Consider the following 72,089-nt stretch of genomic DNA (forward strand, 5'->3'; position numbering starts at 1 on the left):
AGTCAAGCTACTCATTTTACACTGAGAGTTGATTTTTATCTCACCTCATCCCTTTATGTTGTTGTGAGGACTAAATTATACAATGTGTAGAAAGCATTTTGTACCACATCAGGGCACATAGTGAATGATAGATTTCAAAAAGTGTTGATTACTGAGCAAGTGGGTGAGGGAATAAAATGGATGGGGTTATGCCAAAGCTCAGACTTATTGGGAAGTTCTCTTTAGGCCTTGAAAACACTGTGGTCTAGTTTGTTACCATCTCTTCCTAACTAGACAAGTTTAAATAAATCGCTGAAAACTTTAGGAGTTTTCTTTTCTACATTTTGACAAGGACCATGCCATTTCTGTGGCTCTCCGGGAATCTTCACAAGTGGGGTAACTTACTAGCACCATATACAGGCTTCACGTGAAGGTACCTTACAGCAATGGAAATGTCTACAAGATTTCCTTGTAGGGTCAGGAAAGAAAAACTGAGAATTCTTCATACTGCGCTCCCCATAGCTTCCCAGAGTAGACTGTTTTAGAATAGAGAAAACCGCAGGGTGTAAATGTTCTCTGAGAACTACTTGCATGCACGTCTACAAAAGAATAAACTTCTCATATGCGGTCTTCAGTCCTTTCATCAATAATTTTAGCTTCAGCCCCGTCAGACTCAATCGGTCTGGCTGTAAGTATAGCTTTGCAGGCAAGCTAGTTCTGGTTCAGGCAGCAATAAATCACTGATAAGCACAAGAGAACTCGGTTTTCTTCCCAGAACCTAGTCTCAAATCATCTCTTAGCACATGCCCCGAAACTGGCATATTTTAGCTAACTGTGAAAAAAAGAAGAATATGTCAGCAAGCCAACTGGCCTCTGACCTGCACCGAGTGATGAAATCTCTGCCTCTAATGACTTTCATTTGAAGCTTGGAGAAAAACATAAATGTGAACAGAAAATGCAGTAACGTAAAGATTGGCCATGCGAGAGAAGTCCTTCTCAACTATCTTCAACAGTTCAGTTATCCTTGGACGCAAGCCTGCTGTTTAGAGCAGGAAGACCAGAGATTGCAGCTTCTTCAGGTTCACTGCTTCGGGCTTCTTACCTCCTGTTTACTGGGGCAGAAGAGAACTTAGGAGACCGAGCAGCTCTAACATGTGCCTGTTAGACAAATGTTTATACAGACTCGACCAGGGTCCTGCATGTCTATACAGACTAAATCAGGATCCTGCATGTTGTGGGTTATCACTGGCAGATCCAAACGCCAGAAAGTCCTCCTCCTGCTCTTCACCTATCTCCTTTCCTCCCATTAGCAGTAACGACCTTAAAGAAAAAAAGAAACTGCTTCTAATACAACTAAATTACATTAGAAAAATACGCCTTCGAGACAAATGTGCAAAAATCATAAGAGAGTTCAAATTGTAGACAAGATCCAGGTGGCAATTATCTCTCCTAATAACCTCCTTTCCATGATCAATTGTCACTGTGATTGACAGCTGTCTGCAAAACGCCTGTGTAAGCCAGAAAGCTGGGGAAATGCTGAGGCCAGACGTCTGTGAGCTTGCTCGGGACAGTAGGAGCTAAAGAACATCCCTTGAGTGACAGTCTCTCATATCCCAAGAACTATCACTTTCAGGACATGATAACTCTGTGTGTAGCACAGAGGCTGCTTGTTTGACAAGCCTGCTGCCCATTCCTGCTTATCCTAGCCCCCTGCCAGTCAGATCATGACCCTGTCTTAAATACAAGCCCCACATCTGTCCACTGAATCCTCTGACCTAGAGGTTGGCTAAAGCATAAATAACTCTTAATGTGGTGTAAAACTGGGATTTGGGTCTGGCTTCTGTTACTCACTATCTGGGTGACCTAAAGTAATCTAGCCTTTGAAATGGGGACAAAATGGGGGTAGTCTTTGCTCTGCCCAGTTTATGAGGTTTTGAGAAGCAAGTGAAGTAATGGCTTTTATGTGTTTTGTGGATGAGAAGAGATGTAGGATGGAAGAGGTGATGGGGATGCTGAGTTACAGAGAGTGTTTGTGTCAACAGTATTCTTTCTTTTTTTAAAATTTATTTATTTTAATTGGAGGCTAATTACTTTACCATATTGTAGTGGTTTTGCCATACACTGACATGAATCAGCCACGGGTGTACATGTGTTCCCCACACATCAGACCGTGGGTGTGGGACACTTTTGTGCCCCTGTCTATTCATTTTGACAATACAGAATGACTATAGTCTTTCATCTGTATTGGCTTCCCAGGTGACTCAGATGGTAAAGAATCTGCCTGTATTGCAGGAGACCCAGGTTCGATCCCTAGGTCAGGAAGATCCCCTGGAGAAGGAAATGGTAACCCACTCCACTATTCTTGCCTGGAGAATTCCATGGACAGAGGAGCCTGGCGGGCTACAGTCCATGGGATTGCAAAGAGTTGGACACGACTAAGCGACTAACACTTTCAGTCTCATCAGATTGTTTTCCTTTTCTCCTAGGTGCACAGCTAGACTGAATTTCCCATTCTCCTTTACTCTTCGATATAGCTACCTAGTAAATTCCTGCCAGTGGAATGTGGATGGAAGGGATGTTATCTACTTCTGGGAACAACTCAAATATTTCTCAGGACAATTCTCTATTCTCAGTTCATGGTGCTCTTGGAATCTTAGTAAAATTTTTGTGCTATGTTTTGGCCAAAAAAATATCTAACAGTTCCAGTTATAAAGTGGTTAGGTTCAAATGACTAAGTATTTATATCCTAAAAAATTCATTATGTTGGAAAAACTAGCACACACGAAGGAAAAGCCAAATAATTTTACTTTCTTGTTCAATAACCACAATTACTACTGGGATGTGTATGTTGTTTGGGCACTGTGTAACTTCTTAAACCTGGGAAATCTGATTGAACACAGCCACTCTCATTTCCTGTTGTGCATTGATTTCCACATGGAAACTGCTTTTTCTAACAACAGTGGTTGGAAACCTAGTTTCAAAAAGACACAGCATTATCAGTGATACCAGCATCACACTAGTGTAAGGTGTTCCTCTTTTTATCCTCTCTTTCTGAGAGCAAAATAGACATCCATTCATGAAAAAAAGCACCTTTGTGGGTATTGTGGGATCTAACGCCATGAGCCCAGGACCTGAGAGGAATCCTGCCCACCCATGCACCCTGTAATAGGCAGACAGACCTTGGTATGAGCTGTGGAATGAGGGGAGCCAGAAAACCTGCCCTAATCCCTCTTGCTGCAGTCAGGGGGGAGGAAAAAAAAAAAAAAAAATATCAGAAGAGTGCTGACTCAGCAGATACACAAGCAGGAAACCGGTTTGCTCAACCACCTGGGAGGGAGACTTCAGCAAAACATTGGAGAATACATATATATATTTGTATATATACAGTCATGTATGGATGTGAGAGTTGGACCATAAAGAAGGCTGAGTGCCAAAGAATTGATGCTTTTGAACTGTGGTGTTGAAGAAGACTCTTGAGAGTCCCTTGGACTGCAAGGAGATCAAACCAGTCAATTCTAAAGGAAATCAATTCTGGTAAAGTAATTAGCCCCCAACTAAAATAAATAAGTTTATTAAAAAAAAATAAAATCAATTCTGAATATTCACTTGGAGGACTGATGCTAAAGCTGAAGCTCCAATACTTTGGCCACCTGATGCGAAGAGCTGACTCACTGATGCTGGGAAAGATAGAAGGCAGGAGGAGAAGGGGGCAACAGAGGATGAGATGGTTGGATGGCATCACCAACTCAATGGACATGAGTTTCAGCAAGCTCTGGGAGATGGTTAAGGACAGGGAAGCCTGGGAGCTGCAGTTCACGGGGTCACAAATAGTTGGACACAACTGAACGACTGAACAACAACAACAACTATATATATATGCATATAGCATCCATGCTAAGTCACTTCATTCGGGACCCTGTGGGACCCCATGGACTGTAGCCCGCCAGACTCCTCTGTCTATGGAATTCTCTAGGCAAGAATCCTGGAGTGGGTTGCCATGCCCTCCTCCATGGGATCTTCCTGACCCAGGGATCAGAGCCATGTCTATTACATCTCTGCATTGGTAAGTGGGTTCTTTACCACTAGTGCCACCTGGGAAGCCATATATATATATATATATATATATATATATATATATATATGACTTTATCATAGTGGAGGTGGTGGTAAAATAAAATTTCCCAGCCACTTCTACCAAGGAATACTGCACAGAGTTTGACGTATATGGTGGTGGCAACCTCTCCCTCGGGAGAAAAGCAGAGCAGTGAGTGAGTGCCTGGCAACCCCAGCTGTGTTGGTCATGGCTGGAGAAACCCATTTCTCTCCAGCAGCACCCAGAGTGCTGAGTCAGAAACTCTCCATGACTAGAGGGCGGGGGGAATTGGGAAAGAGGCAGGAAAGGGACCAGGTTCCTGCTGACTGTGGTCGTCAGGAAGTCCACCCAGGACCTCTGGGATACCATGCTCAGGAATCTCCCCAGGCCTGTGGGCACCCCCAGTAACCAAGTGCTAAACCTGTACCTCCTCCAGTTCTGTGGCTGACTCCTTGCACATGCAGCCATGTGTGGTGATGAGAGCTCTGGTAGGCAGGGAGCATGCTCAGAAAAGAGGGCACAGGCTGTGGGCAAGAGAGAACCCACACACTTGAGCCATAGCACCACCTTCTGGAAAACAAAAAGAAGACTCCAGTAGCCAGCTTGGGTGATGAAAGAACCAGAGAAAATGTGAAAGCTTAAGAATCCAGCCACAAGAGGGAACAAGAAGAATGGAGCAGCTGTACCCAAAGACAGATAAACCTGCAGATAATACCACCAAACATAATACCCGCTCTGAAAGTGTTAGTCACTCAGTTGCATCTGACTCTTTGTGACCCCATGGACTGTAGCCCACCAAGCTCCTCTGTCCATGGAATTCTCCAGGCAAAAATACAGGAATGGGTTGCCATTTCCTTCTCCAGAGGATCTTCCCGACCCAGGGACTGAACCTGGGTCTCCTGCATTGCAGGCAGATTCTTTGCCATCTGAGCCACCAGGGAAGCCCACCCATTCTGAAGGCAACAGGCAAAGGAGTTGGGCTTCCCAGGTGGCACTAGTGGTAAAGAAACTGCCTGCCAATGCAGACAATGCAAGAGACGCAGTTTCAATTGCTGGGTTGGGAAGATCCCCTGGAGGAGAGCATGGCAACCCACTCCAGTATTCTTGCTAGAGAATTCTGTGGACAGAGTCTGGTGGGCTACAGTCCGCAGGGTCGCAGAGTCGGAATGCACATGCTGTTTCTTCAAATGCAAAAGCAGCAATGCAAAACTACAAGGAATGAGAAAGATCAAGAAAACATGCCATTGCAAAAAAAAAATGATTTTTCAATTATCATATCATTATTATCATAACTGAGCTCAAAGGCAAGGAATTATGTGATGTGGTGATAAAGAATTCAAAATATATGTTTTGAAGAAACTCAATAAGCTACAAAAAACTCAGAAAGATAATTCAATGAAATCTCAAGAAAAAAATACATGATCAAAATGAGATTTTTTTTCCCAAATGTATACATATTATTTTTTTAAAAAAACCAAACAGAGGTCTGGAGCTGAAGAACTTGAAGAATGAAAATTTTTGAAAGGTGCAACAAAGAACATCTGCAGTACAGTACAGCAAATAGAAGACAGAATTAGAGGATTAGAGGATAGAAAATTTGAAATAGCCCAGTTAGAGGAGAACAAAGAATAAAGAATGAAGAACGCCTACATGATCTATGGGATTCCATCAAAAAACAAGTAGCTGCATATTTGGTATTACAGAAGGAGAAGAGAGCAAATCATTTCTTTAAAGAAATAGTAGCTGAGAACTGTCCAAATCTGAAAAGAGAATTGGACATCAAATTTCACAAAGCTAATAGATCACCCTATCGTATCAAATCTTCTCCAAGACACATTATAATTGTTGTTCAGTTGCTCAGTCATATCTGGCTCTTTGTGACTCCATGGACTGCAGCACGCCAGGCTTCCCTGTCCTTCACCATCTACCGGAGCTTGCTCAAACTCATGTCCATTGAACTGGTGATGCCATCCAACCATCTCATCCTCTTTCATCCCCTTCTCCTGCCTTCAATCTTTCCCAGCATCAGGGTCTCTTCCAATGAGTCAGTTCTTCGCATCAGGTAGCCAAAGTATTGGAACTTCAGCATCAGCTTCAGTCCTTCCAGTGAATATTCAGTGTTGATTTCCTTTAGGATGGACTGGTTTGATCAATTACAAGGTAATTGTCAAAAATTTAGGATAAAGAAAGAATTCTAAAGGCAGTTGGGGGGAAGAAAGACATTACAACCTACAAAGGAACTTCCATTAGCCCATCTATAGATTTTTAGCAGAAACCCTACAGATCAAGAGAAAGTAAAATGACATATCCAAAGTGTTGAAAGAAAAAAACTGCCAGTCAAGAATACTATATCCAGGAAAGTTATCCTTCAGATATGAAAAGAAAAAAAAAGATTTTCCTAAAAAAACAAAAGCCGAGGCATTTTACTATTCCAACTTTGCAATAAATGCTGAAAGGAGTTCTTCAAGCTGAAATGAAAAGACATGAAAACATACAAAAGTATACCACACACTGGCAAAGATAAATATAAGTCAGACGTAGAAAACTTAAAATCTCTAAGAGGATAATGTGTTAACTACTGAAATATAGTATAAATATCAAAGAAAAGACTATTAAAAATTATACCTAGTGTACTGGGTCAAAGAATACGTGATATAAAAAAGTAAACAATAAATAAAACTATTAAATGAGCAGAGTTAAGGGAAAAGATTTTGTGAATGATTGAACTAAATGTGCTATCAGCTTTTAATAGACTGTTTTATCTACAAGATGTCTTATGTAAGCCTCATGGTAGCCACAAAGTAAAAAATATAAAATACTTAGGAATAAATTTAACCAGGGAAGTGACAGCCTTTTCCCATCAAAGGAGCCAGGATACTCTTCAGAAAAAAAATCCTAAAATTTGTGTGAAATCATAGAAGACCCCTAACAGCTAAAGTAATCATGAGAAAAAATAAAGGTGGAGGCATTGCCCTTTCAGATTTCAAGCAAAACTATACTAATTTTAATAAAATAGTATGGTACAAGTAAAAATAGACATATACACTAGTGATACAGAATTGAGAGCAAAGAAATAAACTCCTGCATATATGGTCAACTAATATTTGACAAGGAAACCAAGTCTTCTGCACTGTCAGACAGGTTCTTTACCACTAGTGCCACCTGGGAACCCCTTGGCAAGGAAACCAAGAACATTCAACAAGGAAAGGATAGTCTCTTCAGTAAGTTGTATTGGGAAATTAAGATAGCCACATGCGGAAAAATAAAATTTAATCTTTATATTACACCACTCATAAAAATTAACTGGAAGTGGATTAAAGACTTAAACATAAGACTTGATACCCTAAAACTCCTAGAAGAAAATAGAAGAAACTCCTTGACATTAGACTAGGCAATAATTTCTTAAGTATGATGACAAAAGCAAAGGTAACCAGTGCAAATGTCAGTATGTAGGACTATATAACACTAAAAAATTCTGCAGAGCCAAAGAAATGAAAATGAAAAGGCAACCTACAGGATGAGAAAAAAAATGTTTGCAATCTATATATCAGATAAAGGGTTAATATAAATATATAATAACTCATATAATTCAATGAGGAAATACAATTTAAAAATGGGCAGAGTAATTAAATGGAGCTTTTTCCAAAGAAGACATTTAAATGACCAACAAGTATGTGAGAAGATGGTAAACATCACTGATTATCAGGAAATGTAAATCAAAACCACGAGATGTCACCTCACACGTGTTAGAATGGTTATCATCAAGAAGACAAGAGGTAACAAGTGTTGGTAAGGATGTGGAGGTAAAGGAATCCTTGTACACTGTTGGCAGGAACATAAATTGGTGCAGGAACTATGGAAAACAGCATGAAGTTTTCCTAAAAGATTAAAAATAGAACCATCATATGGTTCAGCAATTCCAATCCTGGGTATATATCCAAAGGAAATGAAAACAGGAGTTCAAAGAGATAGAAGTACTCCCATGTTTACTGCTGCATTACTCACAATAGGCAAGCTATGGAAAGAACCTAAGAACCATCAGTGAATAAGTGGATAAAGAAGATCTGATGTATATTGATACACACACACACACACAGGAACACTATTCAGCCACAAGAAAGAAGGAAATCCTGACATTTGTGCCAACATGGATAAACCTTGAGGGCATTATGCTAAGTGAGATCAGTCAGATAAGGAAAGAGAAATACTGTATGATATCACTTATATGTAGGATCTAAAAAAGCTGAACTGTGGAAACAGGGAGTAGAATGATGGTTACCGAGGCCTGGGTCGAGGGTGTAGGGGAAGGGTGGAGACGTTGTTTAAGGATATAAACTGGGAACTAGTAGATAAATAGTTCCTGGAGAGCTAATGCACAGCATAGTGATGATAGCCAATGATACCGGATTATAAACTTCAAAGTTCCTGAGAGACGAGATCTTAAAAAACACACAAAAAATGATGTGATAGAGGTGTTAGCTAATGTTACAGTGGTAATTTATACTGCAATATAAATATATAGCATGTCAGTACATCATATAAATTAACCTTACACAATGTTACATGTCAATTGTATTTCAATAAAAATAATAGAGCACTTTAGGAAAGAGTAATGGTTTAATGACGAAACTGTAATTACCTTAAGTTAGCAGTTTTTGCAGTGTTCAACAAAGGCATTGTATAGCTGTGTTTCCTTAAAATGTTTTAAATAGCTTGTGGCACCCTTGTTGAATTCACTGCAGCACCCCATGGCATGGCGTGCACACTCTAGGAACCATAACTCTCTTGTTTTTTTTCCAACTACCAGTTGGATGGAAAGAATGGGAGGGCTTAGAGGCTGGAACAACAAGATGGAGACTGGACCCCTGTGTCTTCATGGAAGGAGAGGCATTCCAGAAAAACATTTATAACATTTTTATATATATAAAAACTCCTGGAGCAAGAATGAGATATATTTGCTGCTGCTGTTTGAGTGTTGTTTCTAACAGCAGTTGGCAAATGCTGACTCTTAAAATTTCCAAGTTGATGAAACATCTGTAGGCCTAGTTTTGTAAATCCAAGCTTTGCTTCACATTGGATGGTTCATTCATACAGGAGATGAATGTTAGATTACTTGGTCTCCAGCCTTGGTGACTTGGTTTATCTATAATGTCTTGGGGAAACATATACAATACTCTAGTGAAGAGGGTCTTTCTCTAGAGACAGGTGTTCTCTGAGTCAACGTAATATTTGCAAAGTAAGCAAGAGTGTTCCTCAGTGACCACATTATCAACCAAAATGCAAATGTTCCTGGGGGCTTTGGGGATGCTTGTTTTCCAAGAGAAGAACGTATTGTTAAAAAAAACAGACGAGCAGGAGAGTTGGTCTGGCCTTCACAGTTAGCAAGGACATGCGCTCTGTGTAATGAGATGTAAGACACACCATCACAGGAAGTGACTCTGGAGTGAGCTGACAGTCTAGCTCTCTCGTATAGCATCAGCAGTGGCAGCTGGTGTTCACGGCTCAGCGCTGGGGCTTTAGGGGCTCTTTCCTCTGAAGTAGTCACATTTTCAATTTAGATCTTGTTTCCTGACCTACCTAGAGAAGACTGTAGTTCAAAAACAGGTAAATGTTTCTGGGAAAGTTTCCATTTGATTTTAACCTTATTAGTTACAGCTCTGAGAATCCCTCCCAATTATCCTGGAAAAGCATAGAGCTAAAAGGACAACATTCTTCACATTCTTGTGAATAATTAAATGTCACTATGCTTCTAGAAACCTCATGGCATACATACATCTACAACATCTTTAAGCAAAATACTGAGGCTCTTTGATTTCACAAGTTTAGCCCAGATCTTCCCCCTTTTCACCTGTTTATCGACTTACTTCATGCCCAGACTTCTGACCAGAGGTCATTCACTGCTGGCTGTGGATGGAAGAATCTGGAATGGAGCCTCCTTGGCCCCATGACTTTTAGAAAATATTACAGAGAACATGTGGTTCTTTGCAAGTGTTTTCATGAAGATGGTTTGAGAGTCTGTCTGCCTTAGACCGACTCACACCACTGAAATCTGCTTCCATTGTGTCTCCCAGAAGAGTAAATATGTATTGTACCTTTTGATTGCTTTCATCTTTATTAAGGTATAATTGACAAATAAATTTGTAATATATTTAAAGTCTACATTATGGTAGTTTTGATGTCTGCTTTTTTAATGTTGTAAAATAAAATTTTAAAATAGCTGAATTTTTAAAGCTTTTTTTATGGATCACTATTTTATTGTTTATCTGTGGCTAACTCCATTCTATTAGTTATCTATTTTGGCATGATAAGCTACCAGAAAATTTAGCTTAAAAATCACACTTCTGTGAAACAGATACAGACTCACAGACTTAGAGAAGGAACATATGGTTGCTCGGGGGAAGGGTAGGGGGAAGGATAGTTAGGGAGTTTGGGATGGACATGTACACACTACTGTATTTTAGGTGGATAACCAACAAGGACCTACTGTATAGCACATAGAACTCTGCTCAATGTTATGTGCCAGCCTGGATGGGAGGAGAGTCTGGGGCAGAATGGATACATGACATGTATATGTATAGTTGAATCCCTTTCCTGTCCACCTGAAACTACCACAACTAGTTAATGGGCTATATTCCAGTCAACAAAGCTCCGTCTAGTCAAGGCTATGGTTTTTCCAGTGGGCATGTATGGATGCGAGGGTTGGACTATAAAGAAAGCTGAGGGCTGAAGAATTGATGCTTTTGAACTGTGGTGTTGGAGAAGACTCTTGAGAGTCCTTTGGACTGCAAGGAGATCCAACCAGTCCATCCTAAAGGAGATCAGTCCTGGGTGTTCATTGGAAGGACTGATGTTGAAGCTCAGACTCCAATACTTTGGCCACCTGATGCCAAAAAGGTGGCATCATTTGAAAAGACCCTGATGCTGGGAAAGATTGAGGGCAGGAGGAGAAGGGGACGACAGAGGATGAGATGGTTGGATGGCATCATCGACTCAATGGACATGGGTTTGGGTAGACTCTGGCTGTTAGTAATGGACAGGGAGGCCTGGTGTGCTGTGGTTCATGGGGTCACAAAGAGTCGGACACGACTGAGCGACTGAACTGAACTGAACTGAACTCCAGTATAAAATAAAAAGCTTTTTTTCAGACTCACATTTCTGTTCTGGGCTGTGCTCAGGTTTTCAGGAATCTGGTACAGCTGGAGGGAGGGATACGGGGAGGTGGTGGGGAACAGGGAAGAGACTGCTGGGCACTGTTGAGAGCCTGGTAACTGGGGGTGAAGCTGGAGGTAGGGGAACATGTTACTTTGATTTTGGTTGGCATCGCCTGGGGTTGAGCCTCCCCAGACCAGCACCACATGCCTTGTGTTCTGGCTCACATCTGTCCACAATTACAGTGATTCCAGGAAGGCTGGGGGAGCCGCCTTCCCCAACAGAAGGCACAGGGCAGGAAGCTTCTGGGGAGACACAGTGGAGAAGTAGGTGCTTCTCTCGCCAGTCTTCTGCACCAGCCTCTCCATCATGTACCCAAAGTGCCATGGTGGTCTCCACAGCAAGCACTGAACTTTTGTTTGTTTGTTTATTTATATTTTCTGAGTTTTACTTCTCTTGCCATTGAGTCAAATTAAAAGATGGCAGGTCAGAAAGCAGGAGGCTGATGCTGAGGCTGTAAATTTGACAGAGTAGAATCTAGAGGGCTTGGTATGGAGATCACTCATCTATCAGAACTGATTAAGGAAATGGGTTATTGTAGCTCTGTTCCTGGACATTTAGATGACCGTAGTTACTTCCCACCATTTTCCATTTCCCCATTTGTAACAGATTAAGTGGAAGAACTCATATTGTTATTCCACAGGACACATCATGTGCTCAGCAGATTTTTTGCCTCCATGACTTTTACCATTTGGTGTTCTACGCTTGGATGTGCTCTGTTACATGGCAAAAGGGACTATGCAGATGTAACTAAGTTACTAATCAACTGACTTTTAAGGCAGAAAATGACCCTGAGTTGTCTAGTTAAGTCTGATACAATCACATGAGCCCTTGAAAGCAGAGCTTTCTCCCAGCTCTGGGCAAAAGAATTCAGAGAGAGTTGAAGCACAAGGATTTGATGTGCTGTTGCTGGCTTGAAGATGGAGGGGCCCATATGGAAAGTGTGAGAAGGGACTGAATTCTCCCAACAACCAGTGGCCTTGGAAAAGGACCCTGAGCCCCAGATATGGACTGCAGCCCCAGCCAACACCTCAATTTCAGCCTTGTGAGACCACAAGCAGAGAACTTCTGACCTACAGACACAGAGGTAAAACATTCATGTAGTTTTAAAGCACTAAGTTTGGGGTAGTTTGTTACGTCAGCAAGAGAAAGCTAATACACATCATGAAGTTCTTTTGGATCAGAGATTACAACCATGTGTTAAAGGGGAGGGTTGCCTCTCAGCTTGTTGAGGACCTTCATGAATGTAGAGATGGGCAGAGGGAAATGTGAAGTCAAGTGGGCCTTAGAAAGCATCACTATGAACAAAGCTAGTGGAGGTGATGGAATTCCAGTTAAGCTATTTCAAATCCTGAAAGATGATGCTGTGAAAGTGCTGCACTCAATATGTCAGCAAGTTTGGAAAACTCAGCAGTGGCCACAGGACTGGAAAATGTCAGTTTTCATTCCAATCTCAAAGAAAGGCAATGGTAAAGAATGCTCAGACTACTGCACAATTGCACTCATCTCACACGCTAGTAAAGTAATGTACAAAATTCTCCAAGCCAGGCTTCAGCAATACGTGAACCATGAAATTCCATATGTTCAAGCTGGTTTTAGAAAAGGCAGAGGAACCAGAGATCAAATTGCCAACATCTGCTGGATCATCGAAAAAGCAAGAGTTCCAGAAAAACATTTATTTCTGCTTTATTGACTATACCAAAGCCTTTGACTGTGGGGATCACAATAAACTGTGGAAAATTCTGAAAGAGGTTGGAATACCAGACCACCTGACCTGTCTCTTGAGAAACCTGTATGCAGGTCAGGAAGCAACAGTTAGAACTGGTCATGGAAAAACAGACTGGTTCCAAATCGGAAAAGGAGTACGTCAAGGCTGTATGTTGTCACCCTTCTTATTTAACTTATATGCAGAGTACATCATGAGAAACGCTGGGCTGGATGAAGCACAAGCTGGAATCAAGATTGCTGGGAGAAATATCAATTACCTCAGATATGCAGATGACACCACCCTTATGGCAGAAAGTGAAGAGGAACTAAAGAGTCTCTTGATGAAAGTGAAAGAGGAGAGCGAAAAAGTTGGCTTAAAGCTCAACATTGAGAAAACTAAGATCATGGCATCTGGTCCCATCACTTCATGGGAAATAGATGGGGAAGCAGTGGAAACAGTGTCAGACTTTATTTTTCTGGGCTCTAAAATCACTGCAGATGGTGACTGCAGCCATGAAATTAAAAGACGCTTACTCCTTGGAAGGAAAGTTTTGGCCAACATAGACAGCATATTAAAAAGCAGAGACATTACTTTGTCAACAAAGATCAGTCTAGTCAAGGCTATGGTTTTTCCAGTAATCATGTATGGATGTGAGAGTTGGACTATAAAGAAAGCTGAGTGTCAAAGAATTCATGCTTTTGAACTGTGGTATTGGAGAAGACTCTTGAGAGTCCCTTGGACTGCAAGGAGATCCAACCAGTCCATCTTAAAGGAGATCAGTCCTGGGTGTTCATTGGAAGGACTGGTTGAAGCTGAAACTCCAATACTTTGGCCACCTGATACCAAAAAGGTGGCATCATTGGAAAAGACCCTGATGCTGGGAAGAATTGGGGGCAGGAGGAAAAGGGGATGACAGAGGATGAGATGGTTGGATGGCATTACTGACTCGATGGACATGGATTTGAGTAGACTCCGGGAGTTGGTGATGGACAGGGAGGCCTGGCGTGCTGCGATTCATGGGGTTGCAGAGTCGGACATGACTGAGCGACTGAACTGAACTGAACTGAAAAACAAATAGATACTTTCTGCTTTTCTGTCTCTCCACAAAGTTTCATTTGTGATTTATTGATCACTTACTATGTACCCTACACCAAATGCTTCCCATGCTTTCTTTTGTTTAATAGTCACGATTAACCTGTAGGTAATAATTTACCTTTTACTTAAGAAATGGAGATTCTGAGAATCCAGATAATCTGTTCAAGTTTCCACCCGTGGCATCTGTGAAATTTGAGCTCAGATAGCATTACCATACTGAGCCAACTCCCTGGATCTGTGAGGGTGACCTAAATATTAGTTGACAATCAAGAAGATAAATAGAAATTTGCAAAAATGGAACTATGGCATTTTATGTTAATGAACTATGGTAAATGCACTAGATCAAAATTTTTGAGATTCTTCAGCATGTTTGGATATTTGGCTCTTTGTCAGCTGCCAGAAGCTGAGGAAAACCCAGAATTCTTATTTCTCAGTTGCTGGCTTCCAACAGTTATTTCTGTGGGAATGTATCAGAGCCACAAAAGCAAGTTAAGTGCCTTAATATCATCACTACTTAATGGCTAGAACTTCCCATGTTTCAGTCTGCTGCTGCTGCTAAGACACTTCAGTTGTGTCCGACTCTGTGCGACCCCATAGATGGCAGCCCACCAGGCTCCCCCGTCCCTGGGATTCTCCAGACAAGAACACTGGAGTGGGTTGCCATTTCTTTCTCCAGTGCATGAGAGTGAAAAGTGAAAGTGAAGTCGCTCAGTCGCGTCCGACTCTTAGCGACCCCATGGACTGCAGCCCACCAGGCTCCTCCGTCCATGGGATTTTCCAGGCAAGAGTACTGGAGTGGGGTGCCATTGTCTTCTCTGATGCTTCAGTCTAGCTAGTATCTATTTCTAAGGGGAAAAGGGAGGAGAAATAGAATCATGGACTTTAAAGGAAAAGAACTTATTTCATCTCTGTGGTCTCTTACTGGCCAAGAACAGACTCTTTGCTTTCTAATTGGCATTTGTGTGCATGCACAGTCACTCAGTTGTGTCTCTCTCTTTGTGACCCCATGGAATGTAGCCCACCAGGCTCTTCTGTCCATGGGATTCTCCAGGCAAGAATACTGGAGTGGGTTGCCATTTCCTCTTCCAAGGGATCTTCCCCACCCAGGGACTGAACCTGCATCTTCTGTGGCTTCTGCATTGGCAGGTGAATTTCTTACCACTGAGCCACCAGGAAAGCCCTCTAATTGCCATTTTAGGTAAAGAATAAGAAAAGATGTCTGTGAACTCTGCCTCAGGTGATAATTATCAGGAATGTTCTACTTCTTTGTATCATCAGTCATTGTTACTGGCTGACATTATTTGTTTATTGCTATGTTGATGAAAAATTAATCAGCTGATCCAAGAAAGAAATGGAGAATTTTACTAGAACCAAATTTTAAGATTATAAGCTGGGAAGAGCATCTCAGAAAGCTCTGAGGACTGTTCTGCCCTTTCTAAGTCAAGGCAGTTATATAAGGTTTTGGAGACAGAGGGCTGTAGGCAGTTTACACAATCCAGATCTAAGAATCATCACAGCCTCTTACGAGATCAAGAGGGAATGCTATATTTTAAGGATTTGTCTTGTTTATCCTAAGAAAATGTTGCTTGTTGTCTTTGAGGAGGTATTTCTGCCCATGGGTGAGGTTTGGACGTTACATAATGCAGATACACAATGCACAGTAAAGAAGAGAGTAGCCAAAGGGCAGAAAAAAAATTTATGTTTAAATTTTTCTTGTCTTGCCACAAAATATGAATTTTATTTCTCAGCTATAAATATCAAAGATCAATTTATGCACTCCAGGCATTAGACACTGTAAAAGTATTTTAAAAATAGAATGATTACCATTGGTCAGTGAGAGTGAAGAAGGTTTCCAGCAGTAAGGGAATCAGAGGTTTCTCTGTAATAGTCTTATGGATGTCACCAAAGACATATATAAAGGAGGCTCCATATCCTCTGTAGTTGCTCCTTTTCTATAGAGGAGCCACCTTAGGAGGCTCAAGCCACCATAGGAGTGTTAATCAGACAATAAGTCTCGAAGGCTTTAGATGCTCACAAATTGACTTTCTCTTAAGAAGGCTTGTAAACAAATACTGTGTCATTATAAGACCATTACAACATCTTGGGTGGGCTTTGGCTTTCTGCCCAGAGTTTGGAAGAAGAGATAATCAGCAAGTGTGATCAAACCACTCTGTGGCCTGTGGGTTCCTCAGGCTGTTGAAGCTCTCATTACATCCATCAGCTGGTGACAACTCTGGGGTGCCCACTGTGTGCAGAGCACTCAGCGCTATGGGAAGCACTTGAGCAGAGAGAAGATGGTTCTGCTCTAGAAGAGTTTTGACTTTTCCAGGGCAGTCAGGAGCACACACATGAAAATAAGTAAGAAGATAAAAGAGAAACAACCATTTCACTTCACCAAAAAACTCCAAACCACGTTTTCCTGACACAGTTATCTGTCGTCAGCTTGATTCAAGTGATTTCATGGTCAGAGTCAGATGGAGTTAAAAAGGGAGGCAGATGGAAATGAGGAGATTTGGGGAGGGTACGGGGAAGAAGGAAGAGAAGCGGCAGCAGCACTCACAGAAGGAGTAGAGGTTAGTGTAGGCTCTCAGAGGTGAGGATGGAGGAGGTTAACGAAGGTTGGTTGCTTGGGCTTCACTGGTGGCTCAGTGGTAAAGAACCCACTTGCCAATGCACGAGATGCAGGTTTGATTCCTGGGTCGAGAAGATCCCCTGGAGGAGGAAATGGCAACCCACTCCAGTATTCTTGCCTGGGAAATCCCATGGACAGAGGAGCCTGGCAGGCTACATTCCATGGGTCCCAAGAGTCAAACACGACTTAGCAACTAACCGACCAGCACAGGTTGCTTAGATTAGTACCAGGAAACCAACACTGGGAGTGAAGACAGCTCAATGTCATGGGGACGGTCAGTTGCGGAACCCGATATCTCGAAGTTCAAGGTCAAGAATTTTCTTTTGCTTTGAGGAAATTAGGCATTTCTACAGGTTTCTGAGAAAGGGCCAGACTTCACAGAACAGAGCCAAGGATGGAAGCAGAACAAGAAGTGACGCCATCTTCTGGATCACCCAGTGGGTACCATTTGAGTCCCAGCTCTTCTGTAAAGCCTGTCATGCCTCATCTTTTCTCTGAACATCTATCATTTATCATTATACCACATAATCTATCACTTGATCATTCTCTTGTTTAGCTTGTTCATATAACATGAAATCAATGTTAGGGCCGTGGCTGACACAAATGTTATGCAATTAAATAACGCTTACCATCAAGGAAGTGTTTTCTATAGGAAATAAAGGGGTATGCAATGGTTTTTGAGGTTAGGCTTGGTTGTGGGTGAGCATAATTTGCTTCTGATTACAGTGTGAACTTTGGACCTCCCAGGTGGCACTAGTGGTAAAGAACCTGCCTGCAATGCAGGAGACAGAAGAGACACGAGTTTGATCCCTGGGTCAGGAAGATCCCCTGGAGGAGGGCATGATAACCTACTCCAGTATTCTTGCCAGGAGAATCACATGGACAGAGGCGCCTGGCAGGCTACAGTCCGTAGGGGTCACACACAGTGGGACACGACTGAAGTGACTTAGCATGCACACACAGAATATAAACGTCACAGGACTGAGGCCATTCATTAACTTGCATACTGGAGCGAAATGACGCTACTGGTGTTTTGTCATTTATTTTGCTCATCACTGACATTTTAAATGTTAGCTATGACCCCCTTGTCTTCTACACTTGTTCTCAATTGCCATGCTGCCTGAGAAGAGTGAGGGGCCCGGACCCGGCTTCCTTTGTTCTGTCAACTGGGGGCTCTCTTATGATGTCGATTGTTGACTTAACCAGAAGAAGACCTTGGTTAAAATAAATTATCGTAGGGAAGGGAGTGGTACTCTGTAAGCCTGGATCAGACCCTGGGGAGAAAGGGAAGGATGGCGGAGAGCAGGGGGTGGGGGAGGCAGGCAGGGTAGCTGGGCAGATGGTAACACTCAGAAGATCCGTGGGACAGCCTAAGATCTCATCTCCCTCCTTCTGCAGGTAGATTAGGGCCCCAAGCTCTTTGGTTTGAAATACAAATAATCCATGCAGATGTGGAACAGTGCTTAACCACACCAAGGATCCAATAAGTGGAAATTAAAAAACATTGGGTTATTTTTGAAAGGTTTTTGAATGGGAGGGATTTGGTGAGAACACTTTCTAAATGACAGCAACCTTGGTTTGATTTGAAATTTTAACTTAGTGTTGAACTCTCTGGTACAGCTTGCAATCCAGATTTCTAACATGTTACAAACATTATCAATATATATTTCCGTACTGATACCACTCTAATGGCAGAAAGTGAACTAAAGAGCCTCTTGATGAAGGTGAAAGAGGCGACTGAAAAAGCTGGCTTTAAACTCAACATTCAAAAAACAAAGATCATGGCATCTGGTCCCATCACTTCATGGCAGATAGATGGGGAAACAATGGAAACAGTGACAGATTTTCCTTTCTTGGACTCCAAAATCACTGCAGATAGTGACTGCAGCCACAAACTTAAAAGTACTTGCTCCTTGGGAGAAAAGCTATGACAAACCTAGACAGTCTGTTAAAAAGCAGAGACATCACTTTGTGACAAAGGTCCATATAGTCAAACCTATGGTTTTTCCAGTAGTCATGTATGGATGCAAGAGTTGACCACAAAGAAGGCTGAGTGCTGAAGAATTGATGCTTTTGAATTGTGGTGTTGGAGAAGACTCTTGAGAGTCTTTTGCACTGTAAAGAGATCAAATCAGTCGATCCTAAAGGAGATCAACACTGAATATTCATTGGAAGGACTGATGCTGAAGCTGAAGCTCTAATACCTTGGTCATCCAATGTGAAGAGTTCACTCATTGGAAAAGACCCTGATGCTGGGAAAGATTGAGGGCAGGAGGAGAAGGGGGTGGCAGAGGATGAGATGGTTAGACAGCATCGCTGATTCAATGGACATGAGTCTGAGCAAATTCCAGGAGATAGTGAAGGACAAGAAAGCCTGGAGTGCTGCAGTCCATGGGATTGCAAAGAGTTGGACAGGACTTAGCAACTGAACAATAACAACAACTGAAAAATGGCACAAAAGACCAGAATACCAAAATCTGGTTGCAATTACTGCTTCTGCAGATTCAGCTGAAGTCAAGCACACCTAATTCATGTTCCTACTGTCCATGATAAAAACAGCCAACACTCATCCATGCCAAATACTATACCATGTCTTAACAGGTTATTATCTCATTTGATTTTCATCATGATCCTGCAGTGTGGGTTCTTTTACTTTGTCTCTTTTCCCAGAGTAGGAAAGCAAAAATTTAGAGAAATTAAAGTTGAACCATCTGAAATTGCTAATATTCAACTGGTTTGGAACTTCAGATATGGCAGTCTCATATGGTTCAACCTGATTAATGTTTCCAAGGTCACATGATGGGCAAATGGTGACAATTAGCCAAAGCATCTCACTCTCAAGCCCTGGGGCCTTATCCACTAGATAATACTCACTGCATGTAGCTGAAAGATAAATGTGAGTGAGCCAGGGGTCAAGATTATAAGATAAGCCTTTGAAGGCAAATCATTTCAGGGCAGTTCAGAAAAAACCTATTTGTGTAAAGTCTAGGGAAGCAACATGAGTCAGTGTGTGTTAGCAACAGGGTTGAATTAAGCAGAATTCTGACCACTCAGCTTTGTATTTGCCACTAAATTGCTGGAAGTGACTTCCTCTTTAAATCTCATATTGTTCTGTTAATGGATATGATACCAATGGTCCTCTTGAGGGATGCTTTCAAAGGGGTACATAAGCTGAATGGGCCAGGAGACAGGAGCCACTCAACATTCCCAGCTAAGAAAGTTCAAACCCTAAGGATGCTTCCCAAGAGGTCAGCCTCACTGTGTGGGAGGGAGCCCTGGGCCAAGCTTCTCTTAGTATTCAGCAGGATGGATGAGCAGCCATTTTCCCTTTCTAGATTGTTCACTCCTTCAGAGCTGGAAATCTACAATGATGCAAGAGTTCTGACTCATTTTGATGAGCCCGCTTGTCATTAACACAAATGAGACGAAGCTGAAAGCCCATCTCAGCATCACGAGGTCAAACACCGGCTGCTGTCACTGGAAAAACTCCCCAGGCACTTGCTTTCACAAGGGTTGTTATGAGGAAGAGGTTCAAAGAAACATTAAGCAAAAGAATGTTTGTACTTCCCACGGTGTATGCAGCCAGGCTGCAGATGAAAATGATAGCAATTTATTTTGAAATTTGCTCTTTAATTCTGATGGATTTTCTAAGCAAATGATTTTGAATCCAACAGCTGCTGGGTGAGCAGAACGTGCTAGAATAAATCAATCTTCTGCTACCTCCAGAGTGGTGAATAATATGTCTTGGTTAGTGCAGTAAAGATTCCTACATTCAAAATACAGAGCACCAGGCTCAACTTGCATGTGATTGCAAATATTCAAATGACATGTACGGATCCTGCAAAGACTGAGTAATAAATCATACAGCAGCCAAACACCTTCCCATTTGCATGGATTTCTATTGACTTGAAAGAAAATAGAAACAAATGAGGACAAGCATAATCAAAAGCCAATTACTCTGGATGTCTATTACTGTTTCTGACCTGGCCTGGTCTTGCAAACATGGGACCTAGCCTGGTCTTAGAAAAATTTAAATACAGTATAACGTGGTCTCTGCCAGGGGAACAGCTTGTTGAGAAGCAGGTCCTAGAACACTCCCAAGCCCACTCCCACCAGGGTTCATCCTACAGGCTCTGGGCAAGGAGAACATGCCCCTAACGCATCTCCAAATGGAAAGGGATATGATGGCCTGCTCTCTTCCTCCAAAACAGTGCCTTGGAGTGGAGGGAGTGATGGGGAAAAAGAAAATGTGCTCAATGTAAGGAGAAGAAAATAAACAATGGCCAATGGGAAAAGAGGAAAAATCAAGGAATCAGGACAAGGAGGTGGATTTTTAATAGTACGATACCCAAGTTTTCACAATGCAAATGCTCATAAGACTAAAGGCAAAGTTTGCATGACATAATAAATCACTTATTTATTTACCTTTGAAATCCCTCTAGATTTAATATGTATAGGATTTTATTTGTTTATTTATTTGGCTGCGTTGGGTCTCAGTTGCAGGATGCGGGATCTTTGCTCCATCATATGAAGTCTTTCAAGGCCCTGCACAGACTCTCTAGTTGTGGCTCAAGGGCTCAACTGCTCTGCACCGTGTGGGATCTTAGTTCCCCAACCAGGCATCCATCTAACCTGCATCTCTTGCTTCAAAAGGTAGATTCTTTGCCCCCGGGCCACCAGGGAAGTCCCAATATTTACGATTTTAAAATACTATATCTAGCTATTCCTAGAAGGCCCACTGCCTAGGAATAAAGGAATATTCTTTTTTAGAAAGGCAGATGCCTTTACCCTTCCTCTGCCTGATCCCCTGTTATTTATCAGAAATCAGAAGGATGAGTTGAAGAATCCAGGGATCTGTGTTTGAAATCTAAAGATTTTAATGCAAAAGGAAAAAAAAAGTATAGGACTATGGAAAATAAATGACAAAAGGAATCATTGTACGTATTTTGAGCCTTTGGATATCTCTACAAGATTAATCCAGGTGGTCGTAAACTTGCAAAATACAGAATATGTCTGTGTGTAGAAGCTAAACATGATGCCTTTCTTTTGGAAACCTATTATTCCAGGACCTGGGTGTTTAAAGTGCTTCACACAGCTTGGGTAGATTGCTTTCCAGGCTCCTTCTTCTCAGTGACTGGGCAATTGTGAATGCATCCTTGTATGGGAGGTAAGGCAGTTTTGTTGTGGCATCAATGGAAAGACTTGAAAAGGCTTCTACCTATAACAAGAAATCATAATTCCCCATCTTACATTTCATGTCACTTCAATCAGATTGCTTTAGGCATCCAGGTTCAAAAGTTAGATTGAGCAGCTGGTGTTCCTTCTCCATTCATCATAAATATAGAATCAAAACACAGATCCATCACATCTGTTAACAGATAAATAATATAAAACATACCCTGAGTAATCGGAAAGGTAGCACCACCTTTGTCCATTCAACTCTCAGACTGTGCTCAGGACCTGGTTTTGCTAAAGAATATTCAAGCATATCTGTACACATGAAGGGATTGTGGTGGAAAATTGTAGATATCATGTATTGATCTATTGAGTCGGCAAAAAAGTTTCCTTCAGTTCTTAAGGAAAAATAAAAGACAAATTTTTCATTTTCACAAAGAACTTTATTGAACAATGTATTCACCATTTTGGTCCACTATTTTCTGCCATTTTTTCAGGCAGCTTCATAATTCCATCTCCCCAAAACTTTTTTTTTTTTAATTAACGAACTGTTCTAGGTGCCTTGTACAGTTTTCTAGGGAATTCAATTTTTTCCATCAAAAGAATCTTGCAAAGACTAAACCAAATCAAAATTCTGAAGGTGCAATGTCTGGTCAATACGGTGGATGAATCAGAACTTTCCAGCCAAGCTGCAACAGTTTTTGCCTGATCATCAAGGAAACATGCAGTATTGCATTATCCTGATGGAAGATAATGCATTTTCTGTTGACTAATTCTGGATACTTTTCATCAAGTGCTACTTTCAGTTGGTCTAATTGGGAGCAGTACTTGTTGGAATTAATCATTTGGTTTTCTGGAAGGAGCTCATAATAGAGGACTCCCTTCCAATCCCACCATATGCACAACATCACCTTCTTTGGATGAAGACTGGTCTTTGGTGTGGGTAGTGGTAGTTCATTACATTTGCCCCCTAGTCTCCTCCATTCCACATCATTATACAGTATCCATTTTTCATCACCCATCACAATTGGTCTTAGAAAACAGAATATTTTCATTATGTTTCAGCAGAGAATCACATACAGAAATATGGTCAAGTTGTTTTTTGCTTAACTTATGTGTAACCCAAACAACAAAGTGACTAACATAACTAAATTGGTGCAAATGACTTTCAGTGCTTGATTTGGATATTTTGAGTATGTTGGCTATCTCCTGTGTGGTGTAACACTGATTGTTTCCAATTAATGTCTCAATTTGACCTCCATCAACTTCAACTGGTCTACCCAACTGTGGATCATTGTCCAGTGAGAAATCTCCGGCATGAAACTCTGCAAACCACTTTTAACATGTTTGATCAGTCACAGCACCTGCTCCATACATTACACAAATCTTTTTGTGTTTCAGTTGCGTTTTAACTTTTTTTGAAATAATAAAGCATAATATGGCAAAAATGTTGCTTTTTCTCCTTCCATCTTCAGTATTAAAGTGGCTACACAAAAATTCACTAATTTTGATAAGTATTTTTAAAATGCACGCTGATATGACAGCTGTCACAATACAATCTAACAAAATTGTTTTGAATAAAGTTAAAGACAACTAAGTGCTACTACAGCCATCCTATGGAAAACACTGAACTTTTTTGCTAACCCAAAAGATTTGGTCTACATTTGCATGCTGCTAGCTCACCCAGAGATTCCAGCTGTAATTCTGCTGGATGTTTTAGCCTCTAAGTCTTACTACTTATAGCCTTGGGGAAATCACTCACTGAGTCTTAGTTCCCACGTGTGTAAGAGAAAAAGCTTGGATTTCCAGACTTTAGACCTCATGCTGATGAGTCAGATGGTGCAGTGGCAAAGAATCTGCCTGCTAATGCAGGAGAGGCAAGAGATGTGGGTTCAGTCCCTGGGTTGCGAAGATCCCCTGGAGAAGAAAACGGCAACCCACTCCAGTATTCTTACCTGGAAAATTCCATGGACAGAGGAGTCTGGCGGGTTACAGTCTATGGGGCTGCAAAGAGTCAGATGCAACCACGTGACTGTGCACAACAATAAGTTTATAGCAAACCTCTACACAGATTCACATTTCTTTGGCTAATTGGGATTACTGCTGGGAAATAGTAACCTCACAATGACCCTGCCTGGCCCAGGTATAATCTACAGGAAATGCTCACAAATCCTTTGCTCCTAAAACTCCTGGTAGTGTAGACCCACGGCTGTGCAGTCATCACTCTCCACCACTGTCATGAGCAACTGGAACTTTCCCAGAAGGGGGTCAGCACTGGTCCTCAGGGTGTATACTTTCTAAGCAGTTTCCAGAAAGTCTTCTTCATTAGGCTTGGGGTGAGGGAACTAGCAAACTTCCTCTTGGAGGAATTGGAAGGGAGGAGTGTTGGAGAATTAGCATAGCAATAGTCATCAAATGAAATTGCTTCCAAAGCTTCTCTTGCTCTTATATCCTTTCAGAGTTGAAGGGGGTTCCAAGAATATTGAAATACTACATGTGGGAAGGCTCTGCCTCATAGTTTGGTATCTGAACTAGGAAGAAACTGATTTTAACCTTCTGAAAAATATGTAAATCATTTCAGTTTACATTGAAATCACTTCTTCAACTACTCAAAGAGATGCTCATTTACACTCAAAATATCTCCTTAGCAAAATGCCTTCTACTACCAGGATCCAGGAGACTGGGGGTGGCAGAGGGTGAGATGGTTGGATAGCATCACTGACTCAATGGACACGAATTTGAGCAAACTCCAGGAGATAGCAGGCCACAGAGCAGGCTAGCTGCTACAGTCCACGGGGTTGGGACATGACCTAGTGACTGAACAGCAACCACAACAACCAGGCTCAAGATATCTTTTATAATTTTTTTCAAAGACTTCTAAAAAACATAACCGACGCAACTAAGAACCATGCTTTCATTCCCATTTAAAATAACACCCACCAATTCAGACAGCAAGCAGACTATCCACAAACAAGCATTCAGAAAGGTCTCATGCACTTCTGTATTTGTGCAAGCATGTATATTTTGTGCATGTGCTTAGTCTTTCTTAGCTGGTCTTGCTGTCATTCCTCAAGTTCTCTAAAAGTGTGACATTCAGCCATTTAGAGGGGTACAGAAAAAGGCACAAGATGAGTGTGAATGATGCTGGTGATTATTGCAGAGACGTGAACTGAGGACAAAGCCTCCTTATTCTATATTCAAATTAAACAATCTTCACAAAAGGAGGAGAGTGTAACTCCTTCCAGCAGAGGGGTGCAATGAAATAAACTGATGTGACAGATGGCCACACCATAATCCACCCTAATTATCATCCATTAGCATACCAGGTTACATCTTGATCAGGATTGAACACGAAGTGTGTGCAGAAACAGCATTTCCATTAACCCCATCCAGAAAAGGTGCACTTCTTCCCCTTGGTAGGGGAACTTGTTAGAAAAACGAAGCCAGGAAGATCCATGCTGAATCCAGTTCCAAGAGCAGACAGGGTTTCAAGTTCAGGCTGAGCCCACCCACAGGAGGGCAACTGTTTCCAAAGAGAAACTGAGGCTGTGTAGGACATAGAACAGTGAACCTTAGGGGACCTGAAGACCCTCATATGGGACAAGGTTTAGAAGGGAAAAATATTGCTTCCATCTTTGTACTTGAAGAAAGGCCATTCCCTGATAAGAGGACAAATCTCCTTGTTTGTGTATCATTTCAGTGTATCTGTGCTGTCTCTGCTGTTAGTGTGAAAAGCCTTTTAGCTTGAGTTGAAAAGAAACCAGTGGAGAGAGAGAGAAAAAAAAAAGGAGGAAAATGAGCGTACACGACCACCTGCTTTCCTGGGTAGATAGAAAGCATCAAAAGAAAATACATGTGAGGTGCTTGGGGACACAATAAATATATGGCATTTGTTTTTAGTACTGTCCTTCAGGATGCTGTTGAAAAAACACTTTCATCTCCTAGGGCTGTGTGATCATCAATTTAAGGGAAATTGCTTCCACCAGCTGATGACGCCCAAATCCATATCTCTAATTTCAGACCCCTCTTTGGAGCTTGGCACCCATATATCTAGGGTTTTATAGGACACTCATTCATATAGGCATCCAACAAGCATTTCGTAGGATGGGCCATGTGGCAGGAATGGTGTAGTGAGGAATCCACATAGTTCATCATTTGGTGTGGAAGACAAAGTAAAAAAAAACAAACTTAAAACTTATAAAGGCGGGGAGCAGAGAGAACAGAGTGCTAGGGAGCAGTGAGCAGGAGCCTGACCTGCCTGGGGTCGTGGAAACCATGGAGGAAACTACACTGAAGCCAAGACCTGAGATCTGAGGAGGGATTACTCATGGAGAGCTCAGGAAGCAGAGGCCACGAAGACGGAGGAACAGGGAGGGGACACAGTCTTTGCAAATCCGTAGAAGGAATAGAGACTGTGGGATATTGGGGGAAAATAAAACACCAGGGCAGTTTGGTGTAGCAGGAACAACAGTCATGCTTCACGTCTGGCCCTCCTTTTGTATCTCTCTTCTTGTGAATGGCACGACCATCTTCCCAGTCACCCAGGGCACCTTCCTGTTTGCCTCCTGCAAGTCCAATAAATCACCACCTCTCTTCTGAGAGCCTTGCAAATGGGTTTCCTCCTCCCCAAGCCCAGCATCTCTCCCCGAGCTGGCGGTGACCGTCTCTGTGCTCATCCTCCTGCTGTTACCTTGTCTTTCTTCCGGCAGCGACTTACATCATTGACACAGGGCTCGCTCTAGAAGGTGGGCGGGAACATCTCTTCTCCCACCAATGAATATTCATGGCCCTCCAGATTAACACCTGCTCCATCGTGGGCCAGATGGAGGTCTGGTGTGATTTGCCCTCTGCCCAACCTTTCAGAACCACCTGGTCTGCACATCAAATCTAAGATCCCACTATATGGAGCTGCTTCAAAAGTGTGAAAGTGTTAGTTGCTCAGTCGTGTCCGACTCTTTGCGACCCCATGGACAGCAGCCAGCCAGGCTCCTCAGACACGAATACTGGAGTGGACAGCTTTTCCCTTCTCCAGGGGATCTCTCTGACTCAGGGATGGAACCTGAGTCTCTGGCATTACAGACAGATTCCTTACTGTCTGAGTTGCCAGGGAAGCCCCGACCAAGGAGCTGCTTCATGTGAGGGTTGATTTCATGTGTCAACGTGAGCAGGTCACAGGTGTGCCCAGATATTTAGCTACACATTATTTCTGGCATGACTGTGAGGGTACTGGGATGAGATCTGCATGAAAATCAGTGCACTCAGTAAAGGGGTGCCCTCTCCAAGGTGTGAGGAACTTGTCCAATCCATTGAGGCTCTGAACAGAACAAGAAGGCAGAGGGAGGAAGAATTCTAGCCCTTCCTGCCTCATTGGGGGATGAATTGCCCTGCATTCTTGGTTCTCAGGCCTTCAGACTAGGACTGAATGATACCACTGTCTTTCCTGGGTTCCCAGCTTCCAGATGGCAGATCATAGTGCTTCTCAGCCTCTGTAAGTACATGAGCCAATTCCTTATTTTCTATCTACTTACATAAATAGACTAGGTCTGACTCTTTGTGGCCCCATGGAATGTAGCCCACCAGGCTCCTCGGTCCATGGGATTTCCCAGGCCAGAATCCTGGAGCGGGCAGCCATTCCCTTCCCCGGGGAATCTTCCCAACCCAGGGATCAAACCCAGGTCTCCTGCATTGCAGGCAGATTCTTTACCATCTGAGTCACCAAGGAAGCCCTAGATACCCTGAGAAATAATAAGCACAAAATGTGAAACTTGAGAGTCTGGCAAGACCCGGTAACTGAAATATATTAGTCAAGGTTTTCAAGAGAAACAGAATGAATATTTTATATACATAGCTCTCAAGTTTCATGTGTCCTGCCTTTTCTTTCCAAGATGTCCCCACATTTCCTGTCTCGCTAACTCTATTTATTCTGCAATTCTCAGTAAAAACATTGCCATCTCTGAACAGCCCTCTTTGGCACAGCCATTCCCAGTCTGAGTGGGGGGCCCTGTGTCGTCCTGGGCAGTCTGTGCTTGCTTCTCCCACAGAATAAGTCACCGCATATCTCTTTACTGAGTCTGTCTGCCTTCCTCACTGGGTTGAAGTGCTTTGGGGGTAGGTATACATTATTTAATCTCATATTAACTTGAGCACAGCATGGTGTCCCCAAGCATTCTCTAATTCTATCCTGCTTTCTTGATTGTCACAAGACATGTTTCTATGTATTATCTGCTCCACTATGAGGCAGGCTTTATGATGCCAGGGAGTTTGTCTGTTCTGTTCGATCTTCAGCTTTCACAATGATACCTGGCCCTGAATAGGTGTTCAAATCATTGTGGATTTATTGAATAAATGAATGAAGTTAACATTCAAGCCCATATCCTGGCTTTGGTTCGGTATTTTTTCAACATAGCAAAACACTTCTCCCCCAGTTTTCTTTGACATGAGATTTTTCTAGTAACTGACTATGTAACTTAGGACCATCCTTTCTCTGGTTCAGTTTTCCCATCTGTGACATTATGATTTTTTTAAATTAAAGTTTTATTTGTCTGTGTCACAGGGGTGGGGATGTGTTTACCATCTTTGCATCCCTAGCCATGATGCTTGACAAATATTTATTGAGTGAATGAATGATGGAGGTGTGGCATCATGATTATAAAACAACCTCCATTAAATTTTCATGAGGATTAAATGAATTTATAGATGTACAACATTTAAACAGTGTCTGGCACATAGTAAATAGTTAATAAGTGTTAGCTATCCTCTTTCTCTTCATCATCAAAATTATTTCCATTTTCACTTTATATTCCCTAGTCCTTTCAAATCACACCTCTGAAAGGTTTCTCCTATCACAAGGCCTTCAAGTAACAGCTATATCAATAATTTTAGGGGCCATAGGACTGTCTCATGCACAGTTCCCAGCACAATGCTTTGTTGTTATTCAGTCGCCAAGTCATGTCTGACTCTTGGCAACCCCATGGACTGCAGCACGCCAGGCTTCCCTGTGCCTCACCATCTCCCAGAGTTTGCCCAAGTTCATGTCCAATGCTAGGTGGTTGTTAAATGCTTCAGCAGAACGACAGTTTGGAATTCCCCTTTTAAAATACTTGCATCTTTATACACAGGTCATCTCTTTAGATTGCCCACTACTGAACCAATCTGTGCTTTTCAGTGGAAAGCGAGTTTTAGTGAAACAGGTTTTTTGAGTCTGTTACTCCCACTTTCGTTATGAATAACAGTTATGAGCAGGATAACAATAGCATTTCTATTTTTATACATGACATTCATCCACCTGCTTTTCCAAACCTGACACCTGAGCAAGATATATTTCATCCTAGATTTAGAAAGGAACTGAAATTGGAGAAAAAAAAAACCATCCTCAAGTGCTCCAAGAAGCAAATAAACACAAGGCTGGGCTGTAGCAGCCATTTCCATAGAGATGTTAAAAGGCCAATCTGAGTGTACAATTCCGGGTACGTTGGAGAGATGCAAGTCACACTATTTTTAGAGCTGCTGCTGCTGCTTCTGCTAAGTTGCTTCAGTCGTGTCTGACTCTGTGTGACCCCATAGACGACAGCCCACCAGGCTCCCCCATCCCTGGGATTCTCCAGGCAAGAACACTGGAGTGGGTTGCCATTTCCTTCTCCAATGCATGAAAGTGAAAAGTGAAAGGGAAGTCGCTCAGTCATGTCCGACTCGTAGCGACCCCATGGACTGCAGCCTACCAGGCTCCTCCGTCCATGGGAGTTTCCAGGCAAGAGTACTGGAGTGGGTTGCCATTGCCTTCTCCGATTTTTAGAGCCTGTGGCTTGCAATCCTATGGTGCCAATAAAAGCTTTCATGCCCTGGAAATTTACTACTAATAAAAATGAGAACTTTCTGGTGTCTGTGAGGAATGCTGGTGGGTACTGAGTAGGTTGTCTGATGCTGGTTTGTGTGACTGTCTATAAGCATAAAGTTTAAGCATTGTCCAAAAGATGGCACTGTTTATTTGTGTTTTTATCATGCTTAATTACAAATGTTGTATCATGCAGGCACATTAAGGAACTAAATGAAGATGGAACAGAGATATCATCTGCCACACAAATCAAACTGTCATTTTACTAAGGTCTTTTCTAGCTCTTCATCTTGCTCCTTGGCAAATGAATATGCCCAAGCTGGTAAATGTAGTAACTGCAATGTCAGAAAAATTTTTACTTAAGTATTTTTTTTTCTATCTAAAGGGGATTCTGGGATCCACTTTTGAAATCATTACAGATGCATTATAGAAGAGGGGTAATCAAGACATATTTAACATTTGAATCCTGAAAAGCTTGATTTTCAAACATGAGTTCTCTAATGATCACAGGGAACCCGGAACTGGTAGTTGTGGGTCACTGTTCTCTTTTTTTCTAGATTCCACATACATGCTTTAATATACTGTATTTGTTTTTCTCTTTCAGACTTACTTAAATCTGTATGACAGACTCTAGGCTCATCCACATCACTAAAAATGACCCAATTTCCTTCCCTTCACAGGTACTGATGAACCTATTTGCAAGGCAAGAACAGAGACGCAGGTGTAGAGAACAGACTTGTGGGCACAAGGTGAGGAGTGACTGGAATGTACTGGGAGAGTAGCTCTGACATTCATACACCACTGTGCGTAAAACAGATGCTAGTGGGAAGCTGCTGTGGAGCCCAACGAGCTCAGCCCTGCGCTGTGTGATGACCTTGAGGGGTGAGATGGGGGTGGGGTGAAAGTGAGCCCCAGCAGAGAGGAGATGGACGTATACTTATGGCTGATCCACTTTGTTTTACAGCAGAAACTAACACAACATTGTAAAGCAATTATAGTTCACTTTTTAAAAAATAAAAAGAAAGCATTGTTCTTTGAAATCACTTGTGAACAAAAGGTGAAAGCTTCAAAATAACTTTTTAGAACAAATAGGCGATTAGGCATGATGACATTTGTTAAATCCCAAGATACACTCCTTGTAGGAGTGTGGCACATGGTTTTTTTAGGAGCATTTCTGACATTATGACATATATATGTACATATATACATATGTGTATATACATGTATATACATATTACATATATATGTAAATAAATATATATATTTATTTTTCTGGCCCAGCATTTCTTTAGAAAATCACTTTCCCATTCCTGAGTTACTTCTATTTACTTTCAGTTTATTGGTTAAGGCAAGTCAAATGACAGCCTTATATTTAATGGGGTAGACAGATTCAGAGCGGCCGTGTACCCGAGGGGAGGAAAACCAAATATTTTGATAATGAGTACTATCACCTAAACTGGAAGGGGATCTTCACAAGGCTTGGAAGTAGAAGCCAGTGAGTGGTTTCACTAAGCTGGTGGGCGGGGGAGAAATGGATCATCATGTGTGGAAATGAATAAAATTCCTGATAAAAACTTTTTTTTGAATGAACACAGAATCATAGCAGGAAAGTACACTGAGTGTTCATTAATGCACGTAATAGAGTGGGTAGGAATGGTTTTTATTCCAATGCCTTCAAAGCCACTTGTCACCAGGGCTAGATCAGACCTTTACAGAGTAGAAAACATGTCCCCTGTACATAAAAGAAAACATTCAGGGAACTAGTCTTCTTTCTGATACTACCAGAAAGCAAACAGCATTCATATGTATTTATTATGGTAGGTAGTGCTTGAAATACATCAATTATTCCCAGAACTGTAAGAGAACAGGCAGGTGGTAAACTGCGGAGATGGGTGGCAATTAAGAATTTCCAGGAACCAATAAAGATTTCTTTTATGTACATTTAATAACAGCTGAAATTTTATAGGAGAAAGTGCCAGAAATTTTAATTGTGTCTGTTTTTATCTTTTACTTCCTACTGCAACCTTCCATATTTGTAATACTGTATAATATGTGCTCAGTGGTTTCAATATAATAACATGTGTGTGTGCTTAGTTGCTCAGTTGTGTCCGACTCTGCAACCCCATGGACTGTAGCCCGCCAGGCTCCTCTGTCCATGGGGATTCTCCAGGCAGGAATACTGGAGTGGGTTGCCATGCTCTCCTCCAGGGGATGTTCCCAACCCAGGGATCAACCCCAGGTCTCCCACATTGCAGGCAGATTCTTTATTGTCTGAGACACCAGGGAAGCCCAGGAATACTGGAATGGGTAGCCATTCCCTTCTCCAAGGGATCTTTCTGACCCAGGAAGCAAACCAGGGTCTCCTGCATTGCAGGCAGATTCTTTACCAGCTGAGCTACCAGGGAAGCCCCATAATAACAGGTACTGACATTATCTAAAGAGCTAAAGATAGGACTCAGTGACATGGGGAAACTGCTTAGATGCAGATAAAGCACTGAAAAAAAAAACCTAAGAGACTAAGCGGGACAGGTTTGTTTTTCGTTTCTAGGCATATATGCAATAATGTTGCTGAGGATTTGGTTTCCCTCGATAGTATACATCAAATGAGGACTGTTTGATACCTTTTATAATGTATTTTAGGTGATCATCAAAAAGTGAATTTGGTCATAAGGTTCACCTGCCTCCAGCTCCTTAACGAATATGCTTGTGTGCTCAGTCGTGTCCAACTCTTTGTGACCCCATGGACCTGGGCCCACCAGGATCCTCTACCCATGGGGTTCTCCAGGCAAGAATACTGGAGAGGGTACCCATGCCCTCCTCCAGGGGATCTTCCCGACCCAGGGACGGAACCCACATCTCCTGTGTCTCGTGCATTGGCACGCAGATTCCTTACCACTGAGTCACATGGGAAGCCCAAAACGAATAGAGGTGCATAATAAATCTTACTATATGTAAATATAGTAAAGATGGTAAGTTGTAGATTTCAGAGTCAGACAGCTCAATCTGAATCTTAGCTGCTGTTTACTTTCTCCAGGACCTTGCGCACTTTATTCTGCCTCTCTGAGCTCTTGTTGCCTCATCTATAAATGCTATCAACCTCAAGATTGTCTTGAGAATTAAATAATAGGATTTATGTAAAGAACTTGGCATAACATCATGTTAAATTTTTTTCAAAAATTTTACATACTTTACCTCCTTAAACCTCACGATAAGTCAGCAGAAGAAATACTATAGGCCGCACCTAAGAAAATGGAGGTTTAGAAAGTTTGAAGTATACTTAGGGAGGTGGTACAAAGCCTAGGTCTACTGACGTCCAGCTGAGTGAAATTTCCCTGGCCATTACTGTGCACATGACTAAGAAGTACTTCTATTTTTATCTAGCGGTAATGCTGACTTTTTTTAAAAAAGCATTTTATTTACTTAATTATTTATTTTAATACCAAAAACATTTGGTATTGGGGTATAGGCATTTAACAATGATGTGGTAGTTTCAGATAAACAGCAAAGAGATTCAGTCATACCTATACATGTATCCATTCTCCCCCAAACGCCCCTCCCATTTAGGCTGGCATGTAACATTGAGCAGAGTTCCCTGTGCTGTAAGTAGGTCTTTGTTGGTTATCCTTTTAAATAGAGCAGTGTGTACATGATCTTCCCAAAGTCCCTGCTGCTGCTGCTGCTGCTGCTGCTAAGTCGCTTCAGTCGTGTCTGACTCTGTGCGACCCCATAGACGGCAGCCCACCAGGCTCCCCTGTCCCTAGGATTCTCCAGGCAAGAACACTGGAGTGGGTTGCCATTTCCTTCTCCAGTGCATGAAAGGGAAAAGTGAAAGTGAAGTCGCTCAGTCGTGTCTGACTCTTAGTGACCCCATGGACTGTAGCCGACCAGGCTCTTCTGTCCATGGGATTCTCCAGGCAAGAGTACTGGTGTGGGGTGCCATTGCCTTCTCCGCCCAAAGTCCCTAACTATCATTTAAGAAGGACTCCTGTTTATATGTATTTGATGGCTAGTTTTATATGTATAAATAGCTAGAGTTTATATAGTACCTATTATTCAAACATGAATCTAGGTATTGTAGTGAAGGTGTTTTGTAGATGTGGTTAGCATCTAAAGTTAACTGAATTTGAAGAAAGGAAATCGCCCTTACTGATGTGGTGGGCTTCATTTAATCAGTTGAAGGTCTTAAGAGCAAACCTGAGGTTTCCTGAAGAAGAAATTCTACTTCCAGATTGTAGCATTAAGATCTGTGTGACAGGAACAGAGATGCAGATGTAGAGAATGGACTCATGGACACAGCAGGGGAAGGAGAGGGTGAAACAGATTGAGAGAGTAGCACTGATATATGTGTGTGTATATATATATATGTACACACACACTACCAGCTGTGAAGTCTTCCTTCATAGCTCAGTCAGTAAAGAATCCACCTGCAATGCAGGAAACCCAGGTTTGATTCCTGGGTCAGGAAGATCCTCTGGAGAAGGAAATGGCAACCCACTCCAGTATTCTCGCCTAGAGAATCCCATGGACAGAGGAGCCTGGCGGGCTACAGTCCATGGGGTCGCAAGAGTCAGACGTGACTGAGTGACTAAACCACCACCACCACCAGCTGAAGTAGGTAGCTGGTGGAAGCTGTTGTATAATACAGGGAACTCAGCGTGGGGCTCAGGGGTGACCTCGAGTAGTGGGATGGGGAGGTGGGAGGGAGGCTCAAGGGGGAGGGATACATGTATACACAAAGTTGATGGACGTACTGCAGAAACCGACACAACACGGAAAAGCAATTATCCTCCAATTAAAAAACAAACAAACAAAAAGAGACCTGCCTGAGTTTCCAGCCTGCTGGCCTGCCTTAAAAATCTTGACCTCACCAATTCCCACAATCACATGAGCTAATTCCTTAAAGTAAATCTCTCTCTGAACTATGAGTTTTAATGTCAAGTCATTTCTAGGTAGTGTAGTCAGGGTTCTCCATAGAAACAGAACCAACAGGATACAAATGTATCTATGTATATACATATATAATATGAATACTGTGTATATATATATCCTGTGTATAAATATTGGGGCTTCTAGGTGGCGCTGGTAGTGAACAACCTGCCTGCCAATGCAGGAGACCTAAGAGACCTGGGTTCGATCCTTGGGTTGGGAAGATCCCCTGGAGGAGGGCATGGCAATCCACTCCAGGATTCTTGCCTGGAGAATCCCATGGACAGAGGAGCCTGGCAGGCTACTTTCTTCTCACTTTGCCTCTTCCAGTCAGCTGCATTGCCTCAGACTGCTGTGGAGTTAGGATTTTTGCATTGCCACTTCAGAAGCAGGGCACACGATGTTAGATGACAGTGGACTCTGGCAAATGAGAATACTTAAATGACAACACAGACCCACAGATACGTACATCCCCTGATGTCTCAGATGTGGAAGCAGCTTCTTGACTTTGGACATAAAGCTCCCATGTTAAGATAATCCTTTCCACAACTCCGAGCCACATGGTGCTTTTCTGAATCCCATCTCCTGCAGTTATACGATAAAGGCTCAGGAAATGAAAACTCTGCTGAATATCATCTAAGTGAAACATTAGGAAAACCAGACAGAAAATTGCTTTGTAATTTTCTTCCAAGCCAAGAGGCGCAGACATGCCTCTTCCTTCCCTCTTGGGTAAGTCTCTTATGATTGCACCCATGAATACCTCATGGCATGGATTTCCAGGACAGCACTTGGATTTGGCATTTCACTCCTTCCTGCTCATTCAGGAGCCTCCTTTTGTAACCATCCCCTCCTTCCTCGACAAACTTTACTCATAATGATAAGCGAAAGCAAAAGCAAAAGCATTAGTCATCCCTCAGTCATATTCGACTCTTTGCGACCCGGTGGACTGTAGCCCACCAGGCTCCTCTGTCCATGGGATTCTCTGGGCAAGAATACTGGAGTGGGTTGCCATTCCCTTCAGAGATCAAACCTGGGTCTCCTGCATTGCAGGCAGACTCTTTATCATCTGAGCCACTAGGGAAGAGATAAGGATGGTGGTAATAATAACCTCCATATAGAAACCATGGCACTGAATCAAGTTGCAAGTCTGTGAAGACACTGTTAACCTTTTCATTGGATAAATGAGGCAACTGCAGCTTAGAAAAGAGGCATATGTGCCCACAGCTCCATATGCATTTCTTTCCTAGAAAAAAATCTGCAGTTCAAAATCACGTCTGTTTGAATCCAAGAGTATCCAACCACTGAATCCAATAGTAACCTTAGCACAAAAGGCATGGTGTCTTGGTTTCTTCAGCCTATTTTAGTTATAAAGCTCAGCCTCACAAAAGTACGCTTTACAAAGTGTTACCACGGGGTCAGGCACATCCTCATGAGCCCCTGGGTCCTGCCTCATCAGGTCTTCAGCCCACGGATCTCTTAGTGTAAGCTGGCATGGTTACGGGAGGAGGTGTCCTCTCCCATGGCAACTTCCTCCTCTTTAAAAGCCGAAGACAGATATTATGTGACCTCACTTATATGTGGAAGCTAAAAAGGAATTATGCAAGTGAACCTATTTATAAAACAGAAATGGACTCAGACCTAGAAAACAAACTTAGAGTTCCCAAAGGGACAGCAGGTGGGGAGAGGAGAGATAAATTAGGATTCTGGGATTAACAGATACACAGTGCTAAAAATAAAATAGGTATACAACAAGGACCTACTATATAGCCCAGGGAACTATACCCAATATCTTGTAATAAACAATAATGCAAAAACATCTGAAAAAGAATATATATATGTATATATACATATATATATATAACTGAATCACTTTGCTGTATACTTGGAACTAACACAACAGTGTAAATTAACTTACTTCAATTTTTTAAAAAAAGTCAAAAGAGCAACTGTAGTCCAATAAAAATTAATTTGAAAAAGAAAAAAACCTATTTTATATATAAGAATATATTTTTAAAGCATTTTGCTAAACTTTTCAACATTCTAAGGAAAATTTAAAATTCGTTTTAATTAAGAATACGGAAGTAAATATTTAAAAGAATCAGTGGTTGATTCTCACAGGTCTTCTCTTGCCTACAGAGGAGAAAACTCATGCTTGGGGGCGGGGCTGCTTGCAACCTGGGCTTTCCTGGGCTTTGTAATTATGTTACTGTGGAACACCTGCTCTGCGGATGCCAGTCTCCACGTTCCTCCACGGTCATTCCCCATCACAGACTCCTGCCATCCCTGCCATGGTTTGTCCTGTCTTATGCTTGGGATGTTCATGAATGGTGAACCTTAAAAGACCCAAACTGAAAGGAAAAAGCACAGGCATCAGAGCCAGACAGACTTGCGATGGAACCCCCCTTCCCATCTGCTCGGTGTGTGACAGGCAACGAGCTGCTTACCCAGCCTGTGCTCTGTTCTCCCACGGGAAGCCAGCTCCTTGCCGCCCCATGGGTTGGTGTCGGGAATGTAGTGGGTTATGTATGTAGAGAAGCGTACGGAGCTTAGTGCATGGCAAGTGGCAAACCCTCACTACATGTGTTGCTTTTCATTCCTGTTGGATCCAGATGTTTGCACTCATTTTATGCAAATTACCTCCCCACTGTATATAGTCTTATGCTGCTGCTGCTGCTGCTAAGTTGCTTCAGTCATGTCTGACTCTGTGCGACCCCATAGACGGCAGCCCACCAGGCTCTGCCATCCCTGGGATTCTCCAGGCAAGAACACTGGAGTGGGTTGCCATTTCCTTCTCCAATGCATGAAAGAGAAAAGTGAAAGGGAAGTCGCTCGGTTGTGTCCGACTCCTAACGACCCCATGGACTGCAGCCTACCAGGCTCCTCTGTCCATGGGATTCTCCAGGCAAGAGTACTGGAGTGGGCTGCCATTGTCTTCTCTGGTATATAGTCTTATAGTTTCTGTTTATTGTTGTGGACCAAACTGCACACTCCTTATAATCAGGAGAGTGCTGTTCACCTTCAGTGTTGATCATACAATTGCTCCATAAATACTTATCAAGTTACTGACTGAACTCCTACTGTACGTGGTACATAAAATTAAGTACTGGACCCCAGATGTACCTATCTTGGAGGAATTTGTGGTTTAACAAAGAATTTTTAAAGAGATAGTCTATTTTTTTTTCCTCTTCTACAGTTCAAATTTACTCGCTGCTAGAAATGAACTATGACTGGAAATTTAAGCACATGTGTGTTTTTATGTTTCTTCGGTTACATGGACTGGCCTAGTAAATAGTAGAACCGTGACCTGAAATGAAGTCTGGAGAACCCATTTTCTGTGCTATGAGTGACTGTCTCCCTGGCTGCCTCTCCGAATCTTGGTACCATGAGATGATGAGGTAGATTAGGTAGATCTACCAATGAGGTCGATATCATCTGTTAAGTACTGAGGTGTGCTACCCCCTTTGAGCCTCACAGTTCTCTCACCTGTAAAATGGGGTGATCATCCTGCTCATGCGAGGATTAAATTAGGCTGTGTTAAAGTGTCTAGCATGTGACATCTATTAGACGCTTAGTGGGTAGCAGCTAACATTCTTCAGCTTCAGCTTGCAGCTCAGTCTCAGCATCCTTTATGGATGGAGCTGCCCTCCTCCATGGATTGACTTATCAGCTCCCTCTCCTCTCCTTGGCAGGGGCTTCCCTGGTGGCTCAGTGGTAAAGAATCCACCTGCAATGCAGGAGACAACCCAGGATCGATCCCAGGGTTGGGAAGAGGCCCTGGAGAAGGAAATGGTACTCCACTCCAGTATTTTGGCCTGGGAAATCCCACGGACAGAGGAGCCTGGTGGGCTGCAGTCCATGGGGTTGCAAACACGACTTAGTGACTAAATAACAACTCCCCTTGGTAGGGATGGCTCCTGTCTTGCTCACTGCTGTCTCTCCAGCACCTTCTAGTGAGTGGCACATGAATGGAGCTTTTTATTTCAGTGTTTGACAAATGAAGATTCTATTACAGATGCAGGAACCACATGGCTTCTTCCTATGGGAATTTTCTCCATTCACCCAACCTGCCACAAAAGGGCTTCTATAAAACACTTATGAGATTTTCTACTCCTTAAATATACTTACATTTATATCTATAATTTTGTTCCTCAAAAATTTAAATATAGAATTATCATATGATCCTACAATTCCACTTCTGGGTACATTTCCAAAAGAATTGAAAGCAGGGAATTAAACAGATATTTGCACACCCATGTTCACAGCAGCATTATTCACAATATCCAAAGGGTGGAAACGACCTAAATGTCAGTTTGGGATGAGCAAAATATGGTATATACACACACAACAAAATATCATTCAGCTTTAAAAAAAAAAAAAAAGGAACACGAAGGGAACTCCCTGACGGTCCAGTGTTTGGGAGTCCATGTTTCCACTGCATGGGGCCTGGGTTCGATCCCTGGTCAGGGAACTAAGATCCCGCATGACACACAGACCAGCCAAAATTAAAAACAAAAAATAAATATCATGTCAGTGTGCTTTCTTAACAAAACAAAAAAGGAACACAATTCCAGTACATGCTATATACTATGGACAAACCTTGAAAATATTATGTTACGTGAAATGTCAGACACAAAAAGACAAATACTGTGATTCCATTCACGTGAAGCATCTAGAATAAGCAAATTCCTAGAGACAGAAAGGAGAGCAAAGGTTACCAGGAAGGGAAGGCAAAGGGAGAGTTATTCTATAATGGAGAGTTTTTGTCTGAGATGGAAAATGGGTGGAGATGGATGGTGACAGTGGATTACACAACAATGGGAGTCTACTTAATGGCTCTGAATCGCACTTACAAATGGCTAAAACGGGAACTTCATGCTATGTATATTTGCCACAATACAAACAACCTTACGTAGGATAGCTGAGACCAGTAGGAGAGTCTGCTCTGCTCAGTGGGAGCAGGGGCAGGGAGGAGGCCACCCGTGGAAATTCCAGCTCGGTCAACACTCCCAGAGCCGCCTGCTGTTCTAATTACCACTGGCACTTGACTGTCCCTGACGGTCTCAACTGGGGGCTATGTCACTTGGCCCCTGTAGGATCCTGATTGCCCTGCAGAGCTGCCTTCCCTGCTGTAATTGTCTTTTCAGATCACCACGGTAGAAGGACAGCAATCATTTGCTTGAACCTGATTGCGTCCTCAACATGACACTGGCTGCTGGGCATAACAGCGTGCACGGAGTTCAGCTGATTTGAAATGTTTCCCCCAACTGGCTTTCTCCCCACCCCACTACTCAAGGCTATCTTCTCCACTTCTTTGGCTTAACTGTGTCTTCCACTCTTCTCAATATGGTCCAGCTGTCAGGGTAGAAATGGTATCTGTGGCCCTCTGAATTTCCCATTGATATCAGAAATCCATATCAGAATAAGCTTGTCTATACTGCATATCAGAAACGATTTTTTTTTTCCTTCTTAGCTGCCAGAACCATTCCTATCACTGAGAATCAAATCTATTCCACAAGCTCATATATCATCATTACCTACAATACAGATTCTGAAATCCAAGCGGACCTGGCAATTTTATTGATGCTCAGAGCGGAACAGAGCCCAGGTCACCCTGAATCCGTTGTGCTGGCTTTGCCTTGCTGACAACAACAAACATGTCACTGACAAAATTACTGGAGAAAAGATGACTGGGTAAGTTCAGCGCAGAAGGTAACTTGTCAGTGACAGGGGTGGGATATTTTTATCCTTCTAACTCAATGCTAATGAAGTTGGTGGGAATAACTCCTGCCTGAAAAGGTGTACCTCAGGGAACAGGGAGAAGCAGGAAAGCACTCGAGCAGGCTTGTTCTCAAAGTCATTCTTCTCGCTAGAGCTATGATTTAATCAGGGGATCTTAAAAAGAGCCAAGGAGTTGGGGACCCAGAGCAACAACCAATAAGGCAGATTTGTCACTCATAAGCATGGCCCCTGGACCAGCTCTGAGAGGCTGAGCTAATCCGTCACACCTGGGTCTCAATTTTCTCATTTGCGCAGTGGAAGTCATACTGTATGGCCCTTTGCTCTTTTGAGGATTACATGCTGTTTATTAAGTGACTGGAGATCTAAGATGAGAAAGACCACATGATCATTTTAACAAGGGTTGAAGTGGAGAAAGAAAAATGCTCGCTCCATCATGAGAGGTTACTGTCTGGCTCTATAAGGGGATGCGAAGGGGGAAGGGAGGGAGGGCAATCAGAAAGCGGAAAGACATCAGTTGATTAGAGGAAGATGAAGGAAAGAAGAATAAAGACATCTGTCAGGAGTCCTCAAGCCTATCCTCAGGTGTGACAATTCACCGAAAGGACTCACAGGACCCCAACAAGATGCTATACCCATGGTTATGTCTGTTATGGCAAAAGGATGCGGATTAAAGCCAGCAAAGGAAAAAGGTGCTACAGAGACCAGGCACAGGGCTCCCAGCTGTCTTCTCCTGGTGGAGTTTCATAGACAGCACTCAATTCTCCCAGGAGTGATGTGTGACAACACATTAAGTACTGCCAGTCTCAGTGTGCGGAGTTTTGTTGGACATCAGTCAATCGCATAGTCGTGGAGCACCCATATGAGTGACCTTGACTACTCAGTCTCCAGACTCCTTTGGAGGTCAAAGTTTCAGGAATACAAAAATACATCAGCTACAATATTAGCATAAAGAATCTATTGTTGAACCACAATTCAATTAAGACTGGCAGTACTTAATGTGTTGTCACACATCACTCCTGGGAGAATTGAGTGCTGTCTATGAAACTCCACCAGGAGAAGACAGCTGGGAGCCCTGTGCCTGGTCTCTGTAGCACCTTTTTCCTTTGCTGGCTTTAATCTGCATCCTTTTGCCATAACAGACATAACCATGGGTATAGCATCTTGTTGGGGTCCTGTGAGTCCTTTCGGTGAATTGTCACACCTGAGGATAGGCTTGGGGACTCCTGACAGATGTCAGGACTGAACCACAATCTATTGTGGTTTAAAGTCTGGGCACACAATGACATGGCTATCTGGTAGGATATTTCATGGGCCCAGAGGTGATGTCTCAGGAGCCAGTTAAGGACCAGTCCTTTCTTGGATGTGCTGTATGTTCAGGCACCCCTGCTTCTCAACTTAAGCCTTTACTGCACACACATGAGAAGAAATAGAGTCCAGATCCCTACTACTCACCCATCTTAAGAACTGTTGTTTTTGTTTAGTTGCTCAGTTATGCCTGACTCTTTGTGACCTCATGGACTGTAGCCCGCCAGGCTCCTCTGCCTGTGGAATTTTCTAGGCAAGAATACTGGAGTGGGTTGCCACTTCCTTCTCCAGGGGATCTTCCCAACCCAGGGATTGAATCTATGTCTCCTGCATTGGCAGGTGGATTCTTTACTGCTGAGCCACCAGGGAAGCCCATCTTAAGAGTGAGTCCCTGCTGAGTGAGCTAACTCGTGCACATATACACTAACACATTACTAACATGTTACAGTTACTGCAAACACACAGTTCATCCATTACCACTTCTTTCTTTCAAGTGTTTCTCAACTGACTTTATTTTCAGGTTTGATTCATCAGATTTCTTTTGGAACTCAAAGGCTAGGAGAATGTTTTACCTTCTCTTGCTACCTTCTTGTGTGTTTCTTTTAAAAGTCAAAGAGAGTATAACCCAGTGTCTTTCCCTTTTCCTTGAGTGCCTGTATGTTCAGGGTTAAGTTTTGTGCTCATTGTAGTAACTTTTCTCAGCCCGTATTCTGGCATAATTGCTGTCTTCTCTTCCCCTTTTCAGTGTGACACAGTAGAAAAATCAGGACTTTGGAACAAAGGTGTGGACTCAAATAATGGCTACTCAACATGCTGGCTGTGTGGCTTTAGATGAGCACTTAGCCCATTCAAACGTGCCCTCATTGGTAAAAGGACTTCAAAGTTGTTGTAAGGATTAGAGATAAGGATATAAAATGCCTCCTGTTTGATGGGTGCTAAACAAAGGGTAAAAGCGAAGTGAAAGTCATTCAGCCGAGTACGACTCTTTGCGACCCCATAGATTGTAGAGTCCATGGAATTCTCCAGGCCAGAATACTGGAGTGGGTTCAGTTCAGTTCAGTTGCTCAGTCATGTCCGACTCTTTGCGACCCCATGAACCGCAGCACGCCCGGCCTCCCGATCTATCACCAACTCCCGGAGTTTACTCAAACTCATGCCCATTAAGTCGGTGATGCCATCCAACCATCTCATCCTCCATATGTTGTCCCCTTCTCCTCCTGCCTTCGATCTTTCCCAGCATCAGGGTCTTTTCAAATGACTCAGCTCTTTGTATTGGGTGGCCAAAGTATTGGAGTTTCAGCTTCAACATCAGTCCTTGCAATGAATATTCAGGACTGATTTCCTTTAGGATGGACTAGTTGGATCTCCTTGAAGTCCAAGGGACTCTCAAGAGTCTTCTCCAACACCACAGTTTAAAAGCATCAATTATTCTGTGCTCCGTTTTCTTTATAGTTCACTCTCACATCCATACATGACTACTGGAAAAACCATAGCCTTGATTAGATGGACCTTTGTTGGCAAAGCAATGTCTCTGCTTTTTAATATGCTGTCTAGGTTGGTCATAACTTTCCTTCCAAGGAGTAAGCGTCTTTTAATTTCATGGCTGCAATCACCATCTGCAGTGATTTTGGAGCCCCCAAAAATAAAGTCAGCCACTGTTTCCACTGTTTCCCCATCTATTTCCCATGAAGTGATGGGACCGGATGCCATGATCTTTGTTCTCTGAATGTTGAGCTTTAAGCCAACTTTTTCACTCTCCTCTTTCACTTTCATCAAGAGGCTTTTTAGTTCTTCTTCACTTTCTGCCGTAACGGTGGTGTCATCTGCATATCTGAGGTTATTGATATTTCTCCCAGCAATCTTGATTCCAGCTTGTGCTTCATCCAGCCCAGCATTTCTCATGATGTACTCTGCATATGTGTTAAATAAGTAGGGTGACAATATACAGCTTTGATGTACTCCTTTTCCTATTTGGAACCAGTCTGTTGTTCCATGTCCAGTTCTAACTGTTGCTTCCTGACCTGCATACAGATTTCTCAAGAGGCAGGTCAGGTGGTCTGGTATTCCCATATTTTTCAGAATTTTCCACAGTTTCTTGTGATCCACACAGTCAAAGGCTTTGGCATAGTCAATAAAGCAGAAATAGATGTTCTTTTAGAACTTGCTTGCTTTTTCAATAATCCAGCGGATGTTGGCAATTTGATCTCTGGTTCCTCTGCCTTTTCTAAAACCAGCTTGAACATCTTGAAGTTTATAGTTCACGTATTGCTGAAGCCTGGCTCGGAGAATTTTGAGCATTGCTTTACTAGTGTGTGAGATGAGTGCAATTGTGTGGTAGTTTGAGCATTCTTTGCCATTGCCTTTCTTTGGGATTGGAATGAAAACTGACCTTTTCCAGTCCTATGGCCACGGCTGAGTTTTCCAAATTTGCTGACATATTGAGTGCAGCACTTTCATAGCATAATCTTTTAGGACTTGAAAGAGCTCAACTGGAATTCCATCACTTCCACTAGCTTTGTTTGTAGTGAGTGGGTAACCTTTCCCTTTTCTGGGGAATCTTCCCAACCCAGGGCTTGAACTCTGGTCTCCCATATTGCAGGCAGATTCTTTACCAGCTGAGCCACTAGGGAAGCCCAAATAAAGGGTAGCTATTCTTATTACCCTGTCTTTCCCCCGTATTTGTGGTTTATTTTTACCTCTTTGCCTGAGGGTTTTGGGGGAGTTAAATTTCCTTAAATCTCAATTGGTAGTTGACAGGATATAAACATGTAAACAGCTTGTGAGAGTCTGAGTTAGTCATTTTATATCATGGATGCAAGAATTGGCCTCCCAGGTAGGTCTCTGGTTGCACGGAGTATACTCCACCGATAGCCCCCCGCTTTTCCACACCTGAGCCGAGGCCACCTTGTTATGGGCTGCTCCCTGATAAACGCCACAGGAATAGTAAGGCAGCCCATTCTCAGGAAATGTCATATCCCTCTGACAAACAACTTTGCCCCAGTCGCCTTTCTGAACTTTCCTTAGAACTGTACTGCATCCAAGATACTTCCAATGGACCACCAGTCCTTCCCCTATCCTGTCTGTTTCACTCAAGTCAGACCTGTATATGGAGTGACGTCTCTTCCAGCTTTTCCTGGAGCCCACCTTATTTTTCTCTCACAGATGTTTTCCATCGTAAGTTTCTTTCATATTTAATCTCATCCTGACATCTGCTTCTTGGAGGCTCCACTCTTGCCCTAGACTGTTGACCTAGAGCATGGTGGTTGACAAAGTGGGCTGCTCCTTACAGGAATAAGCTTTACCCATCACAGACCCAATATGGTACTGGTGGTTTCCTTACACTGTACTGATCCAAGTACTGGTTCTGCAGCAAATTTACAAATGCAATAACCAGAGACACTCCCTTGGGTTACTTGGTTGCACTTTGAAAGGAAGGGATGGTCCACACAGCTTCCCTCTGGGTCACGAGACTGTCCCAGACAAAAGCTAACATCAGAAAGAGCATGCTTGGTCCTCAGGGGGTGGATTGGGCTGTTTTGAAAGTTTTGATCTGCGTGATTTTAGGCAGTATTTCCCTTCCTTAAGCTAAACACCTCCCACCCAGAAGCATTCCTTCCTCCTCAACTGACTAAATTACACTTGAGCACAGATTCTCAGCTGTTTACCCTTCTCACCTCAATCAATAAGGATGTGAGAGTAAACAGCTTGACATCTATTAGTTGAAGCAGCCTGTGCACATTGTTGAGGTTGTTATTGTGCTCCAAGTCTGTTCAGGGACCTGAAACCAATTGAAACTACTCTGAGAGTCTGAATTTGGGACAGTTTGGATGCTGCCTAGTCTCTGCTGGGACACTTCTTCTTTTGAATGTGTCTGTATTGCTGGAACATTCCTTGCCGTGTATTTTCACTCAGCTGGCAGTTTATCTGTTTCTAGATACAAGCCTCAGTCACAACCATGGCTCCGATGAGGAAAGCCTCTGCTAGCACTGAAGCTCAGAGGCCGCCTGACCAAGGGGAGAGGGGTTGGAGTTAAGTATGTCAAGGATGGTCCCTGCAGCCAGGGGCAGGCAGTTGACAACAGGTGTGCAATCGGCCAAGACCTCCACCTGTGGATGGAAGCTTTGGATGGGGGCAGGGGACGTCAGGTAGCTGGAAATAGGCAGAACTCCAAGCACAGTGGTGGTCAAACCTAGGAAGATTTGTCAGGAGGGGATGTGGTTCCATTCCCTGAGAAAGAAGGATCCTGGGAAGGAAAGCATACAGTAGAGACAGAGGCTGAGACAGAAAAATCAGGAAGCCAGTTATTAGCAGGATACTGGTGGGAAAAATAATGCAGGAGCCCAAGTGCTGGAATGCATGGCTAGAATGGGGACTGTGACAAGGCTGACAGTGCTTCAAAGAAAAGCTACTTGGGATTATCATGACCAAGGGGAAGATCTGTGTCTGATTATGGTCTGGGAGGAGGGTGAGTTTCCTACAGGTCTATGGGGAGGGGCTGGGGAGACAGGAAAGAATCAAGAAAGAAAGGAATTAAGTTAAGAAAGTTCCAACCAGAATTGAAAGAGACATGTGTACCCCAATGTTCATAGCAGCACTGTTTACAATAGCCAGGACACAGAAGCAACCTAGATGTCCACTGGCAGATGAATGGATAAGAAAGCTGTGGTACCTATACACAATGGAATATTACTCAGCCATTAAAAAGAATGTATTTGAATCAGTTCTAATGAGGTGGATGAAACTGGAGCCTATTATACAGAGTGAAGTAAATCAGAAAGAAAAACACCAATACAGTATACTAACGCATATATATCTGGAATTTAGAAAGATGGTAACGATGACCCTATATGCAAGACAGCAAAAGAGACACAGATGCAAAGAACAGTCTCTTGGACTCTGTGGGAGAAGGCGAGGGTGGGAAGATTTGAGAGAATAGCATTGAGACATGTATATTATCATATGTGAAACAGATTGCCAGTCCAGGTTCGATGCATAAGACAGGGTGCTCCGGGCTGGTGCACTGGGATGACCCAGAGGGATGGAATGAGGAGGGAGGTGGGAGGGGGGTTCAGGATGGGGAACACATGTACACCCATGGCTGATTCATGTCAATGGATGACAAAACCACTACAATATTGTAAAGTAATTGGCCTCCAATTAAAATAAATAAATTAATTTTTTAAATATTTAAGAAAGTTCCAGAGATTGGGACACAGCAAGAAGCACCAAAGATCAAGATCTAGGTAGAAGGACCCTCCCTGCCTCTATGGTCCCACTAACACTTCATTGTCAAAAACATCACAAAAGTTATAGGTTTCCTTGCTCTCTGAGCCTGTGCAGGCATGGTTCCTATGTTGGGGTAGGCGACCTCTTGGCTAATTCAGCTCTAGAAGTCTTGGTAACTTGGCCCTCCCCTTAGCTGGGCTGCACTAGACCCTCTTGTGCTACCTCCCCAGCTGCCAACATAGAGACTGGAGCTTCCCCAGGTGCCTCAGCCAACTTTGTTCAAGGGAACAATAATCTTAGGGGATTTTCTAATGGAGGCATCATTGTGGCTGTGCCACTTTGGCTTCTTTTCCTTTTAGAGGGTGTCCAAGACTATCTGTGCATCCTTCTTTCTCCTTAATAAGGAAATCAGAGGCACTTTTTTTGTCTGCCATCAGCAGCTCCTGAAACTATGAGCTACCATAAAGCCATTAGCCCTCCTGGTTTTCCATGCTCCCACCCAACACCCATTCATTCTGCGACTCGAGCCTTTAGCCTTTGCTCTTTCGACACTGCATTGCCGTATCTCTGTTAACTTTTCCTCCTTCCTGGGAACTTCCATTTTAGCTGCTTATTTGCTTAATTTACCTCTATTGCTGATACTTACAAAAAGACGGAAGATGTAACAGATGGTGCCTTGGGATGGATGGATTTTATGGATGTAGAACTGTCAACACACCTATCTCAATCCCATTTTAACTTTCACATTATGTCCCCCAATGGATTGTTGACAATGGGCTAAGCTGATGTGTGCTGCTGGCACCTGTATTCACATCAAGTTTAGTAATTCTTTTTTTCCTCCTGTTCTTCCTCCCTCACTCTACCCTCACTATATTTGGCTTCTCAGTGCTTTTTTAATGATCTCTATAGCATCTTTAAAAACTATTCCACCTCATTTAAAATGTGGCATAAATGATGGGGTTTTTGACAAATTAAATAATACTAAGAAACCATTTCCAATATTCTGTATTTTTCTATTAAGTTCCCCCAAAATGGTGATTATAGCAATAACGTTCTCTCTCCACAGCTAATGATGTGCTAGCCCTGGTTTCATTAAAAATCTCATTATTCAAAGATTTATAACTCAGTCCGAGAAATCTCCCATGAAGTTGAAAATAGACCCAACCTCAGTACAGAAACTTAAAGTATTTGAGTGAGGACTGAGTATACAGTGAAGAGACTGGTTAATAAATAGACATCTCGGGATGTTGAAATGATCAGGAAAAATAATCAACAACATCAACTTAACATATGTTATTTTTGAGCACTATATGCAGGTTGAAAACTTGTAAAATAGAAAGAATGGATATTTGTGAGTTAGAAGATCTGACTTCACTCCTGATTCTGTTCCCTAATTGCTGTTGAAGCAATTTTCTGGAACTTTCTGGTTTAAAGTTACTTTATCCATCTAAAGAATGAGCTAGCATGTGATCTCTAATATACATTTATACTCTTAAAACATCAACTGATTATAAAGTAGAGATTTAATCCCCTCATTAAAAGGAACAAGGACTACTCCGCAGAAGTGGCTGATTTCAGGGTTGGAATAGTGTGGGTGAGTCTGGACTATCTTGCTTTGCCAAAAACTAAGGAAGCCCTCAAAGAAGTGCTGGGAACATGATGAAAGGAAGCAAATGCCACCCTGAAGTGCTCTCACTGACCAAATATAGGACTGTCTGAGCACTAACATATTTAAATGTGATAATAAATTATGAGAGACAGAACTAGAGAGATTAAAAAAAGAGCAAATGGAGCAAAATGTTACAAAAATACATTTTTTTCTAATTTCTTTAGGTGGAAAGTTAGATCGTTTATGTGAGATTTTTCTTGTTTCTTGAGGTAGGCCTATATCACTATAAATTCCTTTCTTAAGACGGCTTTTGCTTTGTCCCATAGATTTGGGAAAGTTGTGTTTCTACTTTTCTTTAGTCTCAAGGTATTCCAAGGTATTCTCTCTTTTCTGATATCTTCATTGACCCATTGGTTTTTTAGTAGCATGCTGTTTAATCTCCATGTGTTTGTGGGTTTTTTTTTTTCAGTTTTCTTTCTGAAATTGATTTCTAGTTTCATGCCATTGTGGTTGCAAAAGATGTCTGATATGATTTCAGTCTTCTTAAATTTATTGACACTTGTTTTGTGGCCTAGCACATGATCTATCCTAGAGAGAGTTCCATGTGCACTTAAAAAGTATGTATATCCTGTTGCTTTGGGGTAGAATGTTCTCTTTATATATATATTAATATATTTGGTCTAATATCTCATTTAAAGTCATAGTTTCATTATTGATTTTTTGTCTGGATGATCTATCCATTGATGTAAGTGGGGTATTAAAGTTTCCTACTATTATTGTATTGCTGCCAATTTCTTTCTTTGTATCTGTTAATATTTGCTTTATATACTTAGGTGCTCCCACGTTAACTGCACATATATTCTCTTCTTGGATTGATCCCTTTATTATTATATAATGCTCTGCTTTAGTTTTTGTTATAGACTTTGTTTTAAAGTCTATTTTGTCTGATATGAAGATTGCCACCTCAGCTTTCTTGCTATTTCCATTTTCATGGAAACCCTTTAATATTCCCTCACTTTGTATGTGATTATAGCTCTGAAGTGAGTCTCTTGTAGGCAGCACATACATGGAGCTTCATTTTTCATCCATTCAGCTACCCTATGTCTTTTGATTGAAACATTTAGTTGAATTATATTTAAAGTGATTATTGTATTAAAGTGATTATTATACATATTTTTGTCATTTCATCACTTGTTTTTCGCTTGTTTTTGTAGCTCTTCTCTGTTCTTTTATTCTTCTTCTAGTCTTTTCTTTTGTGGCTTGATGTAAATTTTTTAGTGTCATATTTAGGTTCTTTTCTTTCTTTTTTTTTTTTTGGTGTATTTACTATAATTTTTTGTTTTGATTTCATTTTGTCTTCTTTGTGGTTATTGGGAGGGTCATTTACATCAGCAGACATGCTATCTATTTGTTTTAAACTGGTGGTCATTTAAATTAAAATACATTCTAAAAGATTTACATTTTAATCTACCCCCACATTTTATATTTACTATCATGTTTTACATCTTTATCTGTATCCTCTAACTGTTTTTTATAGTTATAGTTTATTTTACTGATTTTTAACCTTTGTACTACTAACTTTTAAGTGGTTGATCCACTGCCTAAACTATATGTTTACCTTTACCAAGGAACTTTTTCCCTTCATATATTTTCTTCTTATTTCTTATTATAACCCTTTATTTTTCTTAAAGAAGAGCCTTTAATAGTTCATGAAAAATCAGTTTAGTGATGATGATCTCTTAGTTTTTTGAGAAATTCTATTTCTCTTTAAATTCTGAATGACATTCTTGTCAAGTAGAGTATACTTGGTTGTAGAGTTTTGGCTTTCAGCTCTTTAAATATATCATCCCACACCTTTCTGGCCTTCAAGTTTCTGTTGAAAAGTTCCCTTGTATGTGACTGTTTTTCTCTTTTTGATATTAAATTTCTCTCTTTAACTTTTGCCATTTTAATTATGATATGCCTTGGTGCAGGTCTCTCTGGGTTTGGGCTTCCCTGATAGCTCAGTTGGTAAAGAATCAGCTTGCAATGCAGGAACCGTGGTTTGATTCCTGGGTCAGGAAGATCTGCTGGAGAAGGGATAGGCTACCCACTCCAGGATTCTTGGGCTTCTCTTGTGGCTCAACTGGTAAAGAATCTGCCTGCAATGTGGGAGACCTGGGTTCGATCCCTGGGTTGGGAAGATCCCCTGGAGAAGGGACAGGCTACCCACTCCAGTATTCTGGCCTGGAGAATTCCATGGACTGTGTAGTCCATGGGGTTCACAAAGAGTCGGACATGACTGAGCAACTTTCACTTCACTTCACTTCTTTGGGTTCATCTTGTTTGGGACTATGTGCTTCCTGGACCTGGATATCTGTTTCTTTCCTCAGGTTAGGGATGTTTTCAGCCATTATTCTATCAAATAAGTTTTCTGCCTCTCTCTCTTCTCATTCTGGGACAAATATTAGTACTCTTGATGTTGTCTCAGAGGTCCCATAAACTATCTTTATTAATCATTTTTTCTGTTCTGATTGGGTGATTTCCACCATTCTAGCTTTTATGTTGCTTATGGGTTCTTTTGTATCACCTAATCTGTTGTTAATCCTTACAGTGTAGTTTTCATTTCAGCCATTATATTTTTATCTTTGATTGTCTCCTTTTTTATATTTTTTAGGTCTTTGTTGAAGTTCTCACTGTGTTCCTCTATTCTTTTTCCAAGTTCAGTAAGCATTATTAAGACCATTACTTGGAATTCTTTATTAGGTGAATTACTTATCTCCATTTCATTAGTTTTTTTTTTTTTTTTTTCTGGGATTTTATCTTGTTCTTTTGTTTGGAACATTTTCCTATATCTTCTCATTTTGTTTGACTTTCTCTGTCTGTGAAATAAGGTAAAACGGTTATCTATTTTGGTCTTGAATGTATGTCCTTGTGTGGAAGTGTCCCTATAATGTGTGTGCCCAGTGGCTTAGGTGGGCGGGCTAGATCTGTAGCAACATGGTCTGGGGCATTTGCCAGAACTTGCCAGGGCTGTTACCTTTGCAGGAGTGGACTGAAGCCAGATGAGGGCGAGGGGAGTGGGTTTGAGCTGGAGCTTGGTGCAGGTCAGGGCTTCTCCTCAGCACGGTGGAGACTGCCACTTTGGCAAGGACTAGAGCTTGGCAGCAGCCATGAAGTCTCCCACTGTATGTTGGTGGCTGCCACCTAGGCAGTTGGTTGATGGGCAGCTGGAGCCAAAAGGGCTAGAGTTGGAGGGCTTGCTAGGATGGTCTTGGAAGGCCAGCTACAGCATCAGGCACTTTCTCTGTGCTGGAACTGGCAGCAAGCAAATCTGTGTGTGCCCTTAGAGGGTAGATCCTTGTTTTCTACAGCCCTCTGGCAAGTCCTACTGGTTTTCAAAACCAGCCAAGAGAGCTTATCTTCCCAGCACCAGACTCCAGCACTGAAGTGCCCAATGTTGACTTGAATCTCTCAGTTGTTAGGGAGGATCTTCAAGCTTATAATATGCCCCTCCTCTTCTGGGTCACCCACTAAGGTATGGGACCCCACAAGACCACTTCTCTTCCCCTTCTACCATTCTTGGTGTGTTTTTTTCTTCTTTCTATCCTTGCTTATAGGAGAACCATTCTGCTAGTCTTCAGGTCAGTCTCAGAGAGAGTTGTTCTATGTGTGTGCATTTGTACTTTTGGTGTGTTTGTGAGAGGAGGTAAGCTTAGGAGCTTCCTACTCTGCCATCTTGATTCTGTCTCCTTTTTTTTTCTTTTTAATTTGCAGACTTTGAGTTACCTTACTTTCAAGTTCAGGTAGGAAAAATCAAAACCTAAGAGATAAATGTGCAATGTGAGCCAAAAGTGCAATATGAGGTAAAATATCTGATCCTAGTACTTGTTCTACAGCAAACCTACATGTTCAGTAGATTGTGTTAGAACACATCTAAAGTGCTGGGGTTAGTGCCTGCTGAGTTTTTCTCATTAAATGAGATTCTGAAAAACTTAAGTATATTCACAGAAGGGTGACTAGAATGGTGAAAGGAATAAGCTATAAAAAGAAATTCAAGGAACTAGTAAAAGGCAATTGAAGTCAGCATGGGTGAGATGAAAATTATTATCTGACATTTGAAGAACTGGAATGCTCCAGAGAATAAAATATATTCACTTTAGCTCTATAGGGCAGGACCATAGATAGATTTGGCTGCACATGAAGAGGTAATCTTTTTCTATTAAATCTTGCCATGAATGAAATAGTTACTTTGAAGTAATGAATTATCCTTACCATTTCAGCCTTTACAGTAATTGATCAGAAGCATTCCCCAAAGAATTAGCACTGTGAGGGGAGGGTTGGTCTAAACTGGTGCTTCTCAATTCATTGGCTAGATAACTTTGGAAATTCTTGGAATTATTTTAAGAGATATTCAAATCAGTATGCAACCCAAATATCTCTAGATCCAATAAATAAAGTCTTTCACTTGTATTTGATACGGTTTTCCAAATGTATGTGGATGCTATTTGATTATTAGATGGTTTCATTTTGAAAGCTTGCAGAACTGACTCTCCCTCACGATATTACACTGTTTCAGTATCCATCTTAAAAGAATAACTATAATCATCTGTGAAATCTACGCTTTTTGTTTCTTTTGTTCTCCTATAGAAGAAGACTTAAGGAAACAGAGGTGAACTATATCCTTCAATATTATAAAGATATTAGTCTTCCAAGTTGTTTATAACTTTAATGGAATTCTAATCAAAATTTTGACTAGTTTTGTGGTAGACAGATGGAGGAAGATTTGGCTAATTGTTTCTAAAATTTATTTGCAAGGATTAATGTTCAAGAATGCCCTTTCCTTCCCTAAAAGTATTAACAAGAGGATTCCTGTCCTACCAAATAGAAAACTCAAAACTACTACAATGAAGCTGATGGAGAGTTTAAATGGATAGAAGACGAGAAAGAATCTCAAGCCAGGCTCACATATATGAGAATTCAGTACATGATCAAGACGTAACAGCTGTGTTTTATAGAGAAAATATAAGGCACTTAAGGTATTTTTAAAATAAAAATATTTAAATCAGATATGTACTTACAGATCTGATGTCTAAAGGGGTACTTTCAGAACAGGGTCTCTGGAATGACCCAGAATACTTCAGCCTGCCAGCCAGCAACCCTACTATATCAGCCCCTCTTTGGAAGGGAGAGGATTAGAAGGCCAACACTGGAATTACAGGGCTTACTGAAGCTATGACCCAGGAAGCAGGAAGCTGTTCTCTTCACCATCTTAATTTCTACCTGAAGAGAGAACACTGAACTACTGCTGCATAAATGCCCCATGTTTCCGAGAACTTTGAAGACCTTCATGAGTGTCCCTTTCCAGAAGCATCCAATCTGTACTGAAAACTCTTGTTGCAAAATCAGTGCTTAGTTAGAAGGGAAGATTAGGTTAGGAAAGAAGGTTGATAGTAGAGAGTCTACAATGTCTATTATCAGGAAAAATATATCACGAGGGAAAACAACAATTATTTAATTATTTCCACTTTGAAAAAAGGGCCAGGGCCACTCATATTTAAATGAGAAATAATAATAATAGTATTATTATAGTATTATCATTATTATAGTATTATTATGATATTATAGTATCATCATTATTATAGTATCATCATAACGGTATCATGATGAACATAATAATAACTGAGAACAACTGGTCTAGATCAGAGCTTGGTAAACCTTTTCTATAAAAGGCTAGAGAACACATTTTTTTGACTTTGTGAGTCATATTGTCTCTGTCATAACTACTCAATTCTCCCATAGTAACAGGTAAGCAAATAGACAGTAGAGGAATGAATGAATGTGGCTGAGTTCCAGTAAATCTTTATTTACAAAAACAGGTGGTGGGTCAGATTTAGCCGGCAGGCTGTAATTTGCCGCCCTTGGTCTGGGAGATAATCACTGAAGTCCCTTCTTACATTAAGATTCTATACCACTGAAAACTGTGCTGACGTGATTATTGATAAGTGCTTACCTATTGAAATCAGTTTTGTTTTGTAATCACTTAGCTTGGAAGTATCATTTGTAGCAGTTTCATTTGTAAACACAATAATCTGTTTTTTGTGTGTTGTCTTTTTTTAAAAAGAAAAGAAATGGGTAAAATGTCAAGAGATTCAACTTTAGAGTCTTTGAGCCTGAGCAGTTCATTAATTCAGACATCTTGGCGGAGATGTGTGACATATCACTGGACACATGCTTATGTCTCTGTCCTGAAAGAGCAAAGGCATTATCTAAAGTTGGTAAGTGAGAACAATATCATGGCTTTCTATGAAACTGTTGCATTCTATCAACATTGCCAAAGACCCTGAAAAGAGACGCGAACTCTACTTGTTCTGCTAATGCTTACACCGATATTCTCATCTTCCTCCCAAATCACATGCACAGTTACCCACAACGGCACACACACCTGCATATGCTCACACACGTATACACCCATATACTCTGCCATTTTTGATGGCTCTAATTTTTTGGAGACAGTCAACTTCATATAATCAGTTCATTGATCTCATAATCATATTACTATCCCGTAATCTCAAGATTTCTAGTTTAGAACTACTGAGAGTGTTTGAGCTAAGAAGGAGTTGATGTTAGCGGGCGTTAGCTGATCTTAAATAACTATTTATCTAACTGATTGGGAACTTAACAGCAAAACAAAAATTCTAACAGCAGATGTTTTTTGAGCTGGGACAGACTATTGAGATTATCAGGACCAATGCAGCAAAATCCCCCCTTCTTTTATAGAATAAGAAACAGGTCTAGAGAGATGGATTTACACAAGTTGTTAGTAGAACTCAATTATGGAATACCTGACTTTTGACAATTAAATTTTCTGATAAAGAGAGGTTTTTAGGCAATAAATCACTTCAGAAATGTTTAAAAAATATGAAGGACTGAGGAAAAAGCTCACCCACATTTGTTTGTTTGGAAGACTTAACTTTATATGAACCGGTTTTCAATATACGCTATTCATACTCCTTCTGTAAATGTCATATCAGTATTTTAATTTCTCTAGGTTAAGGTAGATTTCTCATACAATTTTTTTTGCAATATTTTCCCTGCTTTGAGGTCTTAGTCATAATTTAACAAGGAGTTTGTATAATAAGTAGAGCTTCAAAAAAATCATACTTCAATGATAAAGCCAAAGTCAAAAAATATAATATCAAGAATAACACTTCCAGATTTTATATGCTATGTAGACAAAATATAATTCTATTTATGTAGGAAAAATAAACCAATCTTTTACTTAACCTCTGATCATATTCCTTAGATGTATGGGTATGCTCTGAATCATACATGCCGATCCAGATAGGGATTACAATAATTCATGTTCTGAAGATTAGGAAGGCTGATTTTTAGCCTCACTGTCTTCTTCTTCTCAGTGAGTTTTGCCACCTCTTTGGTCTGGATATTTGGAGGAAAAAAGGGTCTTGTCAGCAAATCTTGGAACTAGATATCTTGGTGAATAATGGGAACATCTTGTCTCAGTAGAGGAGATTAATGTTACCTCTGTGGAACAGACTCTGATATCTGGAGGAAATTTAATGCCAGAGGCCAAAGTTTCAGTAATGCACTTGAAAATCTGTACTGCCCAAACATGTGACATAAGATAGAAAAATCATCCTTTATCACAGTTTATAAAAAGGTCTAGTTTCTCAGTTATAATAAAAAATTACTAATTTTTCTAAAAGTGAGACAAATTGCACTTGTGTGATTTAATTTGGTAAGTAGAGGATAATGTAACAGAAGTACTAGAAATAATTTAAATAAAGATATTGAGAAAAGAACACTAAGTAAATATTCTCAGGAAAAGCTGGGAAGTAAAATTCTTAAATTCCTAAACACACATGGGAGTCAAGATTATTTATTACCTTACAGTGGAAGATAATGATATTACAGGCCTTTTTAGGATAATTTTTTAAGAATCGAGTGTTTTGAAAGTCATGTGTATAGTAACTCATGGCTCCTCAAAGTCCATTTGAACCCAAGAGCTCAGGACTATCTACACAATCAACTAATTCCTTACTTATATTTATCAAACAGATGTCAAATTGTAAGAATGGAATATAAAAGTAGAATAGGAGAAGGATTAACTTAAACCTATACATTTCAAAAAAATTTAGGAACTGAACTTTGAGTGAGGAAGGCAGACTAAGCATAAGTTGTTTTTTTTTTAATATCTCCTTTCCATCCAGTCCCATCACTTCATGGCAAATAGATGGGGAAACAGTGGAAACAGTGTCAGACTTTATTTTTCTGGGCTCCAAAATCACTGCAGATGGTGATTGCAGCCATGAAATTAAAAGACGCTTACTCCTTGGAAGGAAAGTTATGACCAACCTAGATAGCATATTGAAAAGCAGAGACATTACTTTGTCAACAAAGGTCCATCTAGTCAAGGCTATGGTTTTTCCAGTAGTCACGTATGGATGTGAGAGTTGGACTATAAAGAAAGCTGAGCACAGAATAATTGATGCTTTTGAACTGTGGTATTGGAGAAGACTCTTGAGAGTCCCTTGGACTGCAAGGAGATCCAACCAGTCCATCCTAAAGGAGATCAGTCCTGAATATTCATTGGGAGGACTGATGCTGAAGCTGAAACTCCAATACTTTGGCCACCTGATGTGAAGAGCTGACTCATTTGAAAAGACCCTGATGCTGGGAAAGATTGAGGGCAGGAGGAGAAGGGGAACGACAGAGGACGAGATGGTTGGATACAATGCAGATAGGAACCCCATGGTACCTGTATAATATGTATCTGTAGAGCTTAGCCATAGTATCATATCTATGTGATGACAAAATAAGGTATTTTCCTACAATTAAGGGTTTTTCAAGTATTCCTCCCATAACTTTTATGAAAAAAATTATTTGAGGATATAGTACAGCAAAACAAAAAAGGGAACCAAAAAATGACAGGCAATATGGGTTCATAGAGACAGTGGAGCTAATCAGAAATAAATTACAAGGAAATTCCAGGAAGAAATCTGTACAGCAGCTACAGAATGAAGAGAGCCCAAGTTAAAACAAGAAGTAGCTCTATGATGAATGTCAAGAAGAAAATGGAGACCATTGCATAAAGCATGGACTTTAGCCTGCTGGGCTCCTCTGTCCATGGGATTCTCCAGGTAAGAAAACTGGAGTGGGTTGCCATTCCCTCCCTACTCCAGGGGGTCTTCCCGACCCAGGGATCAAACCCAGGTCTCCTACACTGCAGGCAGATTCTTCACTATCTGAGTCACTAGGGAAGTCCTTTTAAATAATTAAGAAAGGCGTATGCTTCTTGTTAGGGGTTCCCAGGTGGCAATAGTGGTAAAGAACCTGCCTGCCAATGCAGGAGACATAAAAGACATGGGTTCTATCCCTGGGTTGGGAAGATCCCCTGGAGGAGGGCATGGGAACCCACTCCGGTATTCTTGCCTGGAGAATCCCATGGACAGAGGAGCATGGAGAGCTCTAGTTCATAGGACCACAAAGAGTAGGATACGACTGAAGCGACTTAGCACGCACATGTTTTTGTTAACAAAGAGAAGGAGACAACATTTTCAGGGTGAAAAAAAAAGACTAAATGAGAAGGTCAAGATCTACCTACAAAGAGACTAAAATATAGCATTATTTGAGGATCTATAAAGTATAAGAAAAGAGATTTAACATTTGATGATTTGAATGATCTCTTTGGAAAAGTTTAGGTGTAGTGACATAGTATTGTATTTCCTTTTTATGAAACAAAGTATTTTCAGCAAGTAAGAATTCCTTTTATTCTAGAACATCTTGTTCACTGTCTTCTCCCTACTGGCCAGGCTGGCATTTCAGATACCAAAGATACTCAAGAACTATATAGAGACCAACTGACTGTGGCAAACAGTACTGATTGCTTATAAAATACCTGCTTCAGGTTGGAAACAGGTTCTACCTGTTTCCTACTCTAGATTGTTTTTAAAACTGGAATCAGAGCCTACTTTTTAAGCCACCGATTTAGCCAACTCTGGAAGATTTTGACTTTTTGCTGTGTGAGGCAATGTATCCCTTTGGTTAATCCTTTCTTTAGTATTTTTGAAACTTCAACGGATGATCTCCTAACTAACATAGAATTTGTTACCATAAGTAGAATATTGGAAGTAACAGATGCGAAAAATATGAAATTTGTTGAGGAAGTCATTAAGATATAGGACATAGAGAACCCATTTTCTAGGCTGGGCAGTTGATGGTCTTGTTATGTGATGGGGAAATATTTCACCAGACTATGAATTTCGGTACCTTGAACTCAGTTTGCTGAATGGAGTTATAATTTTTTTTTAATGATGGGAAAAATTAGGGTATTTCTTGAGGCTTTTAGATATGTCTTATGATTTCAAAAACAGGAAATGTAGTCTGAAGATAGACTACCCTAAAAACAGAGCAGAAAGACAGTATAGCTTTGCTAAGACAAGCATTTTCTGTTTGTGGCTTGCAATATAAGTTAATGGAGAATAATATTAGAAAAGTTGAATGATCATCTGCTGAAGTAGAGGGACCTCATCCAAAGCTAGGGTTGAATGTCAAGACTGATGATGCTATACACACACCAATAGGGCATAAAACATTTTGTTACTTACATAATGGAAGTCTCTGGGCAGGCCTCTCCCGCAGGTCCAAAATGGATTGAGAGCAAAGAAAGGTGACTGGCCTGGGTTTTTACTGTGGTTAGCAGGTGGCACTGGATGAGTTTGTGTATGGAAAGGGCTTTCCCGCTGTTCCCAAAGGAAAGCCTGGACTCTCATATCTGCTTGTCAGATACTTGGCAAAAGTGGATGAGGGAAGGGCAAGGCATAAACATTGCTAGCAATAAAGCATTGTAAAGTGGAATGAGATGTCCCATTACAAAAGCCAGTACTTTTTGTTCTACTTCCACATAAAATAAAACAAGCAGAAGTAGGAAAATAAGAGACTTAGCAGAAGAGAAGAAGATAAGGCTTCTCTGATAGCTCAGTTGGTAAAGAACCACCAGCAATGCAGGAGACCCCAGTTCGATTCCTGGGCCAGGAAGATCCACTGGAGAAGGGATAGGCTACCCACTCCAGTATTCTTGGGCTTTCCTTGTGGCTCAGCTGGTAAAGAATCTGTCTGCAATGCAGGAGACTTGGGTTCAATCCCTGGGTTGAGAAGATCCCCTGGAGAAGGGACAGGCTACCCACTCCAGTATTCTGGCCTGGAGAATTCAACGGGCTGCATAGTCCATGGGGTCGCAAAGAGTCGGACATGACTGAATGACTTTTACTTCCCTTTCAAGAGTGGTAAGACTGGGTCCTTAAGTCTCTCCTAAGAAATCTCTGCTTCTTGAAAGGGAAATATCTGGCAGCACTGACCAGACTGAGGGTGGGTGGTCTTTCCTCTTCGAAGTATCTTGCTTCTCTCTGCCTTGATGGATGATCATGACGAAAAGGCAGATGATAGGAGACAGGAATTTTCAAAGGTCATGTCTAGACAAGAGTCTTCCCATTGATTATTTCATGGAGTTGCCTAGAAACAGATACACCATACACCTTCTCAGTTATTAAGAGAAGTGTACTGCCAAATAAAATTCAAGCATAGTGGCATCCGCTGGTGATTGTTCATCTTATAAGGAAGCACCAGGACTCTTGACATTGCCTGTGAGGAAGTAGGCTGCTAAATCTGTAGTTTCTAAAACTCTCTAATGACCACCTGAATTGTAGCTTAGAGTATGATGAGCTAGCATGATTTCTGAAGAGGGAATAATCGGAACATGAAGGACAATGGTCAGGGAAATCCTTCCAGAGTGTGTGTGTGCAATTGTGTAATTTCAAAATCTTCACCTATCACAATAGCAAAATAGAAATGCTTAACACGTTAAAAGCAGAAAACTATAACAACTGAGTTGGGGAGAGATGCTAAAATAGAATTTATTTACTTATTAGACAAAAGATTGTTTAGGTAGTATCAGACACTTTTGCACATTAATCCCTGTGACAGTCCTGAAGAACAGGGAGTGTTAGTCTCATTTTTAGTGAATTTCAGAGATGCTAGATTGCTTATCAGTATCACTCATGTTACAGGCATCTCTCTCTCTCAGTCATGTCTGACTCTGTGACCCCATGGACTCTAGCCCGCCAGGCTCCTCTGTCTATGGGATTTCCCAGGCAAGAATACTGGAGTGGGTTGCCATCTCCTTCTCCAGGGGATCTTCCCAATCAGGGATTGAACCCATGTCTCCTGTGTCTCCTGCACTGCAGGTGGATTCTTTACCTGCTGAGCCATCAGGGACACAAGTGGTGTTTAAACTCAGTTCTCGTGGATTGAGTTCCTTTCCTTAACTCTCGGGTACTCTGAGTGTTCCGTGGAAAACATTCAGGGCACTATGTACCTTTTTCCTTTTCAGAAGACTCAGCATCATGTCTTTCAAGCTCTTATCTTATAAAACAATACTTATCCATCTTAAAACTGGCTTTTGTGAAAAGCAATTTAGCAAGAGGCTTTGTTTATGAAAGGAAAAAATCCAATCATGTAATAAAGATGTTCATCCTTGAGAGCAAAAGAAGACGAGTAATAGACTGGATGTTAATTGAGGCAGATGCCTGTGAGAATAATTTGAAGTAATCTGTGAACAAGAAAACGAAGGTAGCACTCTGTTCTGTTAATATTGCTCTTCAAGTATTGCCCACCTAATACATCCTCTCGTAGTAGCCAGGGAAGCAAAACCTCATAATGGAACTTTTTCAAGTTGTTTGAAAAGAGAGTCCTTCAAATCAACCAGACTCTTCAAAGTTCTCAAGTCTCACACGCTACAGTGATGTATAACATAACTATTTTACTTCATTGTCATTAAATTTCTATAGCATGTATCAAATATCCACAGTATTTGTGGATTAGGAGCCAGGAGTGAATACACATCTAATGTGAAAGAAGATTAAAAAAATGTAAATTATATGTATACATATGTCTGTGTGCAGTAATGACTAGAAGCAATAATTTGCATAAGTAGCATGCTGAAATGAATTCAGGAAAGAGAAATAAGTTGGAACATTACAGTTCCTCTATTATCTTTTCCATTCTGTTCTAAATCATCTCCCATTATAGTACATTAATTATTAATTAAATTTTCATTCTGCTTCCCCTCTTTTGAAATGTTGGGGTAGTCTAATTTTGACATCAGAATTTTCTCTATTTTTATCTTGTGTTTTAAGTGCAAAATAATTATTTTCATTTTTTCCTTGTAACGAGTAAATGTTGGACTACTGCCTTGCACTGAAAACTCATAAAGTTTAAGTACCAAGATTTGGGAAGTTTATATTGATTTAACTTATTAACTGATGCTAATGAGCTAGTGAGTTTCAAACAGTTCTTCCTTTACTGACTCAATTGGCTTTTACATTATCTCAAATTAGAATTTTTAACTAGTAAGTTACTTATCTGTTTCTAAATAATAACAATATTTGAAAAAAGATTGTCTCAATAGCAAGTCTTATGCTGTATCAAACAAGGCATTTCAGCTCTACCTTTTCTTATCATTTCATTTGGTTACTGTTCTCTACAAAGACAAAGAAGAAATTTTAAGAACACAATCTGCTTCTAGTATAGTTGTAGCAGACTGTGTTTTTCAAAGATAATTGCACATACACTCTGCTCCTCTCTCTAAGAGCGGAACTGTGTCTCCCTTCCTGGAATTTGAGCAGAGCTTTGTAACTGTTCCAACCAACAAACTAGTACGACAGAATTGGTGATGGGAGCTGCACAGCTTCTGCTTTCCTCTCAGACACTTAACCCTTGAAATGGAGTGAAAGTCAGCCATTTTGCTATAAGGAAGCCCAAACTAACCTTCGTGAAGAGGCTACATGTAGAAGGACCGAGGCCTCCAGCCAACAGCTGGTATCAACCACCAGGTGTGTGAGTGAAGAAGGCTCCAGTTGCCTCCACTAGCCTTTGAGCTGCCCAGCCCTGTACCAAGTGGGTAGAAATGGGCTGTTCTCATTGACCTCTGGCTAGAGGGCAGGTTGACAAGTAAAATGAATATTATGAGTGTTTTACGGTAATTTTGTTGTGGCTTGTTGCACAGCCATAGTAACTATAAAGTAGTATTGCTCACTGGTTAATGTGAGGTGGTAGTTTAGTCACTCAGTCGCGTCCAACTCTTGCAACGCCATGGACTGTAGCCCACCAGGCTCCTCTGTCCATGAGATTCTCCAGGCAAGAATACTGGAGTGGGTTGCCATTTCCTTCTCCAGGGGATCTTCCCAACCCAAGGATCAAACCTAGGTCTCCTGCACTGCGAGCAGATTCTTTATCAACTGAGCCACCAAGAAAGCCCACTGGCTAATGTGAAGCTTCTTTAAATTAACTGGAAAACAATTCACTTTTCTCCTAAACACAAAGAAACCAAAATCTGATGAGTCCCCGCCTCCCATTAGAATTCTTAAGCAAACAGGAATTACTGTTTGGAATCAGCGTCTTAAGATGATCCAGCTTAGGACTATTTTCCAACAGTGATAAGAGATAGTTTGTAAGAAAAAGTAAGATATTTTTTCTTTTCGAACACCTTCAAACTTTTGGTTTAATATATTTTCATTTCTCTGCCAACTTCTACTTTTAAGACTATTATTTTTAGAACAGTTTAAAGTTCACAGCCAATTTGAGAGGAAGTTTCAGAGAATATCCATTTATCCTCTGACCCCACGTGAATAATCTTCCTCACTATTGTCAATATGGGCTTCCCTGGTGGCTCAGATGGTAAAGAATCTGCCTGCAATGCAGAAGACCTGGGTTCGGTCTCTGGCTCAGGAAGATCCCCTGGAGAAGGGAATGGCAACCCACTCCAGTATTCTTGCCTGGAAAATCCCATGACAGAGGAGCCTCATGCTACAGTCCACAGGGTCAGAAAGAGGGGGACACAACTGAATGACTAACACACACGTTATAAACCTACACTGACATATCATATTCACCCAAAGTCCAGAGCTTTCCTTAGGGTTCACAGTTGGTGTTGTACATTCAGTGAGTTTGGACAAATGTATAATGACATGTGTTCATCGTTTTCGTATCATACAGAATATTTTTACCACCTTAAAAATATTCTATACTCTGCTGATTCATCCCTAATCTCCCCCCGCCCCCAGGCCTGGCAACCACTGATCTTTCTACTATCTCCGCAGTTTTGTTTTTTCCATACAATTGGAATCATATAGTACATCATCATTTTAGATTCATTTCTTTCACTTGGTAATATGCATTTAAGTTTCCTCCATCTCTTTGTGCCTTGATAGCTCATTTCGTTTTAGTGATGTGCTACAGTTTACATGCTAGTAAAGTAATGCTCAAAATTCTCCAAGCCAGGCTTCAGCAATACGTGAACCGTGAACTTCCAGATGTTCAAGCTGGTTTTAGAAAAGGCAGAGGAACCAGAGATCAAATTGCCAATATCCGCTGGATCATCGAAAAAGCAAGCGAGTTCCAGAAAAATATCTATTTCTGCTTTATTGACTATGCCAAAGCCTTTGACTGTGTGGATCACAATAAACTGTGGAAAATTCTGAAAGAGATGGGAATACCAGACCATCTGACCTGTCTCTTGAGAAACCTGTATGCAGGTCAGGAAGCAACAGTTAGAACTGGACATGGAACAACAGACTGGTTCCAAATAGGAAAAGGAGTCTGTCAAGGCTGTATATTGTCACCCTGCTTATTTAACTTCTATGCAGAGTACATCATGAGAAACGCTGGGCTGGAAGAAACACAAGCTGGAATCAAGATTGCCGGAAGAAATATCAATAACCTCAGATATGCGGATGACACCACCCTTATGGCAGAGGGTGAAGAAGAACTAAAGAGCCTCTTGATGAAGGTGAAGGAGGAGAGTGAAAAAGTTGGCTTAAAGGTCAACGTTCCGAAAACCAAGATCATGGCATCTGGTCCCATCACTCCATGGGAAATAGATGGGGAAACAGTGGAAACAGTGTCAGACTTTATTTTTTTGGGCTCCAGAATCACTGCTGATGGTGACTGCAGCCATGAAATTAAAAGACGCTTACTCCTTGGCAGGAAGGTTATGGCCAACCTAGATAGCATATTTAAAAGCAGAGACATTACTTTGCCAACAAAAGTCCGTCTAGTCAAGGCTATGGTTTTTCCAGTGGTCATGTATGGATGTGAGAGTTGGACGGTGAAGAAAGCTGAGCGCCGAAGAATTGATGCTTTTGAACTGTGGTGTTGGAGAAGACTCTTGAGAGTCCCTTGGACTGCAAGGAGATCCAATCAATCCATCCTAAAAGAGATCAATCCTGGGTGTTCATTGGAAGGTCTGATGTTGAAGCTGAAACTCCAATACTTTGGGCACCTCATGCGAAGGGTTGACTCATTGGAAAAGACCCTAATGCTGGGTAGGATTGGGGGCGGGAGGAGAAGAGGACGACAGAGGATGAGATGGTTGGATGGCATCACCAACTCGATGAACACGGGTTTGGGTAGACTCCGGGTGTTGGTGATGGACAGGGAGGCCTGGCGTGCTGCGGTTCATGGGGTCGCAGAGAGTCGGACACGACTGAGCGACTGAACTGAACTGACAGTTTATTAATCCATTCATCCCACTGAAGGACATCTTGGTTGCTTCCAAGTTTTGGTGATTGTGAATAAAGCTGTTATAAACATCTGCATTTAGGTATTTGTGTGGACACAGTTTTCAACTTCTTTGGGTAAATATCAAGGACTGCAATTACTGGATCATATGGTAAGAGTATGTTTAGTTTTGTAAGAAACCACCAGACTGTCTTCCAAACTGGCTGTTCTGCATTCCCACCAGCAATGAATGAGTTCTTGTTGGCTCCACTTGCTTGGCATCATTTGGTGCTGCAATGTTCCAGATTTTGGCCACTGGAATACGTGTGCAAGAGTATATTATTGTTTTAACTTGCATTTTTCTGATTACTTTTGATATGGGCCATATTTTTATATGACCATGTGCTGTCAGCATACTTCATGAGGTGTCCGTTCAGGTCTTTGGCACATTTTTTAGCTACTTATTTTCTAACTATTTTAACCATTTTTATTTTCTTATCATTGAGTGTTAAGAGTTCTTTGTATAGTTTGGATAACAATGCTTTCTCTGATGTGTCTTTTGAAAATATTTTCTCTCAGCCTGTGATTTATCTCTGCATTCTCTTGACATGGCTTTTCACAGAGCAGAAGAACTCTTAATTATAATGAAGGTCAGCTTATCAATTCCTTCATCATACCTTTGGTGTTGTGTCTAAAAAGTCATCACCCTACACAAGGTCATCTAGGTTTTTTCCCCTATGTTATCTTCTAGGAGTTTCATAGCTTTGAGTTTTACATTTAGGTCTGTGATCCATTTTGAGTCAATTTTTGTGAAGAGTGTAAGATGTGCATCTAGATTCATTTTTTGGGGGTAAATACCAAGGACTGTATCCACTACATGTGGATGTCCAGTTGTTTCACAGCATTTATTGAAAAGACTATCTTTATTTCATTGTGTTATGTTTGCTCCTTTATCGAAGATCAGTCAGTTATATTTACGTAGGTGTATTTCTGGGTTCTCTATTCTGTCCCACCGATCTGTATATTGTTTTATCAATACCAAAGACTTGATTACTACGGCTTTATAGTAAATCTTAAGGTTGGATAGTGTCAGTCTTCCGCTTTTATTCTTCTCAACATTGTGTTGGCTACTCTAGCATATGAATAACTTTAGGACTAATTTATATAATGAAACAGGACATGACAGTGTTCTGATACTAACTTCCAGTTTTCCATATCTACAAGGTGGAACCCATGTGTGCTTCATAGATTTTTCTCTTCTCTGGTTTTGCTGGGTTTCTCTTATTCTTGAGTCAATCATGTTCTAGTAACCCTTGTCTACTTAATGTGTTGCAGCTTTTTCAAGACTGATATAGTCACAAAAGAATTTTTTCAACAGAACTTTTGAATAAGAATTTTTCCCATTATGACATGTAAGAGGGTTTGCATCTTCCAACACATTCTACAAATAACCCTCGCTAGTCACTTATCAACCAGCCCAGAAATGTTGCAGCCCTGCTCTCTACCCTGTGCGGCTCTGTGGGGTCAGTCTTGGGCCCCCTTTGTGTACTGTCTAAGTTGTGATGGAATTTTGAAGGCTTTTATCTGCTTTCCAGCATGTAAAATTTTTCTGTCATTGAGTTTCCAAACTAAAATTAGATATTCCTTTGAGCAGAAGCATGAATGCCATTATGCCTTTTGGTTAATTCTATTAAAGATTCTCAACTCATTTACACTCTCTTTAATGTGACTTGCATTTTAAGGTTTAGTGTGTCCTGGTAAATGTCCCTTGAGATGATTATTGAAAAACAAGTCCAACGTGAGGTAGGTCGGACAGCATTGTATCGTATACCTCTCCCTTGGAAATTCTTATAGCATCTTAAGGATTTCTGGACTCTGGGAAGTCCTACAGTGAAGACGTTTGTCTTAAGATAACATTTTCCCAACTTAGTTTGAGCTGATGACTTGATTTATTTGTTTTTGCAAGATATCTATTAACTTCTTTGGAGACTTATGGGGCACATGGAGAATGCTTGTGCAGGGTTTTAAGGTAACAAGCACTCCTGTAATGGCCCTCACCTAAACATCACAACACTTCTGAAATGTATTCAGAGAAAAGCATCAAATTTTATGAAAGCGGAAGCTAATTCTTCGAGTTGTTGTTGTTCAGTAACTACATTGTGTCCAACTCTTTGCAACTTCATGAACTGCAGCATGCCAGGCTTCCCTGTCCTTCACCATCTCCCGGAGTTTGCTCAAACTCATGTTCATTGAGTCGATGATGCCATCCAGCCATCTCATCCTCTGTCGCCCTTTTCTCTTCCTGCCCTCAGTCTTTCCCAGAATCTGAGTCTTTTCCGATGAGTCAGCTTTTTCCATCAGGTGGCCAAAGTACTGGAGCTTCAGTTTCAGCATCATTCTTCTGATGAATATTCAGGGTTGATTTCCTTTAGGATGGACTGGTTGGATCTCCTTCTTCTAGTAGTTAAGTGAAAAACAAAGACAGTTTTCATGTGTCTGGCATCCAGATGACTACTCCACAGGCTGAAAGAAGTGCTAATATGATAGTCATGTAATAAACATGTTACATGTAAGAAACATGAATTTGTTTTGCTCAAAAAGAAAAAACTAATATCTACGTGTGTGTGCTTATTTCTGAGTGCACAGGCTTGAGCTATATGCACACGAATAAGATTCTGAAAAGATGGCAATGGTTGAACTCAAAGCATGGTTCATTGTTGACCTGGCTGAGTTCATAAACCCAAGCCTTGGGACCTGTGGTCTCAGGACCTCCAACATTACAGAAGTCATCATGTTTTGTGGCCTGAAAAGTAGGAGGTCTGCTGGTTTGAGCACAAGCCCAGAAACACAGACCCTCTTGGTACTAATCCAGTACCCACAGTACTTAAGAAACCTAAGGATAGAACCCCTCTCAGTAGTTTGGATGCCAATCAGAGAACACAAGCCATTGGCTTCTATTTCATTTTCCTTTGATGCAGGAGAACTATGGTGCCACATTGAATCCTGCATCCCTTACACAGGCAGCCCAGTTGGAGGATACAATCTTACCCTGGCTGAATTTCTCTTTTTGAAAAGTAACCGCCAAAGGCACGTGTGGTTTTAAAGGTTTTTCCACGCCAGTAGACAGCCAAAATGCCTGACTTCCAGTCGTAGCTTATTAATAAGCCAAAATCTTGTTACGTTGGAAATTTCCTCCACGTAGGCTTTCTAGAACTTTTGCTGATGGAACTTTAGCAATTCACTTGTTTTTTTATGGCTTTAAGTGATCTTTTAACACAGCTTCATTGCTTTCATAGCCAAAAGCTGTTCATAATGAAGCTATTTCACCCAAACCCAAGTCTGAAGAATATGCTTACATACCTACTACATACGGATTTTAACAGGGAGGATCATGTTTTCATTATTTCTAAACTCATTTAGAGTCACAGAAATTAAAGGCTGAAGATTTCTGTGTAATTTGTTATTCTTCACTAAGTGATGTGTACATTTATAGATCTGAAGGATTTGGTTGAGAATTCAACTGAACTTCGTAAAAGTGAAAGTGAGAAGTGTTAGTCACTCAGTTGTGTCTGAACCCTTTGCAACCCCATGGACTGTGGCTACAGGCTCTTCTGTCCATGGAATTCTCTTGGCAAAAATACTGGAATAGGTTGCCATTCCCTTGTCCAGGGGATCATCCAGACCCAAGGATCAAACCTGTGTCTCCTGCATTGCAGGCAGATCCTTTACCGTCTGAGCCACCAAGAACTTTCTGAAACATCAGGCTAAGAAAAATATACATATCCTATACTGACACATATATATGGAATCTAAAAAGATGGCACTTATGAATTAATTTTCAGGGCAGCAGTGGAGAAACAGACATAGAAAACAGACCTATAGGCATGGCGGGGGCTGGGGGGTTGGCGAGGAGGGAGGTGGGTGAGATGTATGGAGAGAGTAACATGGAAATTTACAATACCATATGTAAAATAGATAGCTGATGGGAATTTGCTGTATGACTCAGGGAGCTCAAACAGGGGCTCTGTGACAACCTAGAAGAGTGGGATGGGGAGGGAGATGGGAGGGAGTTTCGGGAGGAAGGGGACATGGGTGTACCTAGGGCTGATTCTTGTTGATGTATGACAGAAAAACACAAAATTCTGTAAAACAGTTATCCTTCAATGAAAAAAATAAAGTGGCAAAAAAAAACCCCAAAAACCTTGATTTAGTTTGACACTGTCCTATTATCTAATGTGGAGAAATGGACTGGATCATTAGGCAGCCCAGGGTATTCTTACATCAAAACGTTTAGCCAAATGAGAAGATCCAGCAGATATTTTTCGAAGAGAGATTGTGTTTTGATCAGGATGCCGACAAAGCCTGCATGTTAATGCTGAAATGGATCTGAGCCTATGTGCTTGGTCACTACCTTCCATTCCACTCACTGTTGTTCATGTTTAACAAATCCCTCGTTTCTTTTCCACTCAAGACTGACCTTTCAGTTCATATAATTTAGATTTAAAATGTGCTACAAGTGTTTGGTACTGTGTGGAAAGAGAGTCTTACCAAGGAAATTGGCTTGTCTAAGTTAAAGCTATTTAGGGAGCAGAGCTAAAATAAAATCTCTTCATTCTCAGTTCAGTGTTTTTTTTAACCCTGCCATCCTTCCTTCCAGTGTTGATAAAACCCAGGAAAGAGAGGGATAGTGGTTGAGATGAAGAAAGATGTGTATAGTAGAAGAACTACTGTGTAGTTTGGAAAACACATTAAGGATGAAGAACTGCAGGAACTATATGGTCTCCAGACTGCACATGCAAACACATTAGTATGATTGTAGTACATTAAGTTGCTTATTTTAAATGGACATTCAAGTTAAACAGAATGGTCCACACTTCCTTATCCATAAAATTGTAATTGAAAAAGCTCTAAAAATGAAAAAGATTCTTGGATCTCACGTCAAAGATTTGTAGTAAAGTTGCATGTACATCTTTGGGTATTAAATATAATTATGAAGAAGTTTAAAGGCTGTGTGATTTTTTTTAATTGTTTAAAAATAATTTTAGTTTTCCATGGTGATTCCCCTGGGATTTTTTCTTTATCACTGAAATTCACTAACTTGTCAAAGGTTTAAGACAGTCTTTAAGAATATTTTGGAATAATATATGGAATCTATGTGTCATCACTGTTAGAAATATCAATCAGACAATGTTTGAACTCCTTTGTCTTCAATATCTATCTCTATTTCTAATTATTTCTCTTAGTTTTTACATTATTCTGTGTCATTTTTCTTTTGCTTTCCAACCATATTGCTATTTTTAGTTGTATTTTTCTACTAATTTTCAGACCTACAGCAGTTTTTATCCTTCTTTTCTGCCTCCTTCCTGTGTTCCGCCAGCTTACTTTTCATCTTTTGCTGTTTTATTATTCTTTCCTTGAGTTCTTACTTTTCCTTGAGCTGTCTTTTATGAAAAAAAAAAAAAGGCATGGTATATTAAGTTTCTTTTAATCAAGTAATTTTGTCCCAAATTTATGCATTTTTTTACCTTGACAAATTTTAGGCTATTCCCAGGGCAGCCAGCTATCTCTGCTGCCCAGTCTCTCACTTTAGACTTTATCAGACTGGACTAATAGCTGTACTTGTGCCCGCACCAACTCCTGGGGACACAAGACCAAGTGTCTCAATGATCAGACCTGGAGGTACCTCTCTCTTAGTTGGAGATGAGAGATGCACACCCCTCTCTCAGACCATTGCAGAGTGACGATAAGAATGTGAATGTTCAGATTAGGGAGAGAAAAGTACCATAGGGGCCATCATGTGTCCCAGAGGTATTCTTCATCTCATTTTTATTTCAACACATTTATCCCTCTGAAAGGAGTGTAGAGTGGATGAAGACAAATTTTATTTTCAGCCACATCCTTTCCAAATTCTGTATGGGTCATCTAGCACCTCACTTTAAGAATACTGAAGGACTTAACTGCTTGAGGTCTCTCCTAAAATTGAGTCACAGAGTTTTCCATTTTGATATTACATTACACATACTTTTCGAAAAATCCCTTTCATGTCTGCCTAGAGTCTGAGGAAGTTTGTTTCAACTCTCAGCATCCTTCCTAATTTTGGTGCAAATTTCATTATATTTGGCAAACACTTGTTATGATTTGTGCTTTGGTTTTTCAACCACTTTTGTTTCACAGCAGTGGTAGTTTCTAGTGGGAAGTTGCTTTATAACACAGGGAGCTCAGCCTGGCGCTCTATGATGACCTGGAGGGGTATGACGGGGGTGGGGTGGGAGGGAGGCTGAAGGGGGAGAGGTTATATGTATACCTATGGCTGAATTCAGTTGCTGTACGGAAGGAACAAACGCAACATTGTGAAGCAAGTATCTTCAAATTAAAAAAAAATTTTTAACTAAAAATAAAGCTACCATTTGATCCAGTAATCCTATTCCTGCCATATATCTGGAGAAAACCATAATTCAAAAGGATACATGTGCCCTAATGTTCACTGCAGCATTATTTACAATAGCCAGAACACAGCAGCAATCTAAATATCCACTGACAGAGGAATGAATAAAGAAGATGTGGTACATATATACAATGGAGTATTACTCACCCATAAAAAAGAATGAAATAGTACCATCTGCAACAATATGAATGGACCTAAGGACTGTCATACTGAGTGAAGTCAGTCAGACAGAGAAAGGTAAATAGCATATAGTATCACTTACAAGTGGAATCTAAAGAAATGGTACAAATGAACCTATTTACAAAACAGAAGTTGAGTCACAGATGTAGAAAACAAATGTGTGGTTACCAGAAGGGAAAGGGTCAGTGGGAGGAATGAATTGGGAGACTGAGATTGAGATATACACACTACTATATACAGAACAGATAATTACCTAGAGCCTACTAAATAGCACAAGGAACTCTATTTCAATACTCTGAAATGATCTATATAGGAATAAAATCTAAAAAACAAAAAATGAAATTAAAAAAAACAGAAGTGGTAGTTTGACTATTATTTCATTC

Source organism: Giraffa tippelskirchi, chromosome 12 (assembly GCF_054371585.1).
Source record: "Giraffa tippelskirchi isolate mGirTip1 chromosome 12, T2T-mGirTip1v1.2.pri, whole genome shotgun sequence".
NCBI lineage: Eukaryota > Metazoa > Chordata > Mammalia > Artiodactyla > Giraffidae > Giraffa > Giraffa tippelskirchi.